Source organism: Perognathus longimembris, chromosome 21, assembly GCF_023159225.1.
Source record: "Perognathus longimembris pacificus isolate PPM17 chromosome 21, ASM2315922v1, whole genome shotgun sequence".
In the NCBI taxonomy this organism is placed as follows: Eukaryota; Metazoa; Chordata; class Mammalia; order Rodentia; family Heteromyidae; genus Perognathus; species Perognathus longimembris.
In genome coordinates, this window is record NC_063181.1 from 21,758,806 (window position 1) to 21,830,894 (window position 72,089).

The 72,089-nt window shown below is 35.9% G+C and overlaps 1 long non-coding RNA gene across 1 annotated transcript; it reads right to left on the reverse strand.

Annotated features, from left to right (window-relative positions):
- Positions 1 to 23,420: 23,420 nt before the first annotated feature.
- On the reverse strand, positions 23,421 to 42,767 carry LOC125339645. The gene is made up of 3 exons (XR_007208574.1): positions 42,301 to 42,767; positions 40,804 to 40,811; positions 23,421 to 23,432 (listed from the first exon to the last, which is right to left on the reverse strand). It is a non-coding gene; the product is annotated as an uncharacterized LOC125339645 (long non-coding RNA).
- Between the last annotated feature and the right edge of the window lie 29,322 nt (positions 42,768 to 72,089).

A 72,089-nucleotide genomic window follows, 5' to 3' on the forward strand; every position in this document is an offset into this window, starting at 1 on the left:
TGACCCTCAATTACAAGGGCTAGTTGAATATGATCCTTGCCTTACAAGTACCTTATTTTCCAAAGCTCAGAAACTACATTCAATTATCAGGCATTATTGGAAACACAAAGGTCACTACTTATGTCTCAAAAGCTCTTAAAACAAACATGTTATTGCCTTCTCTATATCCTGCACTTTAAAACCCCAGAATTCACTTCAAGGGACTCTCAACATCATTGTCCTTTTTTTTTTTAAAGAAAATATATCCTCATCCAAAATAACAAACAACCCAAAAAAATAATTCAAAAGGAAAATGCCCAAACAATCCATTTTCCCCCTCTCCATCTGCTTGATTTCCATCCTTCACTCCAGTGTCAAATGTCAAGACACCTTTTTGTTGGCATGAGTATTTGAAGTAAGAATATGAATACAGTCATTTTTTTATCATTTCGTATTACCTATAGTAGTGTTAGTCATGATGAACCAATGCTGTATTATATAGCTTTCCAATGTATTCCCAAAGGACTTTGATTATAATTTGCCATTTTATTCATGTTCAATTATTTGAAAAGTGTTGCAGAATTAACAAAATCCACTTAGTTTTAATCACTACTTACCTCATCAGTTTAGAGCACTGGCAGGCCTGGTTTACAAAGACCATTTTTATGACAGAATGAATGATATCAGAGGCATCATGGACATAGCTGAAATTCACAGTCAGTTCTATGGGTTAACACTGCTAGCCAGGTATGCATTCCTAGAGCATGGGTTACTTGTGAGCCAGCTTTCAAGAAAAGGAGCAGAGGGGCTGGCTATATGGCCTAGTGGCAAGAGTGCTTGCCTCGTATACATGAGGCCCTGGGTTCAATTCCCCAGCACCACATATACAGAAAATGGCCAGAAGTGGTGCTGTGGCTCAAGTGGCAGAGTGCTAGTCTTGAGCAAAAAGAAGCCAGGGACAGTGCTCAGGCCCTGAGTCCAAGGCCAAGGACTGCCCCCCCCCCCCCGCCAAAAAAAAAGAGGAGCAGAGAGGAGAGTATGGCTATAAGGGAAACCTTTCAGTTGCTCGGTTAATTTTACCAACCTCTACAATAATAGAGCAATCTTACTTTTACTCATATGTTCTTAATTTTGAAACATACTCATCATGGACCTACCTCTATATCCCTCATGTCTTGAAAAAGTAGGGATAGTCCTTTGTTAACATGTTTTTAGTGGAAAACATTATTGTACCTAATTGTCATTTTGTTCTCTGTTATTCTCATCCACCTTACGGTATTTTATTTCTGTGAGTTCACTATCTTATTTCAAGGCTTTGTTTTCTTTTCTGCAGTCTCCTTGAACTCTTTTATAGCTAATCAAGATGCTTTCCTTCTACTCTCAATACACAGAAGATAGTTTGAAACACACCTAGTTTTCTCATCACATTGTGTCATGTTTTATGTACTTATGACAGTGGCCATTAAGAAATTAAATATTATCTGGGTGCTGATGGTGCTTGCCTGTGGATCACAGTTCAAAGCCAGAATTGTCAGGAAAATCTATGAGTCTCTTCTCTCCAATTAACCACCACCAAAAGAAAGAAAAAAGAAAGAAAAGAAAAAGCTGGGCAAGGAGCTGAGTAGTAGTAGAGCACCACCCTTAAGTGAAAAAGCTAAGAAACACAACCCTAAAGTCACTATTTATCTGGATATTCTAGTAATAAGCATTATACGCCTACAATATGTTCAACATCAGTAGCAGATATTACTAAGAGACTGTGCCCATGCTAATTTAAATGAATAGATTTTGAAAAATAGTTATGTTCAAACTTAACAGGTAGTATGGAACAGAAATCCCCAGATCCTGTCAAGCAAGGAATCAATGAAAGGAGTCACAGAAATCAGAATTCTAGTCACCAGTATTGTGTAACATCCAAAAAGATTTCTAGAGTTTCAAGCAGGAAATCTGTATGTGGGCCTTTTAACTACTTGACATTGTAACTCAGAATTTTCCATCCATTCTATCTTCTAGTTTCTGACTCAAGGATTTAATTCAAAGCAAAAAGAAGTGAATTAAGATGGCCTGCAGCAATGTTCTCCTTTTTATCTGTCCAATCCATATTGTGCTATTTAAATTTACTATTCTCATATGAAGAACTTGCTTAGCAACGGGACTGTGCCCTTAATGTTCCTCTGAAAGCTGATAATGAATGACTTGAGCAAGGGATTTTAGTTTTTGTGGCCATCAAAAGAAAAGGTAATACATTCAATCACAACATGAAAATACACATATAAGCCTTTCTCAAAGCAATTGCATTTTTATAACTGGTATAGTAAGTGTTTGATAAGTAATCATTTTACAGTGTATCACAATCCTATACATGAATCCACACACATACTCATACACATACATACAGGCATGTACTAATTTTTTTTTGCTAAGAAGCAGAATGGATACTGAATCGTGTGGCTTACTAGAGATATTCCTTTGAAATATTCTGCTAATGGATTCACAATATATTCATCTGTGGTTTCAACTTCCTGTCTCAGGAAAACATTGTTTATCCAGAAGAAATTTGAAGATACTCATTAAATGAAATAAACATGAATAAACTACATTTCCAGGTTTTGCTTCTGTAAGCTGGGTGTCTTCCTTTCAGTGAAGTCCTCGAGGTAGAAATTATTTAGTGGAAGCTGGACAGTGATTGTGTCTGCTCCATAGATTTCCATCCCACCATCACTTCCCAGGATCAGGCTATTGAGATTATCCTCATTTCTCAACTCCCTGAAGCTGCCTTTCTGCCTCCTTGAATCTTTTCATTGCTTCTCCTTTCTGATAGAATCTTCTCCTATCTTGTACCATTTCCGCTGGTTTGAAAACCTCCACTAATTATTTTGCTTCCTGCTCTACCCAAATGGCTAGCTGGCTTCTCACTTACACTTTCCTTTTCTTCATTAGTAGGCCTTCTACCTCAGTGGCCTACTGTTCAAACAGCATACCTCTTGGCAAACATGAAATTCTTAATTTTATTCAAACAAAAGCTATGTTTCTAAGGAGTGTTCTTCATGCCATTGTAATGAAGTAGCATGAACAGAATCATCATTAATTTTAGCTCTAAATACAGCAGCCCTCTTGATGGTGTATTCACATTGATCCAACATATTTTATCCCAGTTATAACAACAACTTGACCTTGGAAAAACTTCACAGAACAAAAATGTTTTTAAGTAAGCATTTTACTGATGTTGTAATTATTATTTCCTAAAGAGCAAATGGCAATGGTAATAAGATTTAAAGCTTTGGTGCCACAGGAGGGAGTAAGCTCGGAAAGAGTCACCTCTGGAGAGCCGTGCTTATCTCTGAAAGGCCAGAGTAGGTATCTTCAACAAGAAACCTACACATGTACATATTCTGTGTTGTGGATGTGGGTCCTCACTTTCAGGGTTGCTTTTGAACCACACCCATAGGCTTACCAAATTCATGAATAAACATGATTTGCAAAAGCGTTCATGTTATAACATGCTAAAATTTCAAATACCACATGGCACTGTTGGCTTCCATCTCTAGTCCTAATTGCTCATGAGGCTGAAATTTGAAGATCGTGGTTTAAAATCAGCCTTGACTAAAATGTTTGTTAGACTGTCTCCAATTGACCAGAAAAAAAATGTGGTTGAGGGCATGACTTGAGAGAAAGAGAACCAGCCAGTCAAGCCAAGCAAATGGTAGACACTGAGTTCAAATCACAGTACCAGGCCAGGTGTCAGTGGCTCCTGCATGTAATCCAGCTACTAAGAAGGCTCAGATTTATGGATTGTGAATCAAAGTTAGCCCGGGCAGGAAAGTCCTTGAGACTTTTATATTAATCACAGAAAAAGCTGGAAGTCAAGGTATGGCTTAAGTGGATAGAATGCTTGCCTTGAGCGAAAGGAGCCCAGGTACAGTGCCGGGGCCCTGAGTTCAAGCCCCAGGACTGGCCAAAAGAAAAATATCACACTACCAGCAAGGAAAAAAAGAACTAACTACAAAAACAAAACACAAAGCGCAGAAAACATGCAATCATTACGTTTTCACGGGGTAAGATTCTGAAAGCTCATTACTTACACTCATCACAATTGCCTTTTTTCTTTTACTTTAAAGTTCCTGGCTTGTTTGAGTTCTGTGAGGTTAATGCTATTTGATGGCAAACATAAAAGAAAAAAGATACAAAATGCCATCTAAAGTAAATCCCAAGAAATGCAGTGTAATTGTGAATGAAGTTAGGCAAAATAATACTTACTAAAAGCTGTTGAATGATTGAGGTTATGGAATAGAGTCAAGTGAGCTTGAAAGGTTAGTCTGATTAAAGTATTATACATGTGTGTAAAATTCCACCATGAAAATACTTTAAACGTTTAGCATATGCACAAAAAAGAAAATTATTAAGTATAGGACTTAAAACAAATCCTCTCCAGGTTGTAGTTTCTCGTGGAGTGGGGAGCAAGTATGAAGAGGATGAAGGAAGGTAAATATGATAAAAATATCATTTGGGAAGGGTGAAGGAAAGGAAAGAGGGTGATGGAGGACACATGTCTCACTAAGATACACGGGAGGAACATATGGACATGTCAAAATAGAATTGTACAATTAATACTAATAAACTGTAAAATGCCAGTTGGAAATCCCTAGCATAATTCTTGGGTTATTTGATGAGCACTACTGCATTGATAATAGATGTTTTTTGTATCACTTCCATGATAAGCATCTAAAGTGATTTGGCTCACTTCTCATATCAGTATATTGTCTTCAGGGGACAATTTTCAAACGTGTGTATCAGTACAATCATCAACTGCATTATGATAAAAGTTTTTAAAGGTACAATTATATCATTAACTTATTATCCACTTACTAATGTGCCACATTGAACTAATAAGGACAACTTGATGCTGATTATTTTTAGAGAAACTAGTATTAAGTGAAGTATAATTTATTTTCAGTGAATCTTATAAACATAACATTTTACAACTCTAGTCTTTTAGTTAGTGACTATGATTTCTATTTCTGAACATTCAACCTGAATGAAAATGAGAAGCTATGGAATTATTGGTTATCATGATCAAAATAAATCCAACACCAATACAGTTGGTGCTTAAGATGGTAGCCATTAGACAGTGATATAAGCCGTCATATTATTAGCACTTTCAGAGTAAGTATTCTGCTGTTAATAATAACTGTGGTAACTCTCAGTGTAAGCCACTTTACCCAGCCTCCTCCACAGCCCTTTACCCCTACCATCTGTAATCATAGCCAAGGAAAACTTGTTGCTATATTGCTCTGATCTTTCAGAGTTAGAATGCTTTTGGTTTTATCTTATTCTGGTATAATACAAATAATAATGACTAACTCAAAATGACTGGTTCAACTGAAAGATACTGAGATTCATTTTGCCTTTGCTGAACAATTAAGGTTAGTTTCTGCAATAAGAGCATGTTCAAGTAAGAATCAGAAGTGAAATTTAACATCAATTTCCTTGTAGTTTAATGATTCATCTTAATTTTCTTGTTTTGTTCCACTGACTCACAAATTAAGGTCTTAATGAGTTAATACTTTTCAACATGAAAAAGTGTGCTTCGGGTTTGGAATGTATGTAAAAGTGAAGGAAATACAGGAATACACACATGCACACATATTGGCATACACACATACTCTCACACATTTTTTTTTTGCTTTTTATGTGCCAATTATGCAGCATAAATTCAGGGACTGGGTGCTGCCCCTGAACACTTTTGCCGAAGGCCAGCAGCACTCTGCCATTTGAGCCACAGCTCTACTTCTCTCTTTTTGATGATTAATTGGAGACAAGAGTATCATGAGCTTCCAGGATGTTTTGTCTTCAAACTGTGATCCTCAAATATCAGCCTCCTAAGTAGCTAGTGCTACAAGTGTGAGCAACTGGTACCCAGCATCATACAAACATTCTAATACTCATGTCTTTAAATTGAAATTCTCCTTGCAATACGCAAAGTGATTTGACCTCCATTGCAAACTGATAAAGAAGCCCAAGACAAATGCAGGGACACAGAAATTGAGCAAGGACTAAGAAAAATGGCTTATCATTGTGACATTGTATGCCATTCCTGAGTCTTAGGACAGTTCAACAAATCTCAGTAGTCTCATTCACAAAATGAGATACATTATCATCACTCCTACTTTAAAAGTCTTACCAAGTTTAAATATAGTAATTCCTGAAGATGGCTTTCAAAACATACATTTTTGTACAAAAGGAATAAGAAACTTGAATAAGTACAGAATTATCACAAAAATAAATATAAATCAAATGAAGTATGATACATTTGGTCATGAGATTAATTTTGCTCAGTATTTCTAAGGAGATATTGACACTATTCTGGATTCCTATTTATTTCCTATTAACAGAGATCAAAATAAAAACTTACCATAAAAGTTATTTAAAAATTGTTTCTTGAAAAAATAAGTTAAAAGATAATTATGATCACATTGGATAAAGAAAATATTGATCTGCACTTTCTCTAATAATAAAGTCTTCACACATTTTGTAAAAAAGACCAATTAAGACTTACAGTTTCCTTATTTGAAGATGGATTAATAATTGATAGTATAATGAGACCTGTATAATCAACACCATTAACTTGTACTTAGGATGAATTTAATCCCCCAGCCTTCTAACTTAATCACTAAAAAATTCTTTCATGTTTTATTGACTTGAATTTCTACTATCCTTGTTTTAATTTTTAATAAATACATTTTCTCCTTATTTGCCAACTTATATATAAAGTTTAAAAATAATCTGATATTTGTGGTTGTACAAAATTAAACAAATTGTACAGAGAATGCCTTTCATTTAGTAAGAAAAATGCAAATGTTTTTGTAAAAAGTGCAGAATTACTTCTAATAATATGTGGAAAAGATTTTCAAACTTCCTTTCAAAGAAAATGTGATACATATATGTTTATATACATATATAAACACATACAAATAACTTAATTTTACTCACACATTAGAAAATGGTATTGTATTACTTCTAAACAAATGGAAAGCCCTGGGAAAAAATATGTTAAGTGAACTAAATCAAACCCAGAGAGACAAAATCTGCATGTACTTGCTTATGTGGAACCTAGAACATGTTTATAAACATATATATGTTGGATGATATGCAAGTGCACACAAATGTATTAGTTGAACTATGGTAAATTCAAGGGAGAACTCAAATAATGTAATCTCTTAGGAAGGCAAAGTGAAAGTACAACAAAATAAAAACCAGGAAATAGGTATATGAAAGGGATAAGGCCTGGTTAAAAGGAGAGGGGTAGATTAATGAATAGAAGGGGAATGAATGTAGTCAGAATTCAATGTATGTCCTACAAAATTAATAAAAGAAAGAGATGGGCTATGTTGGGATGGATGCATGAGAGTATTGAAATGGATGATATTGGTCAGGATTAATTGTATTCATAAACTGTTTTGTGAAGTGGCAACACCTTTGTGCAAATACATAAGATTATCTTCAATAGATGAGAAAAACCCATAACAAAATAGCCCAAAATATTTTATAACATGGATCGCTAATTAGATTCTGCCTTCTACCTTCTCTTTGGAAAGAAATGAAAATAGATTTATAATTGAAAACTTTTTTGTTCCTCTAAAGTTGAATTGGAAAAAAAGAGGTGTTTGTTATGGTTGCACAAAGCTATCCAGATTAATTTTCATAAAGATGAATCATGAAGTGATGAAAATAATAGTGTTTCTTTGCAAATGTGTACTTTCTTTAATAAAATATTTTTCTAGGGTTACTTTAATACTTTTAATATATAACAAGTTCATGAATGCCTCTTATATTGTGTTTCTAAAGAGACAAGTTTCAGGGTTGGAGGTATGGTGTACAAAGTTCAAGTACTTGGAAGTTAAAGGAAAAATAAATTCAGAAAGAGAAGCAAGTTTCCAATGAACTATTTCTTACAACAGATGAAGCAAATGACCAGCCTCTATGATTTTAGGGAGAACAAGACAATATTAGGCAAATATACTCTTATCTTCATTGCACACATGATAGTGCAGAGATTTGGCAATGCTATAGCCTATGTAACCTGGTTTCTAACTTATAACCAGCAGAGCTACTTAAATACTAATCTCTGGAAATGTGTGTTCTTAGATTTGGGAGACTTCTTTGTTATGTTACTCACTATTATAATATAAATATCAGCATGATGTCACTGATGAAAATAAGCAAAAAATAAAGAAAGTATATCTATTAACAATAGTGGCTACAACTAGGAAACTGTAGGGTTGTGTGGAGAAAAGATCTTAGAATAGATTTGTTTTGTTAAACTTTGCCATAGGGAAGTCAGTGAAGAGAAAATAGAGTGATGCTGTTGCAGGCAGCTCCATAAGAATTGAGGGCCTGAAAACAGGTAGGCTATCAATACAGAGCTAGATAGAAACATCTCTCTTCCTTATAGATAGCTTAGTGAAAGCCATGGCTGAAGGTCTCAAGGTGTTTCCTAGAACCAGTGTCATTATATTAAATGTGTATTTATTCTTCTCATAATTCACTGGCCAAAGCAAGTCACTTGGGCACACCTAGCTCCAAATGGTAAAGAGAAAGAACTATTCTCTTGAGCTCCGAGTGAAACTAAAATTTAAAAAAAGGATTGGTGAAGATCTATATTAATTACCCTTATTGAAAAGAATGACAAAGAAATAGAATACCCCTTTCTTCAAAGGCAAAATATCCTAGAAGAATTGAAGACATATACAGGAAAAATCAATATACAGTAGTGCAAAATATCTTTATGATGCTATGTAAATGATTAGTTATTTGAAGTGAAAAGAGTATCACAGAACCATCTAAAAGACAGCATAAGGAAGTACAGCTATGTTCAAATAAAACACTTTTCTCCAGGCAAAGGTATGGTTAAGGAAGAAAGAAAAACATAAGCCACACCCTAAAAGAAAAACAATCTCCACAGCTAAGAATAAACCGATTTCCAGAACTAACAAACCTTTCTATTGGTAGACTAAGAAAATAACTATTCCAGAAAAAAGCAAAAAAATAAATATTAGCAGATAATCCATGAAATAGAATAGAGCAGAAGTCATGACTACACACAACAACAACAAAAAAATCGCTAATGGCCCTTCCACATCCAAGGGAATACTAGTCCATGCCATGCCCATTGGAGGCAAATTGAATATATATATCAGGCCAGTATAGTAAGGATGGAAATAGCCTATGGAGGTGTATAAGTTTAGCTTAGTCTGTTTTCTTAACAATTTGTATTTATGCAGCAAACTTGAAGAAAGATACAAATTTAGTATCTCGCTCCTTTTATTTTTCCTGTTAAATATCTGGGCAATTAGATTAAAGGTGCTTATTGTAGCAATGTATCAACATCTTTGAGGTATTCACAGAAGAGTTATGGAAACAATAAGAATTTGTTCCCTTTTAAGTTAGCTTCACAGTGACAGTTATCCTGTCTAGTTCACTATGAGAACATTGACTAGGACTTAATATATACACAATAAATAACTAGCTGAATAAATAAGTAATAGCTAGCTGGCATACTGTAAAGAATGTAAATGTAAATGAACCAAAGAGATAAATAGATGGATAAATATGTATGTGCATATATATATATATACATGCATTATAAAAACATGAAATAGATATAAGTAGACATCTGTGTAGATACTTATTAATACAATCTTAACATCAGTATTTCATTTGAAATAAAAGATTGTTGGCCAGGTGCAATGTCTCATGCCTGTATTTCAAGTTACTTAAAAGACAGAAATAAGGAAGATGTCATTGGGAGGCCAATCCAGACCTGATCCCAATATATAAACAAGATTTTGTATTATTACTGTAAGCTAATAATGCAACATGATAGTTATTTGAAAAACACTTGTACTATATATTGAATTTTTAAACACTTTTCCTATCCTTTCATTTTATATCAGATATTTCATGATACAATCATTTAACATGAATGATCAACATTGCCATACTAAAACCATGCAGCTATTCAATCAAATGATTTGTCTCCTAATAAAATGTAGTAATCACATTTCTTTGATTAGTAATTATGTAATTTAACAATGATCATATTTTTAACTATTTGAATCAGTTTCACCAATTTAAACTATCAGTACAATGTTGTCATCAGAGAATTATTAACTATGCTGTAGAAGTTTCTTTCTGATTCTAGAATCTTATCTGAGTGTTATATTTATATCAGACAGTAATTCATTAACAAACATTAAAAAATCACCCTGTACTGGTTGGAATACAAAAATCTTCTCATTTTGTCTCTGACTTTCAGAAAACTCCTGCTTAAAAAGTATTTGAATGTAGGAAAGGCTTCATAATACACAAACAGCTATGTTATTTCACAGCACTATTTCTTATCGTTTCTGTGGTTTGATCAACAGATCACAAATATTGAAATTGTTCAACATTTTCAGTACTCCCAGTCATATTTCATAAATAACTTTTAAAGTAGTCACAATATCTAATATTTTATTATAGTACCACTTAGCAAGAACTTTCCTCTCCGTATGGTTTGCCTCTTAATTCATCTTAATGTCTTGAATGACCATTTTAATTAAGCCAAACAGCTCTGCAAGGCCCTAGTTCCGGATTACAGCAAGAGGAATATAGGTATGTGACAGCATTACATCTATTTGTGACTTAGACAATCACGGCTGTTTAATCCTTATTAGTGACATCAGCACAGACCCAATTAGCACAGTGTGCAGCCACTTCATAATTCAAAGGAATGTGATCATTCAGCTGGAAGCACATTTGACAGAAACTCCATAGTCATGAAAGTAAAAGCTCGCAAGCTCACCCACTAGGATAGAGGAGCTGTCATTCTATCATCAGAGCAGCTGAATACTAATGTCAAGGTCAGAATGGTGTAATTTTAAGCTGCCAAAATATTGCTGGAACTGATATACTAGAAGATGTTTAAGAATGTAAAGAAAGAGAACTTTGGAAAACTTTCTCTAGGTATAGTTTGATAGGACGTTTTACCATTGGGAGACTAATCCCGACTTCTATCTTTGTTTTACCACACAATCTTCTGAGAGTTCTCAACTTAAGACTTCAATATTCTGCCTTCCTTTTGTCCTCTATATTATTAAATTTATATCTTGGCTAAGAAATGTACTATTGTTAAAAAATCTATTCCTTGGAGATTCCAATTTTAAACAAAAATGCTTTTGCTACTTTTGGTAAGCTTCTATACCCCATCCCAAGTAGAAAGTATGGAATACTTTTAATTCAGGTACAATTTTCCAAAAGTCTCATTGCAAGTAATATTTTCACTTCTCAGAGTGTAGAGAATATGAATATAATGCATGGGAAACCAAATTCAAATTATGTTTAATTTCCAAGACAAGAGTTTCTAGCTGAACAATAATTGTTATGCTATCACTAAATAAACAACTTTTGTGCTTTATTCCAGTTCTCTCATGTATGTGAAATGTATATTATTTGACCTTTATAGTTGTTTCTAAGAATAGAGAATTATGTTTCTTGCCAGTATTTTAGGAGAGACCCTTGTGGTCCAGGTTCTGACTAGTTGTTGACTTTCTAAAATTTGATAGCATATAAAACGAGAGAAAACTCCCTCTGCTTAGAAACCAGCCTTTGGAATATGTACCAGTAACCTTGCATTCCAACACATTGGCCATTTATTGCAATCCAATCCCTTTCAATGTGGTACAGCAAAATATCCTCCAGATGGTTCCTTCTTTTCCTCTTGTTTTTAATTTTAAAACCAAAGTATTTGTAGAAAGGCCCTATACATACCGTTTTATTTTTGTATTTATTGAAAATTTCCAGACTCCATTCATTCATACAGAATAAAACCCTCACACTCATAGTTGCCCTGATCTGGTTCATTTTACAACATAAATATGTCAATGAGCTATGCCAAACAAGAGCTCAGTAGGATTGCTTTCCATATTCCAGATACATTTTGAAAGATGTCTAAAATGACATGTTTGCTGTAAAATATACATGGCCGGGTGAACTTGCCTAGCCTTATCTTGCGCCTCAGTAACTCCAAAGGAAAGCTAAATCTTTTCTTCTGCATCAGACATGTTTTAAAAATATTTAAATATTGCTTTTAAATATTCCTTAGCCTTCATAAACATCCTGCCTACTTTTAACAAGTTTCCAATTTTACTTTCCACTAAAGAAAGCATCTTAGGGCTAAGAAGTAAAACAAAATCTTGTTTTTCTTTCCAATGTTTCATGGTGGATATTTTATCCTAATCAATTCAATTTACATGAGAGCATGCCAAGACTTGACTCTTCAAATAATTTATCAACTCCTTCTACTACTTGAACTCTTCTGAGATGATAACATGAACCACACTCTAAGCCCACTTAAAGTTAAGCAATCTTTTAAAATTTGGAAGCAAATATTAGAGAGAGAGAGAGAGAAATGATTTCACTTAAACAACTGAGGATCTGACCTTGAAAATCATGGGTAAAGGCTAGAGTGATTGAACCAAGTTACTGATAGATTATCCTAAAGGACACATGTAGCCAAGTTACCTTCTTACAGAAAAAGTGTGAAAAAGAGGACATGGCATTAAGGGAGTGGGAAGAAATGGAGGTTGGAAGTTGACTGCAAGGATTAGAATGAAATGAATGGAAAAGTAGTATTTTATTCTAGAATATCTACTCATATAGTCTACCAGCATCTTTTTTTCATTTTTTTTTTTTGCCAGTACTGGGCTTGAACTCAGGGCTTGAGCACTGTCCCTGGCTCCTTTTTGCTCAAGGCTAACATTCTGCCACTTGAGCCACAGTGCCACTTGTGGCTATTTTCTTTTTTTAATTTTTTTTCAAATTTTTATTATCAAACTGATGTACAGAGAGGTTACAGTTTTATACGTTAGGCATTGGATACATTTCTTGTACTGTTTATTACCTTGTCCCTCATACCCCCCACCCTCCTCCCCCTTTTCCTTTCCCCCCCTGAGGTACGTGGTGCTGGGGAATCGAACCCAGGGCTTCATGTATATGAGGCAAGCACTCTTGCCACTAGGCCATATTCCAGCCCTAATCATATAGTCTAATTGCCATTCTTTGTCTTATCATGTATCTGTGTTAGACCTGAACAGTAAATATATATATATATATATGCAGACACACATACACACACATATTGTGTCAACTAAGTCCTATGAATAGTCTTAGACCTTCCTTAATAAATAAAATAAATCTATGCTCTTAGTCCTCTCAGTTTCCAAAGGACAGTAATTAGATCAAACAGTTACAATGGTGTGGTATTAGTTATATGCCATTTCCTTCTTGAGGTTCTTCTGAACAGATCATATTTTATGAGGAAAAATAGAGATTTTTTTCTTTAATATTAAGATAGATGCTACAGTAGCAATATTAAATGAAGCACAATAAACAGCAAAGAAAAGGAAAGTGGCCATTATGTAAAGCGTAAGAGGCAATACAGTCATTACCCTTTCCTAGGTCCAGACAGTCCACTTGATGGACAGAGCCAATGGGCTGGGTCTCCTGCATTGGTTTGACGTACAATGTGTGTCTGTCCTTTCCTGAGAATGTGTTAACCATCAGGCTGAACTGGCATGTATATTGAAGGCCAGTTCTCTCTCCTCTTGATGTTCCTTTCCCAACACAGTCTTGTGAAAACAGCTTTGCTGTTCTCAAAGGAAGATCCAAGGCTCAGCCTGTTGCTTCATGTATTGGGCTGTGGCTTTTTGTGTTGGTCAGGCCTGGGGACTCAGGGATGTATTTATGCATGCATGTATGTATGTATGTATGTATGTATGTATGTATGTATGTATGTATGTATGTATGTATGTATGTGCTAGTCCTGGGCTTGAACTCAGGGCTTGGGCTCTGTCTCTGAGCCTCTCTGTGCTCAAGACAAGCCCTCTAGCACTTGAACCACAGTACCACTTCAGGGTTTTTTGTTGTTGGTTTTTTTTTTAGTAGTTTATTGGAGTTAATTTTCTCACACCATTTCCTGTCTGGGCTGATCTCAAACCACCATCCTCCGATCTCAGCCTCTTGAGTTGCTAGGATTACAGGAGTAAGCCACCAGCACCTGGCTTGCCTGAGGGAATTAAATACAAGAGTTCAATATTTGACAACTTCAATTGTGGTGCAAGTGGATTTTATGGAATTATTTAACCCTAACAAGTGTCTCTCTTCTTTCTTTCCATCATTCCTTCCTTCCTCCTTCCCTCCCTCCCTCTCTCCCTCCCTCATTTCCTCTCTCCCTGCTTCCCTCCCTCATTTGTTTCTTTCTCTCTTTCTCTTTGTCTTTCTTTTCTCTTCTCTCTTCTTTTTCCTTTTCTCTCCTCACCTTCTGTTCCATCCTCTCTCTTTCTTCTAACTTTAGCAGTACAGAAGCTTAAACCCAGTGCCTTATATTTGCTAGGCAGACATTAGAACAATTGATACTTCTAGTCCTTTTTATTCTTCTAGAATATGTTCTTCTAGAACATCTCCTGAGCTGGAGAAAACTGTAATCTTAGTGAGTCTCTCTACCCGGCCGAGATGACAGATATGGACTATTATGCTTAATCTTTATTACTTAGGATGCCATTTTTTTCCACAGGATAGATTCAAACTCCATTCCTTCTGATCTCTGCTTCCCATAGGGTTACACTCATGAGCCACAGCACCTGACTGACTGTTATAATGAAAAATTAACTATGCTCACCTTAAAGTATGCAGAAAGAATGAAGAAAACATGAAGCTGGAGTCTTCTCACTGAGTAGGCAGTAACCAAATCAACTGTTCTTCCTTCTTCTTTCTTTCCTTGGTTCTTTTCTTTCTTCTTCATCTTCTTTAGCCATTTCATTTTCAAGTTACATCCCAGGAAGGCAGAGTACTACATATAGGGGACAAAGTAATACATGTGTCACCACTGTATTCTCCAGTAAGTCAAGATAAACCAAAATCATCTGTGATTATAAGACCAGAAGATTGGTGTGAAGATTAAATGGAGATGTTGCAAGTAAAGCATTTGTTGCATAATAAGTGCCTAATAAGTATCAGCTACTGGCAACTGTGATATAGACTAATTTTAGAATTGAAGTAAAGTGGATGGATAATTGCACAAGAATTGGATGAAATAATATAAGCAAAGCACTTAGCATATAGTAAGTGCTCAGTAATGATTAGATGATATTAGCTGACACTGGCTGGGGTTTTACTGCATGGGAGGGATTGGTACAGTCTTTGAAGGCTGAGTCTTCTGCTGCCAATCGTCACACAGAAGAATACTTTCGATGATAGACAACAAAATGGTTTTATCTTACACATTCTATGAACATATATGTTCTTTATACTATTAAAGAACTAAGAAAAGTTCAAAAAAGAAAAATGGATGATCTATTAGCTCACCAGATGACTGTGTGTGTGTGAGAGAGAGAGAGACAGAGAGACAGAGACAGAGACAGAGACAGAGAGAGACAGAGACAGAGAGAGTCTCTGATTAGGGGCCTCAGCATTGTCTTTTTCACTCAAGCCTATTGCTCTGCCACTGAGCCACAACTCCACTTCCAGTACTTTTCTGGTTAATTAGAAATAACAGTCTCACATACTTTCCTGCCCAGGCTGGCTTTGAACCAGAATCCTCAGATCTCAGCTTCTTGAGTAGCTAGGATTACAGGTATGAGAGGTTAGTGCTTAGTATCACATGCTTATTCTATTCTCAGAAGCAGAACAATACTTAAATTTGATCCTAGATCTAAATGTCAGTAAGTGTGGTTTCACCCTGAATGCCTTTATAATCCACTGATTTAGATGGAATTTCCTACACGTGGATCAATTAACATCTAAATGGTAAATTTAATATTTTACTAATTTCAAACTATGTTATGTATACCAGGTTCATTCTACAATAAGCAAACATGGAGATCTATACATTGCAATATAGCTTTAAAATTTTTATAAGAAGTTACATGGAAAATGACAAATATAATGGGATGCTGATGGTCTTATTTTAAATGTTTGCTTGCAGGACTGTGATTAACCCATTAACCTTAAATTTTAAAGGCCAAAGTTCATATCAAGTTTTCAGAAAACACATAAAACTTGTCACTGTGAATAATAATAAACAATCTCTTTAGGTGGTAGCTTTCATCTTCAACTGAAAACCCCGAGCACACTTGGCAAGGTTGCTTATAAATGTTAAAATATTCCATAGATAAGTTTTCAGAAAGCTGGCATCGGGTGTCTAACTGTTCTGATCACCTTCTCAACAAAGAAATTCAGTTCAACTCAACAGCTCAGCACAAAAGCAAGCTTTGCTAAAGAAAAAGGAAAAGAAAAAAGGCTACTCAGCCTTCAGAAAAGTCTGTAATACTACATAATTTGATTTGGGATCCAAATAAATTAAAAACAAGGCCCTCTTTCACTGAAGCAGTGAGCCATTTTATGGCAATGGGTTGGGGCCTGGTCACCTAGTTATTCAAGTGACTTGTACTAACTCATGGAGACCAGAGGGCCACCCCCCCCCCCATTTCTAATGGGGACACAATTTTAGCAGTTGGAAAATGGATTTATTTCTTCATTCAAGCCTGATGTTTCCTCCTTGAATCATAAAACTTGAGAAATATGTGTTGACGTTCTGTGTTCATACTGTGGGCATTGGCTAAGCATCACCATAATTGTCAGTGACAGACATTCTTTTACGAAGATAAGTTCTCACCTAATTTGTGTGAAGCAGTCCCCTAAGAATGTCACAGTAACCGTCAGCTCATGTGCAATGTGGCTTTCAAATCACATGCATGTACCACATGCAGAATGGAAATACGTAGACATGACATTGGAGATTTGAAAAATTACACCTCACTAAAACCAGTGAGTATTTTGCTTCTCTGGTAGTTGTTTTGGTCACTGCCCTTTTTTACTTAAATGGACTATTTTATTACTTTTCTTGTGAGGAATCCTATGTGCTAGGGACCCATTACAAGGGTTGGGTTACCAAATGATACTGCAACACAAAGCAGAGAATTGACAGGGACCCAAATGACTGAATGCTTTATATGCCTAATTTGATTTATTTATCTTATGTCAATCAAGTTTAACAAATTTATTGACAGTGCTTGTACAATACCTAATGCAGTGCTTGCTATGTATAGTATAAATGTACGTGTAATATAAATATATACATTCATTGAATTCTTAGAATTACCCTATGAGTTTTGACAGTTGTTATTCACATTTTACATGGGAAAAAGCTGAAGCATAGTGATTAAGATGAGAGCTGAGATCTCAACAGAAGCTTTGTTGGTTTCTGAGCCATAAGAAATGACTGTGTAGTTAAATATTATGAAGTTAAGCACTCTGCATGGTGAGCATTGGAACAATGTCATCAATTGCTTTTTTTGTTATTGTTTCAAACTGTGGACTCCACCATCCACATTGATGCAAAGACATTTTCTGAACTACTGGATAATTATTACCAGATTTGGTAAGCAGAGAAGCCTTCCCTTCAAAATCATTTCTTCTCAATTGTAAGATATTCAAAAGCTAATAAAATTGTGCAAAAATTGTCTTCAGTGACCACCTTCCCTTTCCCTAGGTGCACAACTATTTTCTAAAATTATTCATAATTGTGCAAATCGTATTGATGTTACAGACAGTTGTTTGTTTTTAAGCTTCCACTCCAAAACCACTGCTTCCCTACCCCTGTCCGCTTAATTCATTTTGACAGCTTTACTGAAAATGTAAACCTTACAAGTGCCCCCTTTTCCGACTTTGCCCCTCTGGGAGGAGGAGGTGTGGAGACCGCCTCCTAGGCTCACTGAAATCCCCCTTGACCTGTATCTGCATCTGAGCCTGAGATGAAAATGCATGAGCTGCTTGTCTTTGAAAGTGATCAGGTCTTCCAGTCCTTTCATGTGAGCCACAGCTAGAGAATCCTTCCCTGAGCTAGGGTAGAGGACATCATCTGCAGGATGCCAGCATGAAGTGGTACTCTGCATAGGAAGGGCAGCACCAAAACATGGCAACCCTGTTCAGGCCCTGCCCAGGGCCTGCTCTGGCTCTGCTCAGGCCCTACTCTGGCTTTGGTAGACATCGTTCCTGCTCCACTCTGGGTGCTGCTGCCAGTGAGTGCCTCAGCAATGGAAGATCCAAGAGAATGCCAGGAATGCCTATTGCCTCTGCCTTCATCCCCTACCTTGTAGAAAAACGGCCTGACAAGCTTTTACCTGATCTTCTGGTGTAAATGAGCATTGCTCTGTCACTAACACAAACACCTGAGTTAATGAATTTATAAAGAGAAAAGGATTGTTTCAGAACCCAGTTCTGGCAATTGCCATCCATGCTTTGTTGGTCTTGTTGGGTTTAGGTGAATGACAAAGCAGCATAGCATAAATAAGCACAGGGCAGAGGAAAACTGTTCAAGTTATAATCTGGTAGCAAAAGCAAAAAGGAAGGAAGAAACTGAGGAACTATTTTCCTTTATAAGAGCTCACCTCCAATCACTTAAAGACTTCCCACTAAGCTCTACCTCTTAAAACCTTCACTATCTCCCAGTAAGGCCATGCAGAGGGCCAACCTGTAACAAAAACTCCTTTGTGGAACACTTCTTCAAACCATAGCTAATGCCTTTAACAATTGGGGATACGAAAGAAAATGAATTAGACATGGCCTTGCTCTCACATAGTTTATAATCTTGAAAGTAAATAAGGAGAATACAGTTTTCTTACCAAGATTTTAATTCCATTTCCAAAAAAAATCAATAAGAAAAATTTCCAATAGGGAAATTGTCCATATTTATTTATATAGATCATCACGTCTCACTCAAAATTCTTCCTTCTATGGTTAATTTTAACTCTCAGGGTCACCCTATAATAGTAAGAGCATGGAGGGTTTGTTGTTCCTATCTAGTGACACACTGTAAGACTGAAAACATAGAAGTCCTTTGATACATCTCAGTCTACTCTGTCTTTATTCTCCCAAAACATTATCCAACAGAAGTGCACTTCAATTTTTTTATAATTATGATTTATCTCTTCATTTGAGGTATATAGAATTGTAAAACAATGACACAAATGGTACTAACAATTTATTTAAGTGCTTTAAAATTGGTTCCCTAACCAAAGTGATAATTTTGTAATCAAAACTGACTCTTTATCTGAATAAAGAGCAAGGTTTTTGAGGTCAGGAATTATCAGTGCCTGGTTAATAATATAAAGATATACTATTAGGGTAGAAATTAAGTAGATCTCAAAACACAGTGATTTTGAATAAAATCATGGGAATGGATACTTCATCAATTTACTAATGACAAACCAACGACCAATAATAATAGGAGGCTTGTGGCTCTGAGATCAAGATGACTGCTGCAGCTCCAGCAAGGCATCTGCATCCCAACCACTGAGAATTGGACAGTACAGAGCAAGCTTATTAAATATAGAAACCAAATCTGTGAGTAGCATATATCAGATGTACTTGTACACTACTAGCCACAATTTGTTTTGAAGACATGACCATGTTGTCAAGGGTAGTTTGGAAATGTATTGATGTAAAGTGTAACTCTGGAAGTTTAATATAATAGACAACGGAAATAGCATGTATGGGAAGGATAGCAAGCCATGTGGCAAGGCAAACTCCTGGATTCAAATTGTGTTGTATTTGATTAAATTTCCAAAATGAATACCAGGAGGCTAACACTTGGAGTTTCAAGGTGTTGTCAAGAGGAGAGAGGTGGATGAATGAATGAATCAAGAGAGGAAGGTGGGAGAATGATAATGTGTGCGTGTGTGTGTGTATGTGTGTGTGTGTTGAGAGAGAAAGAAGAGACAGAGAGAGACAGAGAGAGACAGAGAGAGAGAGAGAGAGAGAGAGAGAGAGAGAGAGAGAGATTGGAACTAGGAAAATTAAGACCAAGGTGGGCAGAATTATGAAAGAGATGACATTGAATGAGGTTCATTGTCCTTGTAAGCTACCTTGTTGGAGTGTAACCCCTGTGTATCACTACTTTAAGATAATTTAAAAAATAATGAAAAGGGCAAAATTACAAATAATAAAATTAGGGTAGAAAGAAGCTTCCACCATCCCCCCAAGATGCATTGTGTCAAAGAGTCTAGATTCTAGAATGAATTTACAATTATTTTTTAAGACTAGAGACTATTTGATTATTTATTTATAGCAGCAATCTAGAAATAAAAACTTCACAACTATATTTTTGGTCAGCAAAACTGTCTCTTATTTATCGTTTTAGTTTGATTTGAACAAAAGGAAAGTTTGGTAAAATTAAACATTTCCTCTGTAATAACATTCTTTCCTATTAGAATATGTCTATGATATTCTTAACAGGGAAGCTCAATAACCCAGTTGCTTAGTGCATAGGACCAGATATAACAAAGCACATCAACATGAACTCCAAGATATGGAAACAATAAGTTCTTATATTGTCCTGTATGTAGTTTGTTTTTATTATTGTTTGTTGTTTCTTTTTTGTTTCTCTTAGTTTTTTGTAACTTGGGTCTTGTATTTAGGATTAATCAATATGTGGAAAAGAAAGGGAATAACAGAAACAGCAGAACATAGGATAAACCAATGCAACATTGATACTACGTTGAATATGAACCTTACCAGGGTGGGACAGGGGAGCAGTTGTGGGGGGTGGGGAGGGTAAGCAGGAGAAAATGAGGTATGAGATAACAATGATTAAAAACAAATGTCCTCATCATCTTACTTATGTAACTGTAAGCCCCTGTTCATCACCTTTTTAATAAAAATAAACTTAAAAAAATCATTCTTTCCTTCTTATTTTATAGATTGTTTCTAAAGAGGAAACATCCAATGGGTGTGTGCAAGTGTGTGTGTGTGTGTGTGTATGTGTGTGTATGTCAACACTCTTCTCCACATTGTGGTCATCTCCCATCTCCTGCTTTTATAATAGTATAGCAACATATTTTTGTGTGTTAGTAAATAAATTATTAATTTTTTCCAGATTCTCCAAACAAATCTAATTTAGGGTGAGAGAACAATATCTGTTTCTTTGAGAACTCTGCCATAAAAATACATTTTACAGTTGAAGCTAAACTTTTCAATAATTTATTCCCTCTCTAGTCTTCCTGAGATTCTAACTTGCTCAAATTACCACTTGGGTGCATGGATGGCCTCGACCAGGTCACACCTGATGGCAGTTGTTTATATAGAGAACACAATCCTGATCAATCTCTGACACTTACTACTGACTTCCTGCTGCTCAAAAAATGTGGATTCTAATAGCATTTGTGTGTTTTCTTTTCCCTCAAGGTTTCTGATTCCTCCTCTACAAGAACATTGTAAATTAGAATGAACACTGCAGACACCATAATGGAAATAGACCAGGCAGTTTAAGTGTAGTCTACGATACTTTATGGCAGTGGCTATATAAAAAAAAAATCTTATCTATCAAAAAATATATAGCTTTAAAGATATGGATGTATACAAAGTCTTATTCATACATCTGCCTTTGCACATTTTAAATTTTAAGATTCCAGCCTCATCTTGATCACATTTCTAGACATATATCTCATTATGTACAGAATAAAAACGCTCACAAAATTTTCCTAATCATAAGACAGGGTGATTTTTATTTGGAAGCCAAAACTCTATAGATAAAACTCCTATTGAAGCTACAACAAATGTTTTCAGACTTCTTTGACCTATATTATTAACCTGTTCTCCCAGTTCTTTCAGGGTCTGGCCTTTGTTTCTTGTTGTATGCCTGTTTGTTACCTTTTTCCTTTTCAGCATATCGATCCTGGAGCTCCCATTCTTCATGAGTATTATTGGATAGTCAGACTACCTGGAATTCTCCACTACCTCTTCTCTTTCAGCTAATGATGAACTATCCAGCCAGACACTCAAGGCTCAATTCATTCTATTTAAGCTAACTATTAGTACAGAGACAAATTACAGATGGCAAATGAAGGAAAGATTTTTAATTCCTTTTACATTTTCAGCCTCATTACTTCTCAAAAATAAAACAAGTGAAAAAGGCAGGGTACGGGTGGCTCATGCCTTTAATCTTAACTACTCAGGAGGCTGAGATCTAAGGATCCCCACTGGAAGCCAGCCCAGCAGGAAAGTCAGGGAAACTGTCATCATCAAGTAACTATCCATAACACTGAAAGCTGAGCTGTGGCTCAAGTGGTAGAACCCTAGCTTTGAGCATAAAAGCTTGGGGAAACTTCCAAGACCCGGAGTACAAGTCTAAGGACCAGCATGCATGCACCTGTGCACACAAACATTTGAAAAAAAATTGGACTGAGATTTTGAGAGGGCCTCTATTTCTAGCCTATAATAACAACCATGGTCAAAGAATCTGAGCTAAATACTACAATAAGTAGTATTCAACTAATAATAATTTTTCTCTGTACCAAGACCTCAGAATACACACTTTGAGATATGAAAGGGCATTAAAACTGTAATATTATGACTGTAGCAAACTCTTCCAACATTTACCCATTTATACAGTCATTCACTCAAAATTACTTATTGGAGCTTGTCATGTGTCAGCTATGAACATTCATGAACCCTTTGTTCATGACGATTCTTCCTCTTTTTGCATACTTTCCCTCTTTCCCTTCTATATTTTCAATGTCCTTCAGTCCCTGATGAAGTTCTTCTCTTCTTTCAAGGCCCAGTTGAAATATGACCTCTTATCTGAAGCTTTCCTGAACTCCTTCAGGCTGAATTAATTGCTGCTTTATCAGTGTTCCCAAAGGAGTTACTTCATACATTTGCAAGAGCACTTATCACATTGCATTAGAACTATTTGCATATCTGTGTCCTTTCTGGACTTTTTTTTTCTTTATGGCAGGTACCATATCTTCTTTAATTTTAAATCTCCCAACACATACTTTCTCCTCACACATCCATCTCTGGCTCTATCACAGGGTTTGACATGTGGCAGGCACTATTTAAATATTAGTTATTGCTTAAACACCTAGAGTTCCTCAAATATCCGTGCATACTGCCACGAATGCCATGGTATAAACATCATAAGATATACTTTGCAATCTTTTCTGTAGGATTTGTGGAATAAATCCTCGCGGCATTGCTGCTTTTCAAGAAAAATGTTTGCAATAGCCAAATTTTCCTAGTGCAGAGAAAAGTCTAAGACAATAACAAAATACAAACTTGGCTAAAATCAGAGCAGTAAAAAATGGGTAAAGCAAGCTGGAATGCCACTATGTGTGAAAATTATGTCACTGAGGAAAGCTCAAAAGAAATGGCACAAGAATGTAGGAAACTGTGGGACAAAACACAAAAGAAACAGAAATACTCTCAGAAAAGGTAATATAAAAAATTATTCCTAAGTCACATATAGCTATTAGACTTTTTTGTGACAAAAGAAATACAAAAATAGAAGTATTCCAGATAAAGTTACACTTAAGAAAAAGGATCTGGACACCACTTCCAACCTGATTAACTTCTCAGTTCTACCCTGACACTACTTGGCTTCTCTATTTATTGTTAAATTATGGCTTGTGTATCTTTAAGAATACACAATAAACACACTGGGTGGTAACTAAGGGTAAAAAAATGAGTGAACTGAAGTATAATAAACCTATGGAGAGCATAAAAGTACTTTTTTAGAAAGATAAAATTAATTTTTTAGAAAGACTAAGCCCAACAAAGTAAGTACCAGGAAATGGGTAGTTGAAGGGGGGGGGGGGGCATTTGGAGGGCAAGGGAAGACAGGTAGAAGAATGAATGGGGGAAATGGGTAGAGTGCAGGCCAGAATGCATTGTGTATACTACATAGTTAAGGAAAATAAGGCAAGTTGGGTTGAAGGAGGGGTGAAGATGTTGAAGGTATGAAACAGGTCCAGATACATCATATACATAAATAGCTTTGTTCACTGGCAAAAAAAATCAGTATATAACCTAAAAATTAAGAAAAGTAGGGGAAAGGGTGGGATGAGATGGGAAGGAGAGAATGTTTAAAGAGGTGGTGTTGATCAAGTAACACTGTATTCATAAACTGGTCTATTGAATGGTGACTCCTTTGTACAATTACTTAAAAAATATTTTTAGAAAGAATAGACAGTATTAACTGTAATGCAGAATATCAACTGTCTATCCTTCCACACATGGGCTATTTCATGTGGACAGCTAGTCAACGTATAAGACTCCACCAGCATCTCGTAAAGTCTTCTCAGCCACCTTAATTTCCTTGTGACTCTGTGGTAGGCAGAATGATGATGCCTCTAGCAAAATACCTACTTCCTAATGGCTGGTGCCTGGGAATATGTTAACTTACTTGCCAAAATGGGTGGGAGTTATCAATATAATTCAATTAAGAAATCTAGGATGGAAAGATCATACTGGGTTATCTTCTTGAACTAAATGTAACCACAGTATCCTTGTAAATGAAAGAAGGTATCAGAAGAGTTACATACAGAATGAGACAATGAAAAGACTCAGCTGGTTGTTGCTAAATTTGAGGGTAACAGGGAGCCATGAATGGGAAGTCAGTCATCATCTACAAGCTAGAGAAAGCATAGGAAGTTGGACTTTTCCCTTAGAATCCCATGAGGAAATGCAACATGATCAACAAATTCGTTTTAGCCCAGTAAGACTCACCTCTGACTTCTACCTCCAGAACTGCAGAATAGTAATGTATGGCCATTTTAAACCTCTGTTGTGTTAGAAAGAAAAGGAAAGTAATGCAGAACTGTTAATGTGATTTCCACCCCTTTTATTCAGCCATGTTACCATGTATACATCTATTAGCTATAGCCTCAGCATATCACTATCTATGTGTCTGTATGTTGACTTACCCTCTTGTTTGTTCCCACCATTGCTGAACTGGTATTAATGTCTTAATCTTCTGTGTTCCTTGCTGTCCAACCTAGAACCTTTAAATATATTAAATACCCCACCTATCTGCTTCTGGAACATTAATATGACTCACCACAGATTCATTTGTCTGAATGAAATGCTTAGCTACCCCTCTGACCTCTATTTCAATCCAGTCTTCCACTGATGTTTAGACACTTGGCTCCTGACATCATCTATGAATTCCAGTTAAAGTTTTACATTGACACAGGTATCACAAATGTCTCTGGTTCTGACCTTTAACCCTATTTCCTTCTGCTAGGCCCAGGCATTTTCTTTTGCTGGTCTTAGGGCTTAAACTCAAGGCCTCTGGGCGCTGTCTCTGAGCCTCTTTGTGCTTAATGCCAGCTCTCTACCACTTAAGCCAGAGCACCACTTCTGATTTTTTCTGAGTAATTTATTAGAGATAGGAGTCTCACATACTTTTTTGCTTGGACTGGCTACAAATCAGATCTCATCTTCCCGAGTAGCTAGGATTAGTGGTGTGAGCCACCAGTGCCTGGCTATTTTCTGAGATTTCCATCAGTAGGGACAGCTCTCCTTACATTCTTATCCAGTCTCCTGTTTCTCCCTTTCCTGAGGGATATATATATATATATATATATATATATATATATATATATATATATATGATACCTGATACAAAAACATAAAACTGCATTAATGATTTCAGGTACTAGATCATGGGGTAAGTAGTCAAAGGATTAAAAAACTTCCCTCACCCTGTGAAGTTGTAATAAAAGAAGGCCCAAATGGACCTTGACAGAAAATAGATTCTCCAACCCTGCCTGAAAAACACAGTGGTAGCATGAACTGTACCTAAAATCTTGCAGGAGATAAATGTTTTACATTTGTATTAAGCTGAAAGTATCTTACTTGGAAGCTTTCAGTTTAAAGGCAATATTGATCATTTCTGGGGTAAAAATTCAACAAGAGCCATTGAGAGATGTGGTTATAAATGAAAATATTAAATGAAATAAACATCTTCCCAGGATTATTTTAAGAACTTTTTTTTCTCCCAAATGAAGACTTTCATTGTTTTCTAACAAGTAATTAAAATAAATATGGAGAGTACATTTTCATGTGTAAAGGGGAGCCCACGTAGAAAGCTCTATAGAGTACAAGTCTGCTTGCTTCCAGAGGCTATAACGGGGTTACTTTTACATCTGAGCACAAGGTAGATTTGTTCTCCATTCTAATAGGCATGGTGGCTGTAATATTTTACTCATTTCCAGCTATAATAAGGTTTGAGTATCTGAAGCTACAAGGTTTGTGTTTCTCTTCCAATTTGTTTGAGTCCAAGGGCACTCTGATGGGGTAAGGTGTAAAACAGTTCACAAGAGACTTTCAGTATTGGTTTCTTCACACCTGCAGTTTTTGAAAAATAATCTTTTTTTCTAAAAATAAAAGTGAAATGTTTACAAGGACCTAAGGAACTAATTTTTTTTACCCACCTCAACCAATTTATAGGATTGAGCTGAGTGCTCTGGAGGCAGGGGGTAAAGCAAAAACTTGTTTTAGGAGATTTAACAAGCATTTGCCAATGGAAACTATTTTTTGTACATTTTCCCACCTTTGAATGGTTTATTGAGAAGCCCATTGGGTGGAATATATAAATGCTTATATAAATGTTTTTCTCTTTGTTACTTACATAACTCAAACACATACCTACTGAGTTTAACTCTTTTTCATCCAAATGCTTGTTTGCGATTTAATGACAAATATTTTCTTTTCTTAAAAAAACAAAAAAATCTATATTGGAGCTTGAACTCAGAGCCTCTACCTCTTTCTTAGCTTTCTTGCTCATATCTGTGGCCACACCTCCAGACCAGCTTTATGTGTGTTAATTGGAGATGGAATCACTATGATGTCTCTTGGACTTTTCTGTTCAGGCTGCCTTCAAACTATGATCCTCTATACTTCAGCTTCCTCAGTAGCTGGCATTACAGGTATGATGAGACAGCAGTGCCCCCTAGTTCACATCATCTTATCCTGGCAGATAGTACTAGGCTTGTTCTTACTCCCCTTCCACATATATGCTGCACTTTAAGTCAATTTAATCTTAGAGCCTGTGGTCTGCTTTTGTTCCATTCATCCTGCAGTGTATCTGTCAACTTTTTAAAAAATCTTCCATAGTACTCTGAAAATTCTGAGGATCCAGAGGACTCTACAAGGCCCAGTCTCACCTATTTAGCTTCACATTGTTCAATATTCTTATTAGCATTGTTGATCTACCTCCTATTAGTTAAAGATCTTTTAGACTGTAGGATAAAGTTGACTTCTGTCTCAATACATTATCAGCCTGAAAATCCCAGTGTTTTCTTCACTATCTGGTAAGATCAAACTAAAATATTCTCTAAGCACCTTGGTACTATGTATTACCTATTACTTATTTGTTGACCTTTAAAAAAAAAGAGGTTTTTTTTTGGTAGATAGTTTAAGGTGACATAGAAATAACATGGACATAAAATACTCAATTTTGTTATAAAATCTGAGGTAGGAGGTTACGTCCAGCACATGCAGAAAAGGGCATAAATCAGTTGCTCAAAACATAGTCTACTTGGGAAAGACTTTTTTTTTAATGTTTATGCTTTCTAATCTTTTTATTTGGACACTTTTTTTCTCATTCTATAAATGAACCAATTTAGCTACGAATTCTCAAGATAACCACAGAAAATGTGACATGCATTTCCCATTTGAAAAAAAAAACTATGTATAGACTACTTATTTTGGTGAAGACAGATTTTTCTAAAATAGCAGTGCAACTCACTACTAGAAACCTAACTCACAAAGAAAATGAAGTGTTATACAGCTCTAGCCTAAATCAATAACTATGACCAGTTACTAATGCCTGGTAACAAGATAAATTGCAGATACACAGAGTAATTAGACAAATATTATTTCATTGTTCTTAAGTTTGTGACACTAATGAGTTTCTAATATAGCTTTTATGTCAGTGACTGAGAGCAACAAAGAAGAAAAAAGTATAAAATCCTGCAAATAATTAGCAGAAAGCAAAGGAAGAGAAGCACAGATTCCCCATGGCTTAAAACCTCTTAGGGTGAGACATTGTTATCTATGGAGTGTTAAGGAGTGGGGAATCTATTATTACAATACTGAGCTTTGTAGTTAGAATTTATATTCTAGTAAATTAGCTATTTCATTTCAAATGTGCTCTACTTTATTTAGGCAACGATTTCCACTGATACAAATTTATTTTCTTTATAATCTTGGAGTTCCACTGTTTTGGCATTCTGAACATAATGTTTTTTACACGAGGGCCCATGGGAGTCAAATTCAGCAAAGCTGTCCTGAGTGCAATTTCACATGTGAGACATAGCTATGGAATTCCTTCTGGATTTGCCTATTGTTGCAGAGAGAGACTTTGTAATTACCCAGGGATTAAGGCAGAATAGGAAAGTCCCTGAAAGCAGCTTTCTTGCAAATCAAGAATGTATTCAACACAAAGTTAGGAAGTCAGCTGGGAAGTGAGGCAGAAGTGTCTGGAAATGTAAGGGTTCAAGCAGAAGGATCCTGACTAAAACTTCTAATTAAAGCAGTAAAAACCACTTTTAAAGAATGTCAAAGACTGTCATTTGTATTCTCCACCAAGGAATGGATATTCTAAGGAATCTAAATGAGGTGTTGGCACTGTCCAATACCCTGGCTTGGTCCTTTCCTTATAATGCAATAGTAATGAAAATGGAGCTTAATGGTACATAAATAAAAATAATTAAATAGAAGATAGTGGTAGTGGTGCATTACCTGAATTAATATACAAGATTAAGAGGCCAATAACCCAGAAACAACTTCATTCTTCTTTTTATTATCAATTAGACTAGTCTCTCGGAATAGAATTAAACATAACTTTCACTCTACCCTTTTGATTCCAAATTTAAAAACAAATTATTTCTTATGAATTATGATTCTGGGGTTCTCTTGGGCATATGGCTTTAGCATATGTTCTCATTGAAACAAGCCAGATTACCAGTTTCATCACTTCTGGGTATGTCTTTTTTAATTTAAGTTTAGAAATGGATGTATTTTTCTTATTGATTTCATAATCAAAACTGGAATCAAGTGATTAATTTACATGTGTTAATTTTTATATCCTTGGGTTATCTTCCTACTTGCAGAAATTTTGACAAATGTGTGGAGCAGTGAGCTGTATAACACTGAGAGCTCATAATGATTTGCAAAACTGTTTCAGATTAGATGATCCGGCAAAAATAAAGGGGTAAATTGAGCTCAGAGAGAGACAAACAGCCAGAGCTATACTTATGAATGACAAACCTCATTTGTTTTCAAATAGAGAAAGCATGGGTCTCATGATTCTAAAATGTTATATACTTCATCTCAAAACGTTTGATTAACAGAACTGGAAAGAAAAATCAAGAGAGTCATCATTTCTTATTAATGATTATACTTGTGTAATCACGAAGAAGTCCAGGGCTGGGAATGTGGCTTAGCAGTAGAGTGCTTGCCTAGCATGCATGAAGCCCTGGGTTCAATTCCTGGGTACCACATATACAGAGAAAGCGGGAATTGTTGCTGTGACTGGAGTGCTAGAGTGATAGCCTTGAACAAAAGAAGCTCAGGGGAAATGCCCAGGCCCTGAGTTCAAGTCCCATAACTGGAAAAATAATAATAATATTAAAGAAGCCCAGTTTCTCTTAATTCTTTGGCTGTTTCTTTGTTTTTGTTTTCTCGTTTGGGCATTGGCAGGGGTATCAGCCTCTCACTTTTTCCTAATTTTATCCAAGGATTCACTAGAGGATTAGAATTCCAAATCTTTAGTGGGGTACTAGTGGCTCATGCCTGTAATTCTAACTACTCAGAGTTTTGAGACCAGAGGCTATGGATGCAAAGCCATCTCAGGAAATCAAATCCAAGAGGTTGCTATCCCCAATTAACTAGCAAAAAGCCAGAAGTGGGGGTATGATTCAAGTAATAGAGCACCAGCCTTGAGCAAAATGGCTGAACAAGAGCACAAGGTCCCAAATTCAATCTCTAGCACACACACAAAGAAAGAAAAACTCTGAGGATTTTGTGAGGAACATGTATAAAATATATAAAGGAATAACTTACAAACAGACCATTAGCACCAGGCAAGATAGCTGTACTAATGTTGGATGCTACTAATCCTTCCATCCATGACAAATCTGCAATTGGGAATCAGATGATAATATGCCCTTCTCTTTTGTCCATTATTGAGCAGCATTAGTTTCTGAGAACCTCTCCTGTGTTTATTTTTAAACTTTTTATTGTTATATTTAAGTAGTTATACAAAGGCATTGCCATTTAACAAAGTAAATTATGAATACAACATAGCATATTCTTTAACTTCCCGAATATGAAAGGAAAACTGTTTCAAAATTTGTGCACTGATGTTGGCTGTGAGAAGTACTACAATATCACCAGCATGAGATTTATTAGCCTATAGAGTAGTAAAGGTAAACAATATCAGCAAATTATTGAAATTGAATATTAAATATCAAAGTATAATGCCCTTGGGAAAGTTTTGGGTAAAAATTTCACCTAGGTTCTCCCTGTAAAAACCATGTCTATAAAATTTTTTCAGAACTCTGTTCAGACAGAGGCAGCAGCATTTCTAACTTTTCAAAAGACAAACTTGTCAAAATTTATTTGGAAGGGTTACAGTATTATTAATAACTTTACTGTTTGGCAGGGAGGCATCATGATTAAAAATAATTTCTAAATGATTTCCCATCACAAGACTAGTCCTGGAAGAAGAATGCTTTCAACTGAAAGTGATGTCTTGCTTTGTGCAACTTGATTCTTTTGCTCAGGTTCAGAAATGTGCTCTCCCTTGGAAAATATCCAGAGCTACAGACAGGGCAGAATGCAGGGTTGTTTGGCTACCATGTGAATGGAGCCACAGGGAACTCATTCCATCCGTGCTCCATAGTCAATATCACTGCCTATTTGCTTCTAAGTGCAATAGTCCATGGTCTATAAAACACTAAATGCTTGGGCCTTCACCACTTAGAGATCAACTTTCCTCCCTGTGCAACTTCAGGGCAATTGAGATCAGCTGGAGGGCTGCTGCTCATCTTTCCCAGCTTCCATCCGTGGGGAAACAGTAGCAGTGATCTTCCACAGAGGGTTTTCAGAGAAGAAAGACCTTGCCTTCCATAAGCCAACAAAGAACTAATCTGGTGATCTTTATGGCATGGCCAAAAGCCCATCTGCTAAGCAGAGTTGAAAAGCAGGGGATTTCTATTCATTAAAAGAAACACACAGCCAGTAAGAGTTCTCTCAAGTTCATTACAGCCTTACATTGAAACAATACCAACAGTGCAATTGCTCCTTTCTTGCCTTGGGTTTGCAGGGTTCACTGGCATGCTGTTTTGGTTGCTTCTTGTTAGGCCATTTGCTCACTTTTCTCCTTCCCTTTAGAAAGAAAAAGAGTAAATGAAAATAAGATTTTACTGCTTGATTTTGGTCTTAAAGTTTTCAATCTGATAACATGTACTAATATGGATCTGTATTCATTTATGTGTACATTCCACCAGCAAATAAGAATTAGACGTCTACCATACGCCAACACTTCCTCAGATTCTTTAAATATCTTAGAAACAAAACAGACATGGTTTGTGCCTTCTTGGAGGTATATTTAGGAAGACAAATATATATATACTATCACTTGAAAAGTAGAGAAAGGCTATGAAGAATAATAAAGCAGGAGAAAGTGACAGATTTAACTTTTAAATAGAATGATGGGTGATGGTTTTTCAGAAGAGATATTTGACAAGGTAGCTAAATGAAGCCAAATTTGTGAAGCATGAAAATATGTGGGGAATTCTGACATGCAAAGGTAGAGAGATGGAATCATGCTTGATGTTGGCTGGATAATAGCACAAAATCCAGAGTGCTCATGGTGAGAGGAAAGGAGAAGCTTGAGAGGAAGGCAGCCAGGGCCAGGGATGGGAAACCCCTGTAGACACGGTAACTACATTTTATTTTATTTTATTCTGAGCATGACAGGAATCTAATAGACCCCTGTAGAGAGGGGTAACTACATTTTATTTTACTCTAAACATGATAGGAAGCTAATAGATAGTTTCCATTAAGATCGTTAATCTGAGATTAAAACAATGGCTGAACAATTACCTCTGGTTTTGGCATCTCGGTAGGCTTCTGGAGTATCTAGGGTAAAAGGTCATGGTGTCTTAGTCTTAATGGGTAAAGATAAAAATCCAAGATACATTTTAAAGGAATAACCAGCTAGATTTGCTGATGGAATGGATGTGAGTTTTGAGATTAAGAATAACTTCAAACATTTTGGCAGAATGATTAGATACTACGATAAGGGTATACCGAGATCTAAATAATTCCAACCTGTAACAACCCTTACAAAGAGAAATGTTGAGTCTACTATTATCCAATTTGCAATAGGAATCCACTGTATAATTCCTTTAAATAGTGAGATACTTTAATGGCAGTTAAAGTGTGATTCAATTATCTTAAAATCCATTTAGAAATAACTATTCATGAACATTAGTAAATCTACTTTCGTGAAGCACTAGGGGAGAGAATGGCCAAAGCCTTGCCCTCCCCTATCACTGAAAGCCAGTCAATAGCCCTTAAATGCCATATGCATTTGTTAGCCCCAGGACAGGGGCTATTGCTTTGCTTAGTGCAATATCCTATAACATCTCATTGAACTACTATGTCTGGGTTTGGACATTCAGTTATATGCCTACTCTACAATATAGTCCAAATGAGAGAACTAAACCTGGGGTATTAAGTAATTAACTATGCAAAAAATATATTAAATAGGACATTAATCTAAAGAAGGATTTTAAGGAAAAAAAACTTTCTGCGTTGCCTGACCCTAATAAAATGAAGGAGTAGCACCTACGGACATGTGTTCTTTACTACATGTAATCATGTACTGTGCCACTGCTACATGGTCACACAGGAGTCCAGACAACATGGTCTGTATGCCTGATGGTTATATGACATTCTCCCAAGTATCTCAGTCACACCCTCATTTCAACTGAATACTACTGTATCTTAAATGAGTACAGTTTTTCTACGCAACAAGCAGAGCCCACATGAACCTCCTGGAGATGATAAGGTAAGCCTACTATATCCTAAACTTAACAGATTAAAAAGAAAGTAAAATAAATAACTAAGAAAAATCACTGCCTCTGTCTGCAATACCTCTGACATCTGCTAAGTAGTCAGTGACTTTTCAAAGTAAGCACTTCCTTCCTTCCTGCTTTAGATTCTGTCTTCTCTAAGGGTCCCACAGTATGATGCCACTTCTCCTGGAGGCTGTGTCCTCAGTAATCTCACAAAGCCAGGACCAAAGCCTTATAAGTTGATTAATTTCCCATATGCGGAGTCTAGTGTATTTCTAGAATCTACACAAACATGGTATTATTGCTGCTCTCATCCTCCTCTTCCTCATCCTTGTCACAACTACTACTGGTAGCATTATTACTACGACCCTTACCAATAACCATTATGGTAACTATACAAAAAAAAAAAAAAAAGGAAGTGAACAATTCAGTTTGAGGCCGTAAAGAGCTTCTCATGTGCTGCAAATACTCAAGGGTTGACTCATGGCCCTTCTTGTAAGAGAATTGAAAATTATAATTAAAATACATAAAGGTCTCATTTTGAGAAAAGTAATATTACATGACATTTTGTCTTTCAGGTAGGGATTTCAGGGATGTTTTCAAATATTACCTTGATAAACTTCATAAAACTTCTTCATATCTAGGCATCTATTTAATAGGTAGATAACAAAATAAAATACACGGATCAGAATCAAGTGATCTTCCCCCAAGACAAAATGATCATTACCTAATGCCTTTCTTATTGGATATAACATCAAACCTCATCACCGCCACAAAACCTGCTCAGAAGTTTTAAATGATAACTGTTATATTATTTTTCTCAATATAAAATGTGAAGTAAATCATGGCCTAACATTATACTTCAAGTTGGAATAGTGAGGTTTATGAAATTTAAAGTATGTCCTAATAGCCCAGTTACTTTATCAACAAGCTCCGTGTCTTTTCAACATTCAGAGGAAAAGGATGCATTTGACTAAGAGAATTACACAATTCTGAGTTGTGGTGGTTTCACATAATTGTGCTTTAATGTGAAGATTTTCTCTTCTGCTTAGAATAATGAAACTACAAATACATTGTCATTTACTTTCAACAGTAAAGATTATCTAAAAAGGAGGTATACATTTTAATTTGGAATCATTGAATTTTATTCTGAATGAGCATAGGAAATCTTAATAAGTAAAGCACCCTAAGATTTATCTATTTTACATGTGAATACTTCTCATAAGGCAAACAATGGTTTCAGTAAACAAAATTTTATATACCCAACTGTGCACCAAGTAAGTCATATTTTATGTCATAAAATATTCATTTTGATACCATTTCAATTCATTTAAAATAGACTCTTATATATAGTACCCTCAGAAACAGAAGGTAAAATTACCATGTTGCCAATAACTATCATATTGAATCTCACTTTCTCTTTCAACATGTTTCTTGTTCTTTTCTGTTCCTCTGTCTTTTCCCAAACCCTCCTCCTGAGAGGAGTTCCCCCCCATAACTTTTCCCATTACAAAGCACCTTTCGATATTTCAGCCCTGTTTGATATGATACATCTCTAGAATGCCTTCTTCTATTTCTTATCACCAAATGGAAGTTCTTACCTTCTTTTAGAAGCATAAGGGCAGAAAATCTTTCTAAATTATTGAAAACTTGTGGATGTCTAGTGGGTGACTACTTCTCAACATGTTGTAGTACAATGTAGCATGCCTAAGTATTTTAAGCAGAATACTTCCAGAAAGACCTTAAATCATTTACAATTATTTCTGTACCATTCCTGACACCTTCGTAATTTCCAGTTTATCGTGGCTCCTGATAACTCATTATGACAGCAATGTTTATGTAAAATTTCACCTGTCCTCTCATCTGTATGGTATAGATTGGCATTATTATTCCCAGGAAATACTCTCCTCTCTTCAATGCTTTGTACTAAACGTTTATGGTCAAATTGGACAGTACAGGGCATTCCAAAAACCCAGAGAAATGAAGAGGAACCCCTAACCACAGGAATGACACAAATGAAGTTGGTGAGTGAAGAGAAAGTTCACAACCTATAAAAAGATGTGCAGTTCACATTCTGAATGGTGACCTTCTGAGAGCACTAGAGGAGCAGTAGAACATAATTGAAGTAAAAGGAGAGCTAGCTTTGATGAAGCAAGGTGAGAGAAGAATTAAAACATTTAGAACATGTCATTACGGAATGATTCTCTATGTAGGCACATCCTCTTAGTGGACACATAATATAACATCAATTAAATCTTACCCCCTGTGAACTTACTTGCTATTGTTACACATACTTGAAGACGAGCAGAAAGGAATTAAATAACACTCTTAGGAGAGGCAGAACCTGGATTAAACCTGACAGTCTGGTGCCCAAACTTGACCTTAGCTTCTTTGTGGGGTCTCCCCAGGAGAGGACTGAGAAAAAGCAATGAGAGGGGAGTAGCATTCTCACTTTAGGGGAGAAAGCAAGAATGAAAGATGAAGTGGATTGGATAAATAGTGTCATGGGAGGGAAGGCTTTAAAGACAAAAGAAGATTTTATCATGAAGTAATTTAAAACCAAACAGCATAGATGAGCTCGCTTTAAAAGACCCTGGGGATAACCAGGTCAAGGAAAATTTGGAGGAGATAAGCACTTCATAAGGAATACTGGAGTAGAATTCAAAAGAGACTGATATTTATGCTTGATATTTTTGAAGCATTGAATTAAACAAGAACAACCCACTGGTGTCTCCTAAGAACAACCTAACTCCAGTCATGATGAAGAAGAGACAATTTAGTCTGTCGAAAAATGCCCAAAAGATACATTTAAAAGAAGAGATAGTGTCATATCAAATCGCCTGTGCTCGCAAAACTGCTGAGAACTACACCAAACAACGTTTTAAGAAAATTCTTTAGATAAAGTCTATGAAATTATTGACTAAGAAGCTACAAGAAATGAAAACATCAGACACAGTGGCTCTCACATGTCCTCCTCTTCTTAGACTCCTCCTTGCTTCCTACATTCAAGGCTCTAAGTTGGGCTGGGAATATGGCCTAGTGGCAAGAGTGCTTGCCTTGTATACATGAAGCCCTGGGTTTGATTCCCCAGCACCACATGTATAGAAAATGGCCAGAAGTGACGCTGTGACTCAAGTGGCAGAGTGGTAGCCTTGAGCAAAAAGAAGCCAGGGACAGTGCTCAGGCCCTGCGTTCAAGGCCCAGGACTGGAAAAAAAAAAAAATAACATAAGATCAATCGCAGTATATCCAAGGGGAAAAAAAACACAAAACAAAATCAAGGCTCTAAGTTATCTGTGATCTACTCTGTATTCAAACCCTGTCCCAGACACATATTTTCCCCTCTTATTTCCTACAGCATCTTCTCTCAGAAGGCCCACATGACTTCTTGCTCAGCATATTATGGTACCCTTTACTCTGGCCAAAAAAAAAAAAAAAAAAAAAAAAAAAAAAAAAAAAAAAAATTCCCTAGTAGAATAGTCTTTTTCACTTTTGTCTTAGTGAGGATTCATGCAAAAACAATGACAGAACCCTAGAGTCCCAATCCAAATTAGTTGACACAGTTTTAAACTAGGACTGTTGGCTCATTTTACCTGGAGTTTAAAAATGCAAATTTCAGGTACAGATGTGGTTTTCAGTGCATCTTGGCATACATGTCAAAAGATGCCATCAGAGATAGGACTTGTTCTGTCTCTTCACATTGATCTTGATTCTTAGACCACCTATTCCTCGGTGATAGCAAGATGAATACACCAATCTCATGTTTAATTTCCACTAGCCCATCCACCCCAGTAGAACAGCAAATTTTCTATCCCATAATTTTACCCTATGAGTCAATTGGATTGTCCTGGTTTAATTCTTATACACATTCCTGACAAGATCATAGCAAGAGAAATGACAATACAGACTGTCCCACTGAGGCCACACCATGGGCTACAATGTGGAACCTCAGGATCTGAGGGTGTCATTATTTCTTTTTTTAGCTACAGTAAACGAGGTAAAAGAGGGGTGGTACAGTAAAAGAGGTGTGGTTTCTTAGTAGAAAAGTAGGGTGCTTTCACTGCAATCTCAAGTAACAGTGCAAATGCTATTTCTACCAGGAGATTCTAACAAATATCAATGATAATGTGTATACTATATTAACCAAAATCTATAGTAAAGCCAGGGACCAATGGCTCACACTATTGTTCTTTTTATTTGACATTCTAGATCACTCATAATCTCCTGGAATCACTGTTGATTTGGGTATCTGCGTAATACACTTACTGATAGAATGCATCATTCATTCCTAAATAATTATTTAGTTATTCAGCCAATTTATCTTTCAGTAGTCATTCCACTGTTTACCCACTGGCTTTTTTTTGATACAACACATCATACAGCATTATATACTGTGAAAACCTTTTACCATAAGTGTCCTCATGCCAATTTCTTTTGCTTTTGTAGTTCTTTATCAAATATTGCCTTCTCAGTGAGATCTTTTCTAGACCTACTGTCTACAGTGGAAACTTCTTCCCAACTATTTTTGTTACTCTCACTTGGATTCTTTTTATCTTGTCATTTAACTGCTTTATAAAATATTGTATATGTTTCTCTTTAACTGAGATCTATATGTGAATTGTTTTGTAATACATTGTTATTCCCACCAGCTAGAAAAATAGACAGACAGATAGAAATATATCCAAAATTTGTATTGAACTTATGAGTAATTGAATGAATGACAAAGTAAGTCATAATCATTCTTCTTTCTCTTATTTTTGTAGCTCTAACTCATTTGGAATTTAATCCCAACCTATCCTGGTTTTCCTCCACTAATAAGCAATAGTGGGATTCACAATCTGATTATAGATTACTTTTATAGAAGGATAGAATGAAGACATCTTATTATGAACCCCTGAAGTCTAATTTGGGGATAAACTAAATGAGAATGAATGAATGAATGAATGAATGAATATATGAATGGGAATTTTTCCAGACTTGTATAATGGAGTTTGTGAATGATGAGCTGTCCAGCCCAAAAGCACTGAAGACTGGAATCTAAGAAGAATTGATGTTACAGATTAATGCAAATGAATTGTCAACACCTACCATGAGGAGTCCTGGGAGCATTATGTTATCTAAAGGAACAAATCCAGGACTCGATCAACAATGCCAGCTTCTTTTATTCAAGTCCTCCTGTTTGTCAGCGTGATATCTGGCAGATGCCAGACACTTTTCTGTTAATTTTTAAAAATGGAAACAACCTAAGCAATTGAAACAAATAACAGACATTCCCAGATAGATTGTGCTCTTTTCTCTACTACACTAATGTTCCCATAAATCGTTCTTCATGTCAAAAGGTTGAACAATATGATTCAAAAACAAATTGTAAGCACACAGAGGCTAATTTCCAAGGGACACATTCTGGAATAATGGTATTCTAAGTAGAATCTGTAGTATTTTAGAATTCGTATGTATGTCTGTGTGTGTACATGTGTGCATGTATCTCTGCATATAGTATATGTGTGCATATATGTATGATAATGCACATATATCTATATATTCACATATGTATATATACAGCATGTGCTCACACAATATTAAGATTGATTTGTTTATGTTGAATCACTATATACATGTTAATTCACCTCCCTTCTGCCATTTGCTCTAGCAAATTAGAAAAATATGTATGTATATATATCCACATACATACATACATACATATGAGACTGTGTGGCTGAAAGTGTTGGTTAGAGGTTTGGACTCAGAAGTCAGTGGACAGTATTTATTATATCATGGAAAAGCACCCAAATACCCTGTAAGAACCACTGGGATGGGAGGAGGTTGTTCAGTATGGTAATGGAGATAGGCTGGTAGAAGTCTCTTCAGAAGGCAGGCTACAGAGGAAGGTAGAAAAGGGAAAGGCTCTGAGAAGCAGGGTGACAAGTTAAAAGTTCACCTTGTGAGAACAGGAAACTCAGAGACACATTACAGTGGGCTGATGTTCTATTGCATCCTTTGGTTAGCTCTGTGTCTGTCATGCCAGCAGCCAGTCCTGAGGTATACATGGTGCTCCTCACCTGTGTGATATACTGGGCTGATGTAGCAGGTCATGGAATGGTATGATTTGGACAAGCAAATATTTTTCAGTATCAAAATTGATTCCCACAGTGAGATTTACTTTCTATTTTATTTTTGTTAAATATACAGCATCATTTAAATCCACACCATTTCCTAGTTGTTGTTGCATAGTAGCAGTAGTTTCAAATACAAATCTCCACATTAAAGTCCTTTGTTAGATACTTTTGTAATGGATATCTTTATCAACATAGAGATACACCAATCTTCCATTCCACAAAGATGGGCTATCACATCATCATTGCATGCAAACATTGCTACTGACTCAGGTGTGTCTTTGCAGCATGTTTCCGTTGCTATCTACCTCAGTCCTCCTAAAATTCTGTCATTTTCATGTACACCTTTAAACTCTTAAGTTCATCTCTCACCTTGATTTTACTACTCAACATAGCTTCTGAGACTGTCAAGCAGGCTGTTCTCAGTAGGGATAAGGAGTAGCTCTATTTCTGTGGAAATTATGGTATGCGTCACTCTCTTGAGCTATCTGCCCCACCTTCAGATCGGCATTTCCAAGAATCAGGATCATTATTTAATGCTCTATTCAACACCATGATTATGCCCCTATTCTTTCCAAATCAATTTCTCTTCAACGTCTGTTAACTGTAGAGGGTTCTTATGTGTCTCTACTCAGATGACTCTCCTCCTCCTCACAGATCTCATCTGAAAACACGAATTTTCTATCTTTTCTTTGCCTCTTAATGCCGCTCCCTTCTGTTATTTAACTTTACAATTGTGTGACTTAACTGTCAAGTATCTTGACATACAGCTTGCACAAAAGCTGCTATCCATTTAACACTCCTCTTATTGTTGCAAGACTCCACCTAGATTAAAGAACTGTGGTGATGCTTTGCATTTCAACAGCACCATGGTAATTCTTCAGATAACAGAGATTTATCAAAACCCAGTTTTACAATTCCTGATAATATGTATAGATCAACCAAAGGATGTTATGTGCTGTACATGTGTAAGCACATATTCAAATAAATTTCAGATGAAACTCTGACAGATTATCTGCAATGCAAATACAGCTCTTTCCATTGCATTTTTAGGTTTTACATATTGAAGCATTCTGGCATAGAACAAATTCATATATGTTCCATTTAGCTGTTAGCCATTAGGGGTTCCAAAAAAGCCACCATGCTGTTTTGATACCAGTTCTAAAATGGCAAATCAGTGCAGGTGACACTGAATCACTGGCACCCAACCTGTTCCTAATCATACCTCCTTTTACCCATGGTTAGAGGCATTCATATTCAACTCCAAGTCACTGAAGTAAAATTGGAGCATCTGGGTAGAATGTCAAAACACCAAAGCTTACATCAATGTGACACCCCAGAGGCTTCCTGCAACCCAAATGTTACATCAGTGGTTGCCAAAGAGGCCATGGATTCCCTGTACTAACATCTGTATCTAACAGCTTCTAAAAATGTGTTTCAAAACTAAATAGATATAGGTTAGCAATTTTCCTGTGATCCTACCTGGTTGCTAAACATGAAAACATGGACTAGTTAAAATACAGTTATGCTCATTTAAAAAATACTGTATTCATCTTTGCTTATTTTCTTTGGAATGTTTTGCTTAGTAGGTACAAGAATAGTGTTAAAAGATTTATGGTATGCTCAAGTTTAATCTGTGAAAGATGGATTAGTTATTGTTATTATCTGCCATTCATCAATCTTATAAATATGTACTGTTGAATCAACACTCATAAAATCATGTTCTTTCACTTCTGTGCAGTTAACTGGTGTGACTATAATAATGTCTTAAGTTTGGTGATTGTTGCCAATTCATAGATCAATTAAAGACTCTCTTGCCTAAACTTGCCTAAACTTTAGATTACATACAGTAGCTTATATATTTTTACATTATTACATAAAGGATAAAACAAAATACAATATTTTCCTTCAAACTCCTCATACTTGATGAGAATTTCTTACTATTTTTACAAATTTGGTATCTCAATATAACTCTTCAACAAAAATAGAAATTGGCCCTCTAAGAGTTTCATGATAATCAAGTTTCTAAAAATAATCTTCCAATAAGTAAGACAACAGTTATGAATTTTATAATTACAAATCAAAAGGAAATTTCAAATTACTACCTATGAAATGTTTTATTCTTTGGCAAAGTAGCAGGATATAAAATAAATCCTCAAAAATCAATGGCTTTTATATATGCCAACAACCAGAAGAGAGAGGCTGAAATCAGAAAAGCAACACCTTTTGCAATTGCCCCCAAAAACATAAAATGCCTAGGAATAACCTTAACCAAAGATGTGAAAGAACTCTATGATAAGAACTTTCAAAACCTGAAAAAGGAAATTAAGACAGAAAACAGAAATGGAAAAACCTCCCATGCTCTTGGATCAGGAGGATTAACATCATGAAAATGGCAATATTACCAAAAGCTGTCTTCAAATTCAATGCAATACCCATCAATATCCCAACACCATGCTTCAATGAAATAGAGGAAGCAATTCAGAAATTCATATGGAACAATAAAAAACCCCAAATAGCAAAAACAATACTAAGTAGAAAGAACAGTGCAGGAGGAATATCAATACCAAACTTTAAGTTGCATTACAAACTTATAGTAACAAAAACAGCTTGGTACTGGTACAAGAACAGACCCAAGGACAATGGAACAGAATGGAAGACCCAGAAATGAACCCACATACTTACAGCTACCTAATCTTTGACAAAGGAGCTAAAAATATAGGTTGGAACAAAGACAGCCTCTTCAACAAATGGTGCTAGCAAAACTGGGTCAACACCTGTAACAAACTAAAACTAGATCCCTATTTATTACCCTGCACCAAAATCAATTCCAAATGGACCAAAGACCTAGAAATAAAATCAGATACCCTGAAAACACTACAAGAAGGAATAGGAGAAACTAGGACTCCTTGGCACTGGAAGAAACTTCCTCAACAAAGGCCCAGAAACATAACAAATCAAAGAAAGGTTGGGCAAGTGGGACTGTATCAAACTGCAGAGCTTTTGCAGGGCAAAGGACATAGCTTCCAAGATAAACAGAAAGACCACAGATTGGGAAAAGATATTTACCAGCCATACAATGGACAAAGGCCTCATATCTAAAATATACACAGAACTCAAAATATTAAACTCCTCCAGAACAAACAAAGAACTAACAGCCCTCTCAACAAATGGGCTAAAGACCTAAAAAGAAACTTCTCTGAAGGGGAAATGAGAATACCCAAGAATCACATGAAAAAGCACTCTACATTACTGGCCACAAAAGAAATGCAAATCAAAACAACATTGAGATTCCACCTCACGCCAGTAAGAACATCCATTATCACGAAATCCATCAATAACATGCTGGAGAAGATGTGGCCAAAAGGGAACCCTACTACACTGTTGGTGGGAATGCAAGCTTGTTCAACCCCTGTGGAAAGAGGTTCCTAAGAAGGCTAAACACAGAGCTCCCCTATGACCCAGCAGCCCCACTTTTGGGCATCTACCCAAAATACTACAAGCAAGACCACACTAAAGCCACCAACACAACTATGTTCATTGCAGCACAATTTGTCATGGCTAAAACATGGAACCAGCCTAGATGCTTCTCAGTAGACTACTGGATCAGGAAAATGTGGTAGATACACACTATGGAATTCTATGCCTTCATCAGAAGGAATGGCACTGCCCAATTCATAAGGAAATGGAAGGACTTGGAAAAAAATCATATTAAGTGAAGTAACCGAGACCCAAAGAAGCATAAACCCTATGGTGTCTCTTATAGGCAAAAGCTAGTACAGGATTAGGCCAGTCATGGTAAAAGATCAAAATACCCAATAGCTGCACCCATATGATCACATAAGATGATGCCAAGTGAAATGAACTCCACATTCCGGAGACATGAGTTATTACCACTGTTCTAACTATTATCATCATCCCATGTGAAACCGTACCTTTTGTATTTTTTAATTATTTTTTTCTTGTCTGTTTGTTCGATTGTTTTGTTAAGTTTTTTTTCTCTTGTACCCCTGTTACCACTATATCTCATCCAAATACCCTGGATACTGTTTATGCGGGTATTAGGACTGGGAAAGGGGAAAGGGAATACCAAAATTGAGAGACAAAGGACAAAAAGACAAACCATTCCAAAAAGAATACCTACAAAACCACTTGATATAAATCAACTGCAAAACTCAGGGGGAGAGGGTAAGGGGGAGGGGGAAGCAGGAAAATGAGGGAGGAGGTAACAAGTTGAACACGAAATGTACTCACTGACTTACATATGAATCTGTAAAAGCCCTGTACCACACTTTGACAATAAAGAAAAAAGTTTAATTAAAAAAGAAATGTTTTATTTTCTTATCTGTATGCCAATTAACATTATTTCATTAGAACTTTTCCTCTTTATACTGTTCATATGAATTTGCTTTCATATTTGTGTTGACAATATATGCCATATTGAAGAGGTTTTTGTAATTTAATAACTAATTCCAATTAATAACAAACACACATACCAAATCAACTATTGAGAACAAAGGTAATTCAGTATTATTTTTAACAAAAAATGTTTTCACTGAACCATTGAAGCTGGTGTTTATCCTGTACTTTTAGTGTTTTACAAGTGCTTTAAGTTTTGAAGTCGATGGCCACATATTATTGTGGAGCCTGTGTATTGGGTATTTATTTTGTATTAATGGTTGTTCAGTGCTGTTTTTATTATAAGCATTTTCTCTCAGGAAATGTTTCTCAAGGTTGGAAGAAAAGCGTATCATTATAATCTCCATAGCTGCCTACATTTTCCTGTGACCATGTTTTGCCTCCAACTGGTTATCCCTGAAGTAGTTTAAAATGTTATCTTTAATCCTAGAAAAACTATGATTCTCTTAACTGACAATTTATTGTTGCAAACTTAGTGGGAATTATCAAGATGAAATTTTTGGTTGGATTTATATTTGATTACTGTCCTAACCATTTAGTGTATGTTCCTTGTGTGTTCTAATGTGCCAAAAACAACTTTTATCTGCAGCTTGCGGGCTCTATTTGCTACCTCAAATACACTTGAAAAAGAGAGAGATCAAACTCTTGAGAGGTGTGGATGGCTGTGAATAGAGATCAAAGGGTCTTGGTAATAAGAATCATCCGTGATGATAGCATTTAGATCTTCCATTATTCATGTTATTTTAAGTTTTCTAAAATAGAAATTAGATCTGAGGAAATACCTCAACTTTATTTAGTATATTGTTAAGGTGTAAGTATTTTATTTCCTGGAAAAAAACAGCTCAGATCAAGGCATACATGTATAGGTTTCCATATATATCTTTAAAATCCTTCAGTTTTAGTAATGTGAACACATTTTTGGTTAGACTACTTCTTTACTGGATTGAAGGCACTGTGGAGAATGCATGTCGTGTAAGTTTCCTTAATAAAATCCACAGATATTTGTCAGCACTGGAGGAGAAGACAGAGTAGATCAGAAATAAGCAAACTGTACAGACAACACAGTTAGCAGGAGTGAGAATGGGTAGAAATTCAACACCCTTTAAAACAAGTTGGTTCATTTTTAGAAAGGCAAATGCACGTGAAGAAACATGCATTGTGACAGGTTATTATCGTGAATTAATTTCCTAGTCACTATAGGTGTACTGTAACAGTTCTGATTGTGATAAATTTGTTTGGAATCCACATCATTTAAAGATTTATTTTTAGAAGTCTTTGTCAGTTTAAACTAATTAAGCAATTTCCTGGGTTTAATGAATTTACTGCTCAGAATCACTGACTGTAAATTTGTGAGACCCAGTGAATGAAGCTGCCCTATGGAGGGTAATGCTCACTGTCTCTAGGAGTTTTTCCTATTATGACTTTCTGTTTTTAATGCCTGCCTGCTTTCAGTCAGCAGGGTGTTATTTTGAATGTTTTGCTTAAATATCAAAGCCTATTCAATCTTCAGTGAAATTATCTCTTGTCAATTTTGTGCTCTAAGGAACAACTCAAAAATGTCTCAGATGTTTTGCTGTCAACCAATTGACTATTCTACCCCAAATTTGATGTGTCATACAGACTGCAAGTGATTTTTTTCCCTTTCATTAATTATTTTTGCTTCTAAATGCATCATATGCAAAGATAGCCCAGATGTGCTACCTCAAAATAATTTATCATTTAGTCAAGGGATGAGGTCTCCTGTTCTGATAGTATTACCTGTAATTTCTTTTACCCTCCTTGGCATCCATTGCCAAAGACACTGCTCTCTTGCCTTATCAAATTATTGATAGGGATCAAGTATGAGAACTGATGTTATAATACTGTATCTTCAACCTGCCTTCGGGAGCACAGCTTCTCTGCCTTCTGCATCTCTTCAAGTTGTATTCATGCTTTAGGTCCTCAGCAAATAGAAAGCTTATTCCATGAATCCTGACCACAATATCCCACATTAAAACTCATACAGCCTTTTACACCTTTGCTGAAAAGAAGAACCTTCTCAAAACATTGACTGCATCAGGTAGAATAAATGTCTTGGGATCCATTGATTCCTGCCTTATCCAAATCTACTTTGCCAAGTGGAGTTTTATGGAAATAAAAGCAAAATCAAGTACTGTCCTTCACACCATAGATGATTAGTAGAGTTAAACATAGGTTTGATGGAAGGATGGTATTGCAACATTCAAGGAAGAGGTCTTAGAAAAAAGTTATAGGGTTCAAATCAAGAAATGAGCAAGATTTAAGGAAATAAACATTGGTTCTGAATATTCTCTAAAAATTTTTGTAGAACAGTAGCTGATGTCAAATGAAGAATTTAGAGATTTTGTTTTGTTTTGTTTCTTCATGGTAAAATAACCTTGAATATTTGTGGGCATAGAAGAAAGAGTCATGGAAAATAGTGGTAAAAAAGTATAAGAATTAATAAAGTACCACAGAGTCCGAGCTCATACCAGGAGAAGGAGCTAGAAATCCATGTGGAAACTAAATCCTCAATTTCACTTTGGAGAGAAAGAAGTATAACTCTTGTTCTGCAATTGAAGGTAAGGCAGGTAGAAAAGGGTCAGTGCAGGTAGGATTGCAGGTAGAAGACAGGTCTCTAATAGATTTCATTCTCTTTAAAAGATTTATGGAAGTTAGGCTGATCCTTAAAGTTAGAGGCTTTGCTGAGGTACTGCAAAGGACTGTTGAATAAGGTCAGAAAAATCATTTGCAAGTACCACCAAAGGCTCTATTGGCATTGAAAATCCATTTTGGTAGCAGAATCACTTATCTGGCTATGTGATTTTCTTTGGAAATTGTTAATTATACTATATTTGGAAAGACTTAAAGCCATGATTTGATTGGCTTACTTTCAACAATAAGAGTTTGTTGGAAATAAAGGTATATGGGATTTCACTCAGTATATAGTCTCCAGAAGAACAAAACAACCTAAAAACCTTTCAGACTAACTGAAGATATTACAAATCTTCTTACAAATCTTCAGTGACACTTATGTCATCACCTAGCACCAAGGATATTCTCTGGCATTCATATCTGCTTTCGTTATAGTTTTCTCCTCAACTACAGTCATGCAAATGTCTGTAGTAGCTCATATAACGGAGTCCCTAAGACAGCCTCCAGGTTCAATATTTCACCAAGAAGACACATCCTGTGATCCCGCAGTTACAGTGTATTCCATCAAAAGCTAAAAAGCAAAATCAGCATAAGGAAAGGTAGATATGATTGAGTTTTGAGGCGAGCAGGGACAAGCTTCCAAGGGCTTTCTTCTATTGTCCTCACATGGGGTGAACTTAATTCCTCCAGCAATAAATTGAGACAACACATGGGCCACAGAGAGAAACTCATTAGTTTCAGGAACCTGGGATTTTCTTGTAGCTTACTCACTTAGGCAGACAATACCTGACATGTACCAAGATTCCAGAGACCCAGAAGGAACATAGAAGTTCAGCATTGACTATATCTCTTTGTATATTGTTTGTGCACACATTTTTCCATACAGTGAGCTGTCTGTGAACTTGGTGACAGAACCTTTCTTCAAACACACGCTCCCAGATCAGATATTAACCAAATGTTAGACATGTAAGCAAAGGCCAGAACAAAAAACATTATGGATTAATTCCTGGAACATTCTGTTCCTGTGTCTTACTTCAATCAATTTTATGATGCTTGCCTACATTGTTGGCTTCTTTCTAAAATTGACTCCCTCCTTTCTTTTCTGAGTTTTATGCCCTCTGCTATAACTTGTTTCTAAGTCTTTTGTTGAAATCACCTAAAGAGAGATCCTAAATGATCACACACACACACATACAAACACACACATCCTCCATCTTGTTGCTTCCTTGGAGGCTTTTGAGGAGTATATGTATTGGGAGCACCAGACTCTGCATAGAGTTTCCTCAGAATAATCTTTGGTGATGTCAAGTTCAGAGGTATTCATTAATAAATTTCTTCCAAAAGAACAATGGCAATATCATCTAATCAAGAACTAGAAACAGAGTGATCTTTAGATTTCCACAATATCAGACAATGACTGATGTGCAGAAATGTCATAAAGTTATTAAAAGTTAATAATTACAGAGTATAGGCTTAAGAACAGATATAACACTTACCATCTCAAGTCATCTTTCTAACTGTTTTTCCTTTGGGCACATACTTGTTTTGTCTTTTAATTACCTACTATAAATAATATGAATTATTCTCTGTTCATCTCCTTTGACATTGTCATGACTATAACTTGTACTGGGTAATGTACAGCTATGTTCTGGTCTAATATACCTCTGAACAAGAGTCAAACACAACAATTGTGTCTTTCCTAGAGGATATTTTGAAGCTCTTCATTTTATGCAATTCCACCTAGTCATAGCAGTATTTGCTGGAATCAGTCCTCATCTCTAATTGTCCATTTAAAATTGTCTGTTCTCTAGGCAGCCTTCTATATACCCATCTCCAAACCAAAGTTATCCCTTTGTCCTCAATAGATGAATATGTACTATGAACGAAAACATTAACCATATGCTCTTCCAAATCTATCTACCTACTTCAACTCAACTAAAAGCTCTTGTGGAATGCAAACAATACTATATACCATGCCTTATCTATTTCAGATGAAATGTGTGAAAAAGTTAGATATATTAAAAACATATTTCTTAACTGAGTGACTACGGCTCATGCCAATGGCTAGTGAGGAAGGTGACATCTGAGGGTCTCAACCTTCAAATCCTCAAGTGTGGGTAGGAAAGTCCATGAGACACTTATGTACAATTAACCACCAAAAAGCCAAGGTGCAACTCTACCTCAGTTGGTAAAACATTTGCCTAGAGAAAAAAAAAGCTCAGGGGCAGTGCCCAGGCCCTGAGCTCATGCCCTAGAACCAGCATGTGTACACACACACACACACACACACACACACACACACACCACACGTGTGCACACAAATCCCTATTTCTGCTTAATAGAAAATAAATATGTTTGACTAGGTAAATATATGTGCATTTCAACAAAACATGGATAGGCATTATGAGGCTCTTTCATCTTTCTTTACATTGTAATAATTTCATTGATCCAATAATACTGTCTTTTATCACTTGAAACTGGATGTCAAATAATTTTTGCAAGTTAAGCACTCCTAAGAGGGAAACATTACATTAAAATCATGAACTTCCTACTTCTGCCTCCACAGCACCTGCTATGTATTCAAGTTTCATGATCATACCGGATGTTTTTGACAGAAGCGCCATTACTTTTACAAGTACCATCCAAATGTGTTATTTTTGATCCAATTCTGTCATGTGAAGGTCACATTATCAGGATGTGAAATGCCTAACAGAGCTGATAGATATCCCAGCAAACATTCATGCTTCTGCTTGATTTGCAAAATGGGAAAATGTCTTTCTGCCCCATAGATTTTGTTTTAGTAGATGATCGTATTTCAGAGGTGAAACATGAAACAAAAATCGAGGTATTTGACTGTAAAATGCTCAATTTTATTGTGCCTCATTTTAGAAGGATGACATGTACAAATTAAAGAGTCCTGAAGAGTGGAGCTCATGAAGTCCACTGCTAAAATATTTGTACATCACCATATTTAGGAAACATTTCAGCATTCTTCCCACAAAACTAAGTGTTCTTACCTGACTAACTCCTTCTTTTATTGTTGATGTACATGTATATCTCCAGGAGAAACTTGAAGGGGAATTATTTGAATATCAAAGTACTGAAAATCATGAAATATGGCATGCACTTTGATAGATCAAAACGTACCAGTTGCCTTCTTCCTCTTATCCCATTTAATGAAATCTGAGTATAATAATAGAAAAGGAATCACTTTTAAAACTTTTCAGTAGTGCCCTTCCAAGTTCTTTAAGAAAATGGGGTTTATTGTCTGTGAGTGAAGTCTATGTATAAAAGCTGTCATTAGAGCAACAAATCCTTTTCCTGTTTTACCCTTCTCATTAATGGCTGGTGTTGTGGACTCGCAGCTAAGGTTCTTATTAAACCTCAATCTCTCATCTCAGGTGAACTAAGTGGGAAAATTAACAAAATAAATTGATAGTCTATTTCAGTCATTCTTCTCCTTTCTGGAATTTATGAATCAAGTTGAACGTCAGTTTTAAAAATCATTTAAGAATTTCTCCTTCCTTATAGATCAAAGTAAAATTTATGAATCCATGGATTGAAAGCTTAAAGCTATTTGAGATAGTTCAACTCACTGGTTCTCAACCATATTAGACTCAAAGCGTTTTTTAAATACCAAATATTTTATTTGATATAAATAAAAGTCTTTAAAAATATAACCGTATATTTTAATAGTTTCTAAATATTATATAGTGATAAAAGAAAAATAAAAGAAAAATCATAACAGATGAATATGTATTTCAATATGTAAGTAGTCACATGAAAATATAATAGAACAGATTATAAACTAATATCATCTTATGTTTATACGTAAGGGTACAGTGAACTCACAACTAGCTACTAAAATTCCATGGGTGACATAAGTGTTAAGGTTCTCTAAAGCTTTTAACTTTTAATCCAGGCAAAAGTGTATGTGTGTGTGTGTGTGTGTGTGTGTGTGTGGATGTGTATATATATATGTATATATATGTATATGTATATATATAAAAACTTTGCCAAAAATATTCTGTTCATCATTAATTGGAGTTAGTTATAGGCTGAATGGTGACAAACAGGATTTCTCTGTTGAAAAATTGTACTGGAAAATTTTACATGGTGTGAGAGTTTCCTTATCCCCATCCTCAATGTCCTGAGCATTTCCAGATTTTTAATATTCTTGGTGTCTTTTTCCACCTAGACAAAGAAACTAAATTCTGGAGAATTTAAATGCCTTAGCTAAACTTGTACAGATAGTACAGAGTATGACTCAACTAGGTTAGAAACCTAGACTTTGGACTAAACTGAATTTGCTCTTAAACTAGCACAGAAGCTCTGATACGGGCTGCATGGAGAAAAAAACAAAACAGTAGTTCCAGGAACAATGGCTGTAATCCAGCCCATGGGCACTATGCAAGTGTTAAAGTAAGCCAGACAGATACCTCAAAGGATCAATTTATTTTCTGACTGCATATAAACCAAATCTGTACATTTCGCCCCATCTAATCCCATCCATTGTTCTCTTGTCTGCTTATAAAATCTTTCTTCCACTCTTGGAATTAGATGTGTTCCAGGCCTTTCCAAGGGCTTGAAATAAATTCCCACTTATATCTGACAAACACATTATTTTAATCTCTGCATGACCACTAAGCTTTTCCTTCATTACTTTTTCCATGAATATGTTTCATTCTTCATGGTGCTTACAGTTCAGTGTTCACTTTCCTTATGCCTGTCCTAGTACCTGTGTATACTCTTACCTATGTCTGGAAAGATTTTCTTTCACTGGTTTTATCTATCTTATTAGCTGATAAATCCTGAAGGAGCAAACACTAATTCTAAGCAGCTAGTGACATGACCAATCCATAAATAGTTGATTTATGTCAGTCAAGGGCTAGAATAGATACAAAATAGTATTAGCTTAATGTGTACTATAATGGATGATTACATTATGTGCAAAATAAACAGTTCCAGAGTTGTGACAATAGTGATGATGGGCTAGCTTTTTTTGTAAAGTATTTTATGACACTTGATTATTGAAGTTCCTGGATGTATGATTATTTTGTCCTAGTTGCTATGGGCCATCTCTGGAGAAAATGAAAACTGATAAGGAGAAGGGTCAGCCAATTAATTGCATGGCTTCGGGCAGAACTATACCTAAACTGTCATCAACTCTTAACACTTCAGAGAAAGAACTCCTACAACACCCAACAATAACCAGACAGGAACCTAACAATATCTTATGTCAAGAATTCATCCTCCTTCTCAAAAAAATATACTTTTCACTTAAAATTCATTATCTTTCCTTTACCTTTGGTGGAGAATGGCAATTTGGGGTCAAGGTGATCAATATGAGACAAGTTATGAACTTGAAAATTCCATACCACTTTCAGTAGTTTGCTCTTTATTCCTGTTCTAATCTCACTCTTACTTCTACAAAATAAACCAAAGATGAAATGAATCATGATACATATTTATCTGTGGAACCACTTTCTATTTACCTGCCTGTAACTTAAACAACATTCATGGAACACACTTGTGGAATAAACCTAGTACTAAGCTTGGGAAATTAGCTATATTAAAATTAAACCCTTCTGGGTCAGCTACACAGGTAAATAATAAATATGTCTAAGACATTTTTTATCCAATTAGCAAATATGACCATTAAAATAAATAAAAAGTACTTTGTGTATTTAATATATACATTGAGACACCTTTTAGATTAAGACAATGAACTATTGTACTATTTGCAGTTATTTCTTTTTCCTTTCTGTTTCCCTTTGGTTTATTCCCTGATGTCACTGTTTTTTTTTTTGTTTTTGTTTTAATTTCTGTACCCTTTCTCTTTTATACGAATTTATCTGATTTGGTGAAGGAAAAGAGGATTCACAGAAATGGTGGAACAAAGGCTTCACCAATTCAGCAATAATATTTACTAGACACTATATTGGAAATGAACTTTACAAATTATCAGTGAAGGAGGTGGTCAGCAGGGGAAAATGTTGGAGAAAACACTGCTCAGAAAGAAATCTACTCATTACTTGACTTATGGAACTGTACCACGTCTGTACATCACCTTTACAATAAAATGTAAATTAAAAAATATAATATTCTACACAAGAAAAATAAAATGTTTGTTTTCATTTTATTCCAGTAGAAAAATGCCAATATAAATTATCAAATACATGTAACTCTACATATTGAAAATCACTAATAATAGTCCAGAATATATAATCTACTTTGAAAAATAGGATAGCAAGAAGTAAGTTTCAAATGAAAATATGATGACTAAACAATACAAGTTGAACATCCATTATGCATAGTGTTTGGGACCAGCAGTGTTTTGTAATATTTATATGTATGTAGTTATATGTCCTGAGAATTAGACCCAAGTTCAATCACATAATTCATTTATATTTTATACATGCTTTATACATGTGAACTGAGTGAGTAATTTTATATAGTATTTTATAGTATACTTGCATTTTTACTGTGACCCAAGGTTAGCATGAAAGATGTGTCATGCTAGTGTTCAAAATCTTCCAGATTCCGGTGCCTTTTGAATGAGAATTTTTATATATTGGTAGAGAATTCCTTATATTTAAAATTGGTGAAGGAAGTATAGAATGATGATGAATTAATTGGATGAGATAAAACGGAATTGGAGTATAGTTGACCTCAACCTGAAATATACATGCTATGAGTCTACTGTGTTCTCTTGTGGTTTGCACCAAATGTAGTAAAAAACATGATTAATTAAATTATGTAAAAAGAGAGATCTCAAAACTTGAAGATTTTGTGGCTGGGAATATAGCTTAGTGGCAAGAGTGCTTGCCTTACATACATGAAGCCCTGGGTTCAATTCCCCATTACCACATATACAGAAAACGGCCAGAAGTGGCACTGTGGCTCAAGTGGCAGAGTGCTAGCCTTGCACAAAAAGAAGCCAGGGACAGTGCTCAGGCCCTGAGTCCAAGGCCCAGGACTGGCAAAAAAAAAAAAAAAAACAACAACTTGAAGATTTTAAATTCCCACATGTTCATCATTCAATTTGGTTAATGGAGAGAAATTTTCAGCCAATCCCACTGGCTTTTGAAAGGGGAGTGTTTTCTTACCTTTATTTTTGGGAAAATACAGTTTGAGTCCTAAAGCAAGTAGTGTCTATAAAATAATGCCCAGATTGATATGCTTCATTTTAAGTGGTAAAGTGAACTTTTTAGATTTGTTGAAAAGTGACATATCCTTAGCATAAGTAGGGCAGAGTTGTGTGAAAAATGAGTCACACATCAGCAATAGAGTACTGAAATTCTCTTCATCCCACTCATTCTTGGCGTTTTTCAATAGTGACCTCCTGGGAGCCATACACAGGGCCTGCTGGACTTCTTCTATAGTTGTGGGAGAAATAATATGCGCAGTGTCATAGAAAATATAAGTAGATGTTGGATACTGAAAAGTCAAGCAAATAGCCTTCTTCCCATTTCTATTTTCTCCAAGAATTTCCTGGCCAAGCATCTAGGTTGAGACAGATGAGAAAAGAAGATAAAGTGAAATAGATCCAAAATGGCTTTAGCATTGAAATATAACCAGCTTTTTAAACAAAATTCCAAATCTGAAATTCTAAAATCCCTACTGCTACAAAATTCAAAACTTTTTGACCAGGGATAAGCTCCCCTTTCTAGTATAGAGAAGCATATTTTAAGATTATCTCTGAGGTTATAAATGATTTGATCTGTAACTCTCCCATTGTAATCTTAAATATAATCCTTTCATCCTTCCTTTGCATGTGATAGAGAATGTTTTATAGAATTCCACACCTTCGTTCTCTTTTAATTTATTGCTTTTGTTTGATTTAGATCATCTCTTTTTTTATTTCCTGATCTTGGAACATATTATTTCACTGCCTGGAACCATCTCCTCAATTAGAATAAATCTTAATTCAAACCTCATTGTTTGGTTACCTTAAATGATGTTATTGTTAGTAATATACTTTTGGTTTTCTCTAGTCAATCTCAGATGCCTATAAATAAGCAGTGAGTAAAAGGCCAAAGTAACTACCAGATTGTTCAGGCAAGACCAAGGGAGGAGAAAGAGGAAGAAATAATTGGCAAAGTTACTGAATGGACCAGGGGATAAATCCTACTTAGAGAAGACAGAAATCAAGAGGATAATCAATACACTGGGTGAAGATAGAGGTATTTGTCAACTGAAATGTCCTGAAAACATTGAAGAATGGTGGTAGTGTGGAAGCCATTAAATAGGTTACTTATTAAATCTAGGAAATTGTGATCAGAAATTAAGATGATGATCAGAAATTCTTTGATGGAGCAATTTCAGGAAAGAGAAGGATAAAGCTACATCTTTGTAGGAGGGTAATAGAGAAGAGGAGAGATTCCTGTTAGCTATATACTTTAATTTACTCCTGAATTGCAAAACAGTTGAAGAAAAAAAATATTGTCCAATACTTACTGTTTGTCACACAAAATAAAATTCTCATTTGACCTTGTGTTATCAATTATCACCACATTAGCATTTTAACGTGTACATTATTTCTGATTATTGTAAAACTCTTAGCACTTCAAAATATCTATATATTATCTACATTTAGAAAGTATTGATGAGGCTGGGGATATGGCCTAGTGGCAAGAGTGCCTGCCTCATATACATGAGGCCCTGGGTTCGATTCCCCAGCACCACATATACAGAAAATGGCCAGAAGTGGCGGTGTGGCTCAAGTGGCAGAGTGCTAGCCTTGAGCAAAAAGAAGCCAGGGACAGTGCTCAGGCCCAGAGTCCCAAGCCCCAGGACAGGCCAAAAAAAAAAAAAAAAAAAGTATTGATGAAAATCACTATGACTTCTAGCTCCTTTCAATCTGTAAAAAGTATTTTTATTTAAACATTTTACTCAAAACAAAATAACAGCAGAAATGACCACAAACTAACAAACTTTTTTCAATAAATAAGTTAAATTATACATTTGTAATAGGTAAACATGATAATTTGGAGTGAGAAGAATGTTTTCTGCAATTTTTACAGTAATTGCAACTAAGCAATTGTTACATTATGGAGAATTTGTTATCTTCACCATATTAATTGCAGCATTTATCTATATGGTAAAATGTCTACCAGGATAACTTCTGTTATTCTGCTACTAAGAGAGAAAAAAAAATCCTTAAAAAGTAGAAGCAAAGTTGTTGGGAACAGCTGTGCCTTTAAGAGGCCACAGCTGGCTTTAGCCTGTCCCCTCCCCTTCTGCCTGTAACAGGAAGAGAAGCCCCCGCCCCTGGGGGGGCGAACATGTGCATGCCATGATGGCAGGGACTTCTACAGAGACCCAGCTCTTGGGGGGCTGTAATCCCCACCCACAGAGGAAGTTTCATGACATCACCTGATGGGTAGCCCAGTCAGCCAATCAGTCAGTCACCCCAAGTCCTTCCCCTTCCGCCTTTGTCATCGTAATAAATTCCTCTGCCTGCCCTCTGTGCGGCTGAGATTCATGGACCATCCAGCTGTCTCCCTGATGTCTCTCTTTCTGCCACCGCTCCTGACACGTGAGGGGACCGGCGGGGGGGGGGGGGGGGCTTCTGCAACCTTTCCTCAATTTAGTGTAATCCGTGGGGTTGCTGAACCCCAAAATTCCCGCCCGTGTGTTCCCGCCTGTGCCCCGCGTTCAGGCGCCAGATGTCGGGGCCTCTCTGGGACCCCTCTCCCCACTTCTCCAGGGGAGATGCCTGAATCCTAACTAAGAAAGAGCACTCGGCTTAGTCCCCCACCTGCAGAAGGCAAAACGTGCTCTCATGGATTATGGATTGAGGAAAGGTTGCTGAAGCCTCCCCCCCACCCCCGCCCTGCCCCCGGGTCCCCTCATGTGTCAGGAGCAGTGGCAGAAAGAGAGACATCAGGGAGACAGCTCCATGGTCCATGAATCAGCCGCACAGAGGGCAGGCAGAGGAATTTATTATGATGACAAAGGCGAAAGGGGAAGGACTTGGGGTGACTGACTGATTGGCTGACTGGGCTACCCATCAAGTGATGTCATGAAACTTCCTCTGTGGGCGGAGATTACAGCCCCCCAAGAGCTGGGTCTCTGTAGAAGTCCCTGCCATCATGGCATGCACGTGTTCGCCCCCCAGGGGCGGGGGCTTCTCTTCCTGTTACAGGCAGAAGGGGAGGGGACAGGCTAAAGCCAGCTGTGGCCTCTTAAAGGCACAGCTGTTCCCAACACAAAGTGTCCTCTGTTCTGTTCTATAATCTCCAATTGCAAACACACAGACAATACACATATAATGAGAGTCTACATTGGTCTGCTGTGTCAATGACTAAACAAATCATGGGGCAACATAGCTAGATAAATAAACTCTTTCCAGTCATAAAATTATTGGTATATAATGACCTATTTCATGTGACAATTCTAAACATGTGCCCACTTATCACTCTTACTTTAATACCCAGAAGCTCTTTCAAAATATCCATATTTGACACAAAAATTTAAAATGTTGCATTAATGATTGTATTAATATAGAATTGTGTAAAAATTACATCAGGCATATATCAAAGCTTTAAAGTTCACTTATAATTGCTTGTAATTAATGTTTCCTAGTGGCCAAAAAACACTGGTTCATGTTTTTCATAAATAAAATTTCATATAAAAATAAAGGACATTGAAGGTGGCTATTGACAAATTTGAATTAAATTAATCATTTCATTTAATCTGGGTTACAAACCTGGAATTTCTCAATTTTACTCCAAAGCACTAATACATTTTCATAGTTTATTTGCATAAAAATGCCAGTCACTCTTATCCAAGCAGTCCCAGGGCCAATTGCATGCCTACCAGAAAGGAAACAACTTAAGAAGATTTATAAAGACTTGTGAAAGTGACTTAACAAGTCTTGAAAATTTACCAACTAACTTAGCCATAATAGATTTTGTGTGTGTGTGTGTGTGTGTGTGTGTGTGTGTGTGTGTGTGTGTGTGTGTTAGTACAGGGCCTTCAAGTTAGGGCTAGGGGACTTTCCCTTACCTTTTTCACTCAAGGCTAGTGTTCTACCATTGGTTCCAGACCTCCACTTCTAGCTTATTGTTGGTTAATTGGAGATAAGAGTCTCAGGACTCTTCTTCCCAGGCTTGCCCTGAAACACAGTTCTCAGATCTCAACCCCCTGTGTAACTAGGTTATAGGCATGAGAAACCTGGCTAGATGGTTATTTTAAAGATTCACTTCTTGTTGGCATGTCTGATTTATGAAACAGTTTTTATGTATAGTATTGCATTCTATGGAGAAAAATGTACTATGTTGGAATAATACACTGAAAGATTTTTCTTACTAGTTCAAGCTATCAAAATGTCTAATCATGAAACAAAGAATCCTGAATAGATCTATTCAAAGAGATTAAAAATAATCTAGTTTTGCAGCATTTCAAATTTTGCCTTTCAAAGTTGATATGAAAAATTTAACTGGCCTCCATATTACAATAGAAAAACAGAGGTACAGAGTTACTCACTCAGCAATAGCGTCTAGATTTCAACAGTGAGGATTATTTTCCAGAATAGATAGATAGATGATAGATATATAGATGGATGGTAGATATTATCAGACATATATATATATACATATATATGTATATATCAATATCTTTCTCCTTAATTTTTTTTTTTTTTTTTTTTTTTTTTGGCCAGTCCTAGGCCTTGGACTCAGGGCCTGAGCACTGTCCCTGGCTTCTTCCCGCTCAAGGCTAGCACTCTGCCACTTGAGCCACAGCGCCGCTTCTGGCCGTTTTCTGTATATGTGGTGCTGGGGAATCGAACCTAGGGCCTCGTGTATCCGAGGCAGGCACTCTTGCCACTAGGCTATATCCCCAGCCCTCTCCTTAATTTTTAATTCAGGTATTTAGTTCTGTTCCTCATATTTTACAACACAAAAGTGGGGCAAATCATCAATAATATGGAGATAAAGGTTAACAAAAATTGTCTATATCCTTGAGAAATAGCATTCTTTTGTCTTCTCTCATTTGGTGCTTTAAATAAACCAAGGCATGCTGAGTGCCCATTTCAAAGCCAACAAAAATATGCAGGCCAGTCAAATCCAGTTTAGAAAATTCCAAGTGCATGGACACTGCAGGTAATTTCACATAATCACTTGGGCAACAGGGAATTCTGCCACTGCTCTTGCTTTTTAAGCAAAACAAAACTGGTGATTAAACATACTAAAGATCCTTCCTAAGGAGCTTTCATTCAAAGAGATACCTGACAGAGCATGTATCAGACTTAAGCCGATGTTTAAAGCCTCCTGGAAATTGTTTTTACTGCAAAATAAACAGTATCAGCCTCACCCAGAGAGACTGGGGCAGAAAGCTCTAGCACCAAACCTGTGACAGACAAGGTTTTAAGTACAGACATTTTAATTTTTGTGAGATGATGACAGCTTAAGCCTTTTGACATCCTACTATTCAGATCATTTTTCTTATCTGGAATATCATTATTCCTGGGCACACAAGGGGTTGTGAACTGCACAAATTAGAAAGTCATTTCTTCCACTTGGTACAGAAATACTGCTCTCCTTTTCTTTTTAAATGTGTGCATATATAAACACTCAAGTAATAACTAGTAAAATGGAAAAAAAAATTAAGGATGATTTGTATAATGAATACTTTTTCAATAATTTTCTGAGCCTTTTAAAATGTTTTTGCCTTCACACAATTAGCCAGTTCATGCCATCTTGTCAAGAATCAAGTTGCATAAAAATGTATATTGACTAAGTAATAAATATTGTAGAGATAGAAAAGATACCAGCTTAATAAAGCCTCAGAAAAAAGTATAACTACACTACTTCTCTCTAAGTTTCATGTCTATTTCTGAAATTTTTGTTTATTTGTTTCTGAAGATAAGATCTTTATTAATAGCCCAGAAGGACTTCAAATTCACAATTCTGTTTCAGTTTCCCAATTTCTGAGCTTATATACATACATTCCTGTGCAAGGCTAAAGAATCTCTTTCTTTTTTCTCCTTTTCCTAATTTAAATTTTAAAATCACTGGAAAAGTTATGTTTCTAACTGCCTTTATAAATATTTAAAGTTTTCAAGAGTGGATCTTTTAACCTTTTTTTAAATGCTTCCTATTTAAAAACAGTAGCTAAATAAATATCTATATTACAACACATTGCACAATTAATTTTCTTTCAGTTCCTTGGCTGAGTTGTGAGAAAACACAAACACATATAATTACTGATGTACTAGAAGTTATTTGCTTCTCAAAATCTGATGTCCCAAAAAATGTAGGGCTTTTATTTTTAATTTTGAGGAAGTTCCTTGGAAAACAACTGAAGATACTCTCTCTCTCTCTCTCTCTCTCTCTCTCTGTCCCTCTCTCACACACACACACACATCTTTGAGCTATTGCTCTAAAAATGTTCTAAAAACGTACAGATATTCCACAATAGATGAATACACACTACACAGAGTATAAAATGTAGGACTATAAAACTACAGATATCTTTTTTTGTTGTTGTTTGGATTCATGCACTTAGCCAACACTAACTGGGGGACAATGCCATCATTAAAGTACCTTTACTGAAATATACACATACACACACACACACACACACACACACACACACACATTTAAAACAAGGATCGTGTACAAAACAGTCAGTAAGGCAATTATGTATGCTTCCATCTCAAATTTTTGTGATTAACTACATGAACTGAAAAATAACTATCTGCCTTGGCCATTAATTTCCTTGCCTAATGAAGTGCAACTAAATAATTGTTTTACTTTTAATTCTCTAGGATATTTAATTTAAGAACAGGACACACAAACATTCATTCACAAAATCATTTCCATTAGTACATTTCATCTTTGAAATGCTGGTTACTAAACAATCTAATTTCGATTTAGTATTGGAGGTTAAAAATTGTGATCTTTGTTTTTGTCATTTATGCACTCAGATGGTACTTTACCGTTTGAGCCACACTTCTCCCATCCTATATAAAATTAGTTATATTGGAGATGGAATCTACCAAATTTAAATTTCATATTCCTGAGTGTTTAGGAATACAGTCATGAGATTTCATGCCAGAAAAAGATGTCATTGTTTTAATGAGATCCTGGGGCTTAAACTCAGGGGCTGGATACTTTGTCCCTGAGCTTTGGATCTCAAGATTAGGCTCTACCAAATGAGTGACACACTCACTTCTAGATTTTTTTGGTAGTTAATTGAAAATAATCATCTCAAAGTCTTTCCTGCCCAAGCTAGCTTTGAACTGCAATCCTCATATTTCAGCCTCATGAACAGTTAAAATCACAGGCATGAGTCACTGACCCACAACTTTCAAAAATGTGAGAAATGAGAAATACGGCTGTTTGAAAGGCAAGTCAAAATAGATGATAGGTAAGAGAGAAGAAAAATGCATATTCTAGGGCTGGCAGTTTGTTAAAAAGGTCTAAATGAGGCAGAATGTCACATGTCAAAACACAAGTTGGTCTGCCCCCTAAATTTTTTCTTTAATCTTTCTATACAAAGGACCTTTTTATTTTGGCAATACTGTGGATTTGAATTGAAGGCCTCTCAAGGTGTAGGATCATGCTCTACTACTTGAAGGATCCTTCCAGTACAGTTTTCAAATGGTTATTTCCAACATGGATTTCACTTACTTTCCTCATTCAGCGTTTCATTGTTGCTAGGGTCATAGGCTTTCACTACCATCCCCAGCTTCCTTCTATAAAATGGAGTCTCAGACTTTTCCTCCTAGGCTAGCCTGGAACCATGATTCCAATGAACCTAATTTCAACCTCCCACATGGAATGGGATAATAATTACATACCATTGCACTCCACAATGATTTGATGTTGAGTTTTGAGAACTTTCCTACATAGGCTGGCTTGAATGGTGACAAGCTTGCCAAATAGTCTTTCAAAAATATTTTTATGTGATTCCTGTATCACATAAAATGCAAATATAAACCATCACTGTCCAATCCTTATGGAATTGAGTCTAAATCCTTTGTAAAATGGGCTAATTCTGGTGCTACTTAGTTTGTTATCCTTGGTCTTAAAAATATAATTATTTGACAGCAAGACAAACAGTAGGTTCTCATGCTGTTGTCATTTGAATATGAAACGCCACCTCAAGCTCTTGTGTAAAAAGCCTGGTTCCCACCTCAGAGCATTACTGAGAGGCAAATAGAACATGAAAGTACTAACTTTGTTAATGAGTTAATCCTTTGTTGAGTCCATAACTAAATGAGCTATTAGGACATAGGGTCTAGTTGATGGAAGTGGGTCACTACAGGTATGCCCATAAAAGAGGTATATGATCTCTACAACCTATCTCTGTATGTCTGTCCCTCATTTTGTCTCTGCTTCCCTGCTGCTCTTGGGTGAAAAATTTTCCTCTTTTTTTTTCCCGTCAAGCAGAATGTTTCAGCCTGCCTTGGGATAATACTAATAGAGCCATGGGCCAAAAATAAATCTTCTTTCTTTAAGTTGTTTCCCTCACATATTTTGTCCTAGTGATAAAATCTAATTCACACACATAATTACTTTGAGCCTGCTCACATTCGATTGAGTTGGTTGGCAAGATCATTGTAGTCTAAAGTTTGGAAAACTCAGCTCAAGCATAAGTAACCTGACACACACACACACACACACACACACACACAAACACACACACACACACACTACGACCGCCAATATTGTTCTTAAACTCTTCTACAAATGTCTACATCAAACTGTGCAGATTTTAGCATGTAAATTTCCATAAGTTAACAAAATGATTTGCTGCCATACGTTATTCCTCTGGAAGTTAATGCCCTCAGTGTCAAAGGCTAACTAATTCAAGTTTCCACTGATGTTGGCTGTCATATAATTAGGTCACCATGTCCTGAAATGTACTTCATGTGTGTACAGTGGACTAGGACCCTACTCATCCTCAAGGAAAGACACACCTCACTTACCTCTCAGTCTACCTACTATGCTCTTCTTTCTCAAATTATTTCATAGTATTGAATTGTTGTTTTTGTATCACATGTAGTAATGCATTTGAGTTTCTCAATACAGTACGATCATTTAGATCAGTATTACAAAAGAAAGAATTGAAAAAATGAAAATGGACTCAACACTACATCGTAAGGCCACCTTCCTTTTCAGCCCTCTTCTTCCCTCTCTTTCTTTCATCAAGCTTCACTTCCTTTTCTCCATGTTTTTCTCTCCCCCTCTATCTATGCACCTGAAGTTGTTCAGATCTGACTGAAACCCTGTTTGTTATCTGTTCCTTAAAGGACAGCACAGGCTGCATTTCTGACATTCATCCCCCTCCTCCCCTCCACCCATCCCAACATGCCAAGTCTTACACTCTGTGGCAGTTGCAGTTTGGAAACTACGCCTACCTAGAAACATTTTGAAATGCCAAGTTGTTTTAAACTTGTATGATTAATTCAAATAATAACCTTTCACTAATACCATCAGCTCTTGATTGTTCACAAGCCATTATGAAAGGTGTAAGCTCCCTGCTTGTCATCCCCTCCCCCCACCCTCCTCAAGGCTTCCTTGGCTGCTCTGCCAGAGAGAGGGGGAAAGGAGCTTGGAAAACAAAGAGCTGAGACTTAAAATCAATCCATTGTTTCACATGTTACCCACAATGAAAAAGGTTTTGCAGAGAAAAATGTTGCAACTAGAGTCTAAAATATGGCTTAGGAATTACAGTGGAATTTATCTACCCTCTCTTTATTACTGATTCCTGTGAAGAGTAAAAAGATGAATACAAAGGTAATGTTGGAAGACTGTCAATAGCCAGTCACAGCTCCTTAATTGTTTCAACACTGGATCTGCTTTTAGTGGTGAGCAATTTGTTGAAATCTCTTTTTAAATCTTATTTCCTTAACTGAACATAGTATTGTGGCGGGAATCTTTTATTTGGAAGTGATTTCTTATTTAGGTCCTGAGTTTCTTTAATTATTGGTCCCTTATTGAGAGGAATAATCTAGTATTAAAAGACCTCAATCCTTAGCTGGGGGCAGTCTCTTTCTCTCTCTCTCTCTCTCTCTCTCTCTCTCTCTCTCTCTCTCTCTCTCTCTCTCTCTCTCTCTCTCTCTTCTCCCTCTATTTCTCATTTGAATTCAAGGACTCACTGTCTTGCTTGGTAGGCAATCTATCACTTGAGCTAAATTCCTAGAGCTTGAACTCTGTCTGGGCTTGGTGCTGTCCCTGAGCTCTTCAGCTCAAGGCTATCCCTCTAGCTCTTTACCACTTGAGCCACAGCACCACTTCTGGTTTTCTGGTGGTTAATTGGAGGTAAGAGTCTCAAGTACTTTCCTGCCCTGGCTGTCTTCCAAGCATGACCCTGAGATGTCAGCCACCTAAGTAGCTAGGATTACAGTCATGAAACAGGAGTGCCCAGTTGGTCTTGTGTTTTTAACCACGCAATCCTAAATCATAATCATCCTGGTTTTGGCCTCTTAGGTAAATGGGATTATTACAGGTGAGAGTTTTTTTCTGTTTTCAAACTAAGCAGGTATATCCAGGTGTCCTTGGCTAACACCTGCACTTCTATCTACTCAAGATGCTGAGATCTAAGGATTGTGGTTCAAAGCCATCCTTTTCAGAAAAGTCCAGGAGAATCTTACATCCAATTGAATAGCAAAACACCAAACAGGTGATGTGACTCAATAGATAGCACACCAACCTTGAAAAGAGAGAGAGAGAGAGAGAGAGAGAGAGAGAGAGAGAGAGAGAGAGAGAGAGAGAAAAGAAAGAAAGAAAGTCAAGGAGGAGAACATCCTCTCCTTGATGCTCAGTCATATCCCCTGGGGTGGATCAACTATTAGGATTGAAATGAAAGATATAATGACCACTCCCAGAGATCTCATTTGAATTTTTCAACTGTCTTTTCAGCTGTCTTTTGGAAATTTCAACAATAAGATAAGCTTAAGCAATAGTATATGCTTCATATTGTCTCTCATTTCTCATCCACTTCTTTGAAAACTACTCTACTTCCTTGGGAGAATATTGCATATTTATTCAGGACTGTACAGGTGCGGTTTGGGCAATTACTATAAGCTTTTTCTTTGGACTCTTTTCTGCCTTACTTACATTGCTCCCTAGGAAACAGTCAGTCCTTTTTCACTGTTTCCTCTGTACCCAGGCTTCCATATATTATCTTGGAATCGTAAATAGGTTCTAAGACTCCCCACTTGTCCAACTCATCAGGTGTTAGAGCAAATGTTAATGATGGTATCCTTGTTCTGTTGGAGAAATGATGATGTGCCAAAATGCTAGCAAGTTGAAAGTGCTTAGATATGCAGAACTAAATATATATATATAAAAGATAGCTCTCTCTTTAAATCTTATCCATAACACTTTTATTTCCTACATCTATCTGGCAGTAATTTTCCAGGAAAAAGATAAATCCCCAAATGAACTCATTTGTTAATGTTGGTTGTTTTGCAACAAAAATCAAGGCCCAGTGAAAACAGAAATTATATGCAAGGTTCTGTTTTACGCTACAAACGAATTTTTGCTCAAATCATTATTAACATGAAATTCTCCACTAATGGGTAATAGCTGTAATTAGACTGTTCTTACTTTCTCTTTTATACCATTCATTTAGTCATTTCCAAGAGTAAAACACAGATCCAGATTCCTTTTTTTGTCAGAGTACAGATTATATTTAAATTAATATAGATTTTAATTTGAATTATCCCCAATTTCAATGACAAAATCCTCAAGCTGAGTTAGTTATAGCTATAATAGTAACTTTTCCCTCTATATCCCTCTATAAACCAAATTCCTTCTCAACAAGGTCAATATAGTTCAAGTGGCATCTGTCCAGTTCTTAATATCATGTTTTATCTTTGATCTTGGTACTGTACCAGGCACGGTAAAAATGAAGACTAGGTTGTTCTGTTTTATATGTTACGCTCTGATGCAGGATAATTGTTAGAGAAATGTCTAGAAATACAGTTTTTAAAATTCACTTTATAAAGAGATCATGGCAAACTGGAATGTCCAAACCTTTATAACAATCCAATTGTGTGTGTGTGTGTGTGTGTGCACACACATGTATGTTATAGTAACAATTATATATAATACATGTAAATATATAATCAATTATATATACAAGTTATTTAACAAGTTGTTTTGTAAAAAAATGATTTGAGAAAAAATGAAAATATCAACATCTTTCAAGAATTGCCAGCAATAGAATAAGTGACCATGCCTTTTAAGTCCTTCTTTTTCACATTCTTTTATTGAGTGTTTATGAATAAGATCCAAAAGTCCTATTTTCAGAGTTTCTAGTCTAATGTATTAGATTAGGGTAGTAATATTTTTCGAAGAAATGTATTTATATATCAAGTACCTCTGAAAATATATGGCGATTAGAGGCAGACTGTTGTTGTTGTTTTTTTTTTTAATGTTTGGACAAATACAACTATAATCAAGACAAGCCATTTCAAGCAATCCTGTACTTCAAGCCCACATTAATATCCTTTTCTAAATTGCTTAAAGGGATGCTTGAAGACAGAATAAGTTCATGATTGGTCCATGGAGAGCCAATCAGAAGGATTTCAGTGGAAAACTCCAGTCAGCATACCAATTACATGGCAGGCCACTGAATGTCATAAAATCACCTTTAGTTCCCATTTTTAGCAAGATGATAAAAAAAATGTAATGGAGAAAATCTGACTGTGATCTTGCTTGATGGAACTTAAGGGAAATATCTCCCTCCTCCCCATCTATTTGAGAGGATGGAGACAGCAAAACCATTTGTGACTTAAAGAAGCAAATGCTTATTAGTGAAACAAAGACCAAACAACAACACAAAAATACACACAAAACCAAGACAACACAAAGAAACAGTCGAGTACTCACTTCTCAATACAGTCTATAGCTAAGACTTATTTATGTGAACTTTCAAGGAATGAACAAAATGCTTTCCTTTTAATGTTTCCCTACTCTCCCGAAAATAAATGACTCTGCCAAGATTTGCAGCCCTGCTATCCATACGCCAATGATAGGTGCTTTGTTGAACTGACTCACTTGCTGGCATAATTTCTAGAAGTTAGGCTTCTAAGCATAAAATATTCTGTGTTTGTCCTGAATATTTTGCAGAGTGAGACAAGCTGGGTACAATTTATGTTCTAGTGTGTCCTACAGCAACTGAGATGTCATGTTGCACAATGCTGAAGGTAAATCTCCAGTAATTTATTGTGTACCTTTACAGTAGGCTACTTTTACCATTAATGTCGTTCAATTGTTACATTGCCTCTGAGGAATTATTTGCATATAGTTAACAGAATGCAGACCTGGCCACATTTGTTTCTAATGTCTAATTAGATGTGAAGGAACCTTGACTTTAATATTATGCTTTAAATTTAACTCCGGTGAACTGTGACTGAAAATGATATTACAGTCTATTAGGTATGATCTGGAAAAATAAGCATGTAATTTGTAACATTATGGTTACAACCCCTTTAACTGCATATGTTTCCAACACTATTATAAAGTGAATGTCACTGCCATTACAATTTTGACATTTTAAATGAAACTAGATGAGGAGTCATAAAATTTAAATAAAAGAATATTCCATACTATTAAAGTTAAGACCTATTCATCTCCTCATAAACAGAACGTCTATGTTTAATCTGTTTAGCTAGTTAACTAATCGGTTTTTGTTAATGTGGTGTCAGATAATTTTGCACGGTATATGAAGCACTTCTTACTTAGTGAAGATTACCCATTAAACTTTAATTGACATTCACAATTTAACAGTAATCTTCCGTACAAGTAACTTCCACTTGCCATCTCTTAAGTGTTAAAGAAAATATGCAAACGTCATATTTTAATGCTTCCTGAGGTTTTGTTTTTTTTTCAGATTGCAGTTGTACTAGAATTGCTACTGCAATTTCCAGTTTTGTTTTCAAATTGCACACTACAGTTCTCAAATGATTTCTAGAAATACATAGAGGTGATGGCTGGAGACAATGGATGGTTTAGCTGGCCAAGTGTTCACTGCCATCAATGGAGGCAGTTCAGCTAAACACCTTGAAAATCTTGGCAGAGAAATTCATTCCCAGGAAAGTAGGCAAACATTATTTAAAAGAACATATTTGGTTCATTGTTCATAAAGAAGTTATGTTTTTATATCAAGTAATGAGGTTTGATCTCAGGGTCGTATGCTTGTTAGACAGCCATTCTGCCACTTGAGCAAGGATACCAGCCCTAAAGAACTTTTGCTATGGACTATATTTAGTAGTAAGAATTTAATTTGTTTTTGTTTCTGTTATTTATTTGTTTTTTGTTTGTTTGTTTCTTTAGGTCCAGCATCACTAGTAGTTTTGATATAGTTCTCCTCAGAAATTTTGAGGGTCAAAATAAAAGCACTAGATTCTGGTAATGGACTGGTTGAATGATAAGGTAAATTTTAGTAGAGAAGGAGGTCATTCAGAGTAGTTGAATTTAGGATCTGCTTTGGAAGAATTAACTGATGAGACAGATGATTGTTAGCCTTAATATATTACCCTTAATATATTAACATTCTCATGTTTATTTGAACTAAGATCATTTTTTATTTTTGTCAAATTTTATCTGCATGTAAAATTATGTATCTGTCCCTTCTACATAATGTAAATAAAATACAAATAAATGTGCAACCTAGACATTTGTCAGCACAAAACTATTCCCACTATTGAGCTACTATGATAAGTAAAACTGCTAGACTCAGGAAAATAAGGAAATGGAGGAGGGAAGAGGTGAAAAGATGTCAGATGCTACGTATTCATTGATGTTGTTTTGAGCTCTTAAATACTGTGGGGATACAATAGAAGCTCCAAAATACCTTATTCTATCATTAATGTTGGTTGATATTTTTATTTCCAATAATGAGCAACAAGAAAGTTTAACAATAAAGTTGCATGCTAGCAGGCCACTCTGATCAATATGTGTCTTTTTGCTAAAACAGAAGATGATTTCCAATATTGAAAGATTATTACTTGAGCCTTTTATTCTTATTCTAAAATGGCAGTAAATTCAATATACATTCAAGCATAATCTCCATTATTATAATTTTCTCCAGATTTCAGTTATTAAAAGACTATTAATTCAGGTTTTTTTTTCTTATCTGAAGTAAAATGATTATAGACACAACACACTTTTAGGTATAGCCTTTTATTATTAGTATATTCTCCATTTCTTACATTAGATCTAGATGACAAACAGATTAGTCACTAAGTCCTGGTTTGCAGCATTTACTAATTTCTGCAGAGTAAATATATCCCTACCATAACCAATTTTAAGAAATTAATGTGATGTCATTAAATGTTGAGTTACAAAATTACAAACAGTAGGATGCCATTCTATACTATTTACACCATGCAGAGGTGTAAATAATCAGAAGAACTTAAAAAATAGCAAATTATACTAGTGCATTAAAGAAATGGTAAATGTTATAGAATCACTTTAATAAAGTAATGATATAATTTAATTTAATATTTTAGTATAATTTGGTTGTCCTCATGTAATTTATTTTAAATAATGTGCCCAAAAGAAGGCCAAAAATGCATCCCTGAAAATTTGAAAATATACCCTCACAATCTGAATTAACTGTTACTTCTTCTATGTGGTGTATGGCATTTGAGAGACACCACAGAAACAGAAGACTCTAATAATACACTATTGAAAGACAATGGTCATTTAAAGTGGGAGTGTAGACAGTAGAAGTTGCAGGTAATATTAAAAATGGGATATGTTTTTCAAACTGAAGAGCTGCAAATCAAAGTAGTTCTTACTACTCTAACTTCTTCATGTTTATTTGAATTATGATTAATTGAATTTTGGTCAAAATTTTGCCTACTTTTATAATATCCCTGTGCCTTTTGAGCAATGTAAACAAATATCAAACATGAGATTTTTAACAGAATTAATATTATAATATAATTAATACATCATGAAAACAGAGGAGAAATAATACCAATTAAGACAATACTCAGGATTTGGTGAAATATAAATACTTGTTCTGTTCTCAAACTTCTTCAATTCCACATTCCTCTCTTTGTTCTGATTAAGTTCATGCTGAAATTAGTAGAAGATGTATTTGAAAAGAACATACACATAACCACTTATCTGGAATTGTATGGCACTTGCATAAATTTTGGGAAGAAACACCCCTGGCTAAACAATGGAAATACTTTCAAAAAGACATATACTCTAAAATTCTGATTTGTCTGATCTCTGCTTTCAATTTTAATATATAGTTTAACATATAGGTCTGTGGTTTATTTCAGGAAGCTTTGAATATTTGTCACTATTCAACATCAGTAAATCATTTCATGAAGACAGAAAACTTCACAAACTTCACATTTATTAAAAGAGAGTAATTCATCCACAAGTCTATTAGTCAGCTTTCATCTTGTTACAGTGTTAGGAATGTAGCCATGTCTTTTCAGTAATTAAAGGAATTATGAACATCTGTTGATGTTCTCCAAACATGCCCCTCTGTGTCTGGGTGGGTGTTAGAAAATTTCGATAACTGATGACTTGATTAGCCCATAAATGACAGTTTAAGTGAGAAACATTATTACTAATCATTTTCATTATTGCTCTTGAGATGAGTCAGCGGATTTACCACCCATTTGTGATTAACTTTAAGATTGATTCTTTCTGTGGTCTGCACTCTTTGAAAATAAAGATCTAAATTGGCTCTCTGGTTTAACTAATGTTACCACATTATCATTGTTATATTGAATGACTTAAACTTATGAAAGTCACACACAATGATCGATACCTTTGTCCTTTACATTCTAAATAAAGATGTGAATTTAAAAAGAGTAACATCTTATTGTAAAGTTAGAGTGCATTACTAATACATTTTGCCATGACAAATACATTGTGTGGTCTTAGATCAGTTGACAATAAGTAAACTGTGCTCCCCTCTTGTATCAAAAGTAAAATAGAGGGCTGGGTGCTGTGGTTCATGCCTATAATCCCAGCTATACAGGAAAATGATTACTGAGGTTCTTAGTTCATAGCTAGCCCTGATAGAAAAGTCTGTGCAACTCTTATCTCCAATTAACCAGTGAAAAATTTTAGCTCAAGTGTTAGCACATCAGCCTTGTGCAAAAATCCAAGCAAAACCCTGGCTCCGGTGGCTCACACCTGTAATCCTAGCTACCCAGGAGGCTTGAGATTTGAGGATCACAGTTCAAAGCCAACCTAGGCAGGAAAGTGTGCGTGACTCCATTTAACCACCATAAAATTGGAAGTGGCACTATGTCTCAAGAGGTAAAGTCAGCAGAAAGAAAGCTTACAGAAAGCTCAGGGACAGAACCCAGACCCTGGGTTCAAGCCCCATGACAGGAAAATAAAAAATCCAAGTAAGAGCACAGGAACCTGACTTTAGGCCCCAGTACTAAGATACACACACACACACACACACACACACACACACACACACACACACACACAAATAAAATTCAAATATCCTGTGCTCTAATGCTAGGAGACCCCATTTTTATTCTTAATATTTGACTAACCATATGTCAAGTCTTATTTCCCATTAGTAAAAATAAGAAAGTGAATTTGAGTTCTAAATTGTCTTGACTTTAAAATAATCCTTGAAGATAGGTTTGGCAGTGCAGGCCTAAGTATAATCCCAGCAATTAAAAAGCAAAGGCAGGCGGATCATAAATTGGAGGCCAGCCTAGGCTAAGTAGCAAAGTCCAGGCCAGCGGAGGCTACAAAAAACCCAATCTCAGAAACATTAAAAAAAAAAAAAAAAAAACATGATTTTTCTGTTTGTTATCTATAATCTATTTATCTATCTATCTATAATCTATGTATGAAAAATAGCAAGACTTTAAACTTATATTGAATATGTCAAAATGTACTTTTTATTACAGTATATATCAGTTATTTGGAAAAAGCCTAACCCAAATAAGTGTCCCATATTAAGCAGTTTAATACAATACTCAGCTCTATCTGTCAGCTAAATTTTATTCAATTAAGTCTTCAACACATTTTTGAAATAAATATTCCCGATAAGATATGTTCTTATAGGTGGTGGTAAGGTGAATACTGCTTTTATAAATATAAGTAATTAGCTGAAATGTGCTTTTACCCTCTTTCTATAAACTCCCAATATACTGATATGATATGAATTATTGGAAAGCATTTGCAATTTCCACTCAACCTTTACCAATATAGCATCACATTGTATGTAATGTCCTGTTCCTATTGAATGTACCAAGAAGAAAATAAACATTTGTAAATAAATATTTGTAAAATAAATATTCAAGAATATTGTTGAGTGACAGACTCGATTAGCAGAACAAGGGAAGAGAAAGACACCTAGGGCAAATCAGAAGGCTGAACAACTAGTATAAATGATAAAGTTAGAGAAGTTACTATTTTACTATTAAGTTACTATTTTATGTTTTATATTCTTCTACTTTCAGCACCCACTGTGCACTTGGCTTCCACTGAGCCCCCTCTCCTCCCCTCCTCCTCCCCACATAAACACACTGAGTTCTTAGTACTTTCACCCCTGGACTATTGATATTTTCTGTTCACGTGGCAGCTAATGCCCCCAGAAGGCAAAAACAACTATCATTGCCTCTTGTCTCCCATATGTTGAGTCGTGTTTTACCTTCCACTCCAAAAGATCCACCTTATGCTTGTGGCCCTTCTCATCCTGTTTTACACTTAGAAAGTCACAGTTTCATTTGTCTACTGTTCATTGGCCCCTGATTCATTGAAGTGACTCCTGGAATCATCTCACTATGGAGACATACCAGTGTGTTCATCCCAACGTCTATATTAACAGGAGATAATCTAAGGCCTTTCAGGCTCATAGGTGTAAACTGCACTAATAGAGCCTCAGGAACACAATACACTGAACACAAAGCCCACAAACCTGCTTTCTTGATTATTTCTGTTCTTCCTTCCTTTTTACAACCCTAATCTCTTGCTTAGGTTACTGCA